The sequence below is a fragment of the Arachis ipaensis genome, chromosome B2 (assembly GCF_059453495.1).
Source record: "Arachis ipaensis isolate K30076 ecotype BB chromosome B2, ASM5945349v1, whole genome shotgun sequence".
Taxonomy (NCBI): domain Eukaryota; kingdom Viridiplantae; phylum Streptophyta; class Magnoliopsida; order Fabales; family Fabaceae; genus Arachis; species Arachis ipaensis.
Genome location: NC_142437.1, coordinates 99787352 through 99859440, shown reverse-complemented (window position 1 = coordinate 99859440; position 72089 = coordinate 99787352). Strand labels below are relative to the sequence as shown.

At 32.7% G+C, this 72089-nt stretch overlaps 4 protein-coding genes and 1 long non-coding RNA gene across 8 annotated transcripts; 1 reads left to right on the top strand and 4 right to left on the bottom strand.

Annotated features, from left to right (window-relative positions):
* The first annotated feature begins 17570 nt into the window (after positions 1–17570).
* Positions 17571–20906, top strand: CNX7 (co-factor for nitrate, reductase and xanthine dehydrogenase 7). Of its 4 annotated transcripts, XM_016328229.2 has the most exons (3): positions 17587–17763; positions 17885–19225; positions 20453–20906. In XM_016328229.2, the coding sequence occupies exons 2-3, from the start codon at positions 18875–18877 to the stop codon at positions 20741–20743; spliced, it is 642 nt and encodes a 213-aa protein (XP_016183715.1). In that variant the 5' UTR covers positions 17587–17763; positions 17885–18874; the 3' UTR covers positions 20744–20906. The 4 variants fall into 4 exon arrangements, with proteins under 4 accessions (XP_088359737.1, XP_016183715.1, XP_088359735.1 ...); XM_088503611.1 differs by lacking the exon at positions 17885–19225 and having other exon boundaries at positions 17571–17763; positions 20436–20906; XM_088503609.1 differs by lacking the exon at positions 17885–19225 and having other exon boundaries at positions 17623–17763; positions 20453–20876.
* A 4862-nt stretch (positions 20907–25768) lies between these two features.
* Positions 25769–28972, bottom strand: LOC148574995 (uncharacterized). Its single transcript, XM_088506009.1, has 3 exons — positions 28652–28972; positions 28445–28523; positions 25769–26046 (listed from the first exon to the last, which is right to left on the bottom strand). The coding sequence occupies exons 1-3, from the start codon at positions 28970–28972 to the stop codon at positions 25769–25771; spliced, it is 678 nt and encodes a 225-aa protein (XP_088362135.1).
* A 10551-nt stretch (positions 28973–39523) lies between these two features.
* On the bottom strand, positions 39524–64075 carry LOC107627514 (2-isopropylmalate synthase 1, chloroplastic-like). The gene is made up of 13 exons (XM_088506008.1): positions 63851–64075; positions 62673–62941; positions 61477–61690; positions 56375–56455; positions 56016–56108; positions 55831–55921; positions 46639–46738; positions 44906–44939; positions 41315–41389; positions 40605–40688; positions 40293–40430; positions 39859–39941; positions 39524–39635 (listed from the first exon to the last, which is right to left on the bottom strand). The coding sequence occupies exons 1-13, from the start codon at positions 64073–64075 to the stop codon at positions 39524–39526; spliced, it is 1599 nt and encodes a 532-aa protein (XP_088362134.1).
* A 982-nt stretch (positions 64076–65057) lies between these two features.
* LOC148574994 (uncharacterized) lies at positions 65058–66501 on the bottom strand. Its single transcript, XR_015904777.1, has 4 exons — positions 66390–66501; positions 66157–66198; positions 65556–65717; positions 65058–65210 (listed from the first exon to the last, which is right to left on the bottom strand). It is a non-coding gene; the product is annotated as an uncharacterized LOC148574994 (long non-coding RNA).
* A 1066-nt stretch (positions 66502–67567) lies between these two features.
* Positions 67568–68363, bottom strand: LOC107625560 (uncharacterized). Its single transcript, XM_088503591.1, has 4 exons — positions 68293–68363; positions 68060–68205; positions 67775–67825; positions 67568–67623 (listed from the first exon to the last, which is right to left on the bottom strand). The coding sequence occupies exons 1-4, from the start codon at positions 68361–68363 to the stop codon at positions 67568–67570; spliced, it is 324 nt and encodes a 107-aa protein (XP_088359717.1).
* Positions 68364–72089: the final 3726 nt, after the last annotated feature.

Genomic DNA, 72089 nt, shown 5'->3' with positions numbered 1-72089 from the left:
ATAAAAAATCTGAATTTTAGAAATATATTTCGAAAATTTGTTTTTTTAAAAAAGAGAGAAAAGATATTTTTGATTTTTAAGAGGAAAGAGAAAAACAATAAGATAGCACAAGATTTAAAATTTTTAGATCTAATGCTCCCTATTTTCGAAAATTTTGGAGGGAAAACACCAAGGAACACCAAACTTAAAAATTTTAAGATCAAGTCACAAGGAAAACTCAAGAACACGAAGAAAGAACACCAAACTTAAAATTTTTAGAAAACCAAACCAAAATTTTCGAAAATTTTAAGGAAAATCAACAAGAAAACACCAAACTTAAAGTTTGGCACAGGATCTAATAGAGAAATTATTTTTGAAAACTATTTTAAAAAGAAAATAAGGATTCTAAAATTTTAACACGACAATAATAAGAGACTTTAAACAAAAAAAAGGAAAATTTTCCTAATCTAAGCAACAAAATAATCCGTCAGTTGTTCAAACACGAACAATCCCCGGCAACGGCGCCAAAAACTTGGTGCACGAATTGTGAATCACACTTTTCACAACTCGTACCACTGACCAGCAAGTGCACTGGGTCGTCCAAGTAATACCTCACGTGAGTAAGGGTCGAATCCCACGGAGATTGTTGGTTTGAAGCAATCTATGGTTATCTTGTAAATCTTAGTCAGGAAGTCAATTATGTTTATCAGTTGAATTGCAAATAAACAATAGAGCATGGATCAAAGGTTACTTGTTATGCAGTAATGGAGAATATGTTGGAGTTTTGGAGATGTTTTGTCTTTTGAATCTCTGCTTTCCTCTGTCTTCTTGTTCACGCACGCACGTCCTCCTATGGCAAGCTGTGTGTTGGTGGATCACCGTTGTCAATGGCTACCTTCCTTCCTTCCAGTGAAAACTACGCTCACGCGCTCTGTCACAGCACGGCTAATCACCGGTTGGTTCTCGATCTGGTTGGAATAGGATTTACTATCCTTTTGCGTCTGTCACTAATGCCCAGCCTTCAGGAGTTTGAAGCTCGTCACAGTCATTCAATCCTTGAATCCTACTCGGAATACCACAGACAAGGTTTAGACTTTCCGGATTCTCATGAATGCCGCCATCAGTTCTAGCTTATACCACGGAGATTCTGATTAAGGAATCTAAGAGATACTCATTCAATTGGATATAGAGCGGAGGTGGTTGTCAGGCACACGTTCATGATTTGAGGAAGGTGATGAATGTCACGGATCAACACCTTCATCACAGTTAAGCGCGAATGAACATCTTAGATAGGAACAAGCGTGTTTGAATGGAAAACAGAAATACTTGCATTAATTCATCGAGACACAGCAGAGCTCCTCACCCCCAACAATGGGGTTTAGAGACTCATGCCGTCAGAGAATATAAAGTTTAGATCTAAAAATGTCATGAGATACAAAATAAGTCTCTAAAAGTTGTTTAAATACTAAACTAGTAGCCTAGGTTTACAAAAAATGAGTAAACTATGATGGATGATGCAGAGATCCACTTCTGGGGCCCACTTGGTGTGTGTTGGGCTGAGACTTAAGTAATTCACGTGCAGAGGCCATTTGTGGAGTTGAACGCCAGTTTTTATGCCAGTTTGGGCGTTCAACTCCAGCTTTTGATCCTTTTCTGGCGCTGGACGCCAGAATTGGGCAGAGGACTGGCGTTGAACGCCAGTTTACGTCATCTATTCTTGTGCAAAGTATAGACTATTATATATTGCTGGAAAGCCCTGGATGTATACTTTCCAACGCAATTAGAAGCATGCCATTTCGAGTTCTGTAGCTCCAGAAAATCCACTTTGAGTGCAGGGAGGTCAGAATCCAACAGCATCAGCAATCCTTTTTCAGCCTGAATCAGATTTTTGCTCAGCTCCTTCAATTTCAGCCAGAAAAATACCTGAAATTACAGAAAAACACACAACTCATATTAAAGTCCAGAAATATGAATTTTTCCTAAAAACTAATGAAAATAGACTAAAAACTAACTAGAACATACTCAAAACTATATGAAATTAACCCCAAAAAGCGTATAAAATATCCGCTCATCAAGTACCCTCTCTTCTTCTCTCTTGCTCGAAACCTCACTCTTTCTTGGGGGAGAAATGATCTAAATGCTCATTAGATGGCTTTATATATGTTGGACCTTGGGCCCAACTTGGGCTCGGGCCAACCCGTTAGCATTTTAGGTCTGTTTGACCCAAATTTGGGTCAAACCTTTAGAATTAGTGTCCGATTTTTAATTCTAAATTATTTTTGCCATTCCAAAACAATAAATTCAATTACGAAAATATTACTTTTCTCAATACGCGGTACCTGTCAGACTAGAGCCGGTACTGCCAGCTTAAGTACCAGTACGCATTTTTACAAAAAAAATTTCATAAAAAATACATTTTCCCACTCAGAAAAATTCACTGAATTCAAAGCTCACCGTTAAATTTTCAAATTAAGATGTCTAATTTTTCAAACCAATTCAAGACAATTAAATTATTATTTTATATTAACTAAATGGTCGATTTTAATTACGGTTCTTACATTCTCCCCTCCTAATTAGAAATTTTGTCCCCAAAATTCAAGTCGTCCGCATACCAACGACGGTAGAACACCTACATTTCAAATTCGAGTTCCCACACACCTTCCGTTGCGTCACTCTGATTGTTGTCATTGAGAATCCGAATTACTCCACTACATCGAATAGAAAATTTCTTTTAAAACAAATACCGCTTTTGTAACATTTTCAAAAACCTTTAAAACAAGTTCAATATAAACCAGTTCAATGTTAAACCTTTTTCAAAAGACTCATAAATTATTTATTCTTAAATCAATCAAAATCACTTTCGATAAGTTAAATTATAAACCAATTTCACAAATTAACAAAATCATAGAACTCATTTTTCATTTAAACCATATCATTCAAACCAAGAATTCTGACCGAATTTTAAAACTAAATCATTTAAACCAAAAGTTCCAAACCAAATTTCAAAATCATTCTAAGCTTTAAAACTTTTTCAACAAGGTTCAAGGCCATACTAGTTAGAAATTAAAAATCCTAATTAAAAATCGCAAAAGCATTCATCCTCATTCTATAGCTGCATCAGTCGGCACTTTTCCTGCCACCAGTGTTAAGCCTCACCAATCAACTGATATGTCACAAACTCTACGAACTAATTTTCTGAAACATGTTGAGCTTGTAACACATTGGATAAGTTAGTCATCCTCACTATCTCTCCGTGAATATGATTGACCTCGTCCTTGAGTTGCCATTCGGTGTCATGTCTACACTAAACAATCGATATCGAGGTGATCAGTCTCAATATCTCAAGCCTAGTGCTTCAATTATCCCAGAAAGGCACTCACAAACAAGCATGCTATGCATATTAAACAGATATCCTAAATAGCACGAAAGAAAAATAATCCAGAGTGTGCAACGAAGCATAATCGTTCCATCCCTCAGGCTCACGAGGATGAACCACTCTGATACCACTAAATGTAACACCCCATCACCCCAAGCCTTACCTCTAGCCGTAAAGTGAAGGATAACAAAGTGCCACGACAGTTCTAAAGCTCATACCATATATATATATATATAGAGAGAGAGAGAGAGAAGGAAATAGTAATACTAGAAGCCCGATGAAAGAGTAAAAGTTCAAGTCGCATAAAGCGAAATTACAAAACGTGAAGCGTTCACACCCGATAACTAAGCGCGTAGGTAAAAACAAAATAAGGCATAATACATATAAAACCTTGTAGATAACTCCACGATACACAAGGTAATAATTAAAGTAAACAGTGGCATAATACATAATTAGATGACTTTATATATGTTGGGCCAATTTGACCCAATTTTGGGCCAAACCTTTAAAATTAGTGTCCGGTTTTCAATTCTAAATTATTTTTTTCTTTCCAAAACAATAAATTCAATGTTCAAAATCTTATTTTTCTCAATACGCAGTACTGGTCAGACTAGAGCAGGTACTGCCGGTGCGTGTTTTCACAAAAAAATTTCATAAAAGATACATTTTTCCACACAGAAAAATTTACGAAATTCAAATCTTACCGTTAAATTTTCAAATTAAGATGTCTAATTTTTCGAACCGATTCCGAGCAATTAAATTATTATTTTATATTATCTAAACAGTTGATTTTAATTACGGTTCTTACAGTTCTCTTTTACTGCTCTTTGTTAAAAAAAATTATTTTTGTACCAAAAAAAGTTAAAAACTAATATTTAATTAAAAATATAAAAATAAATAAATTTTAAATGTTTAAAATTTATTATAAAAGATAAGTTAGGAAAACATTAAACATTAAATTATAAACACCATAAAATTGATTTTTTTATTTTAATAAATAAATAAATGTAATAATTAGCGAAATAAATAATTTTAAAATTTATTATCGAAATCCGTGACCCTCTCTTATCTCGTTTATACTGTGAACGAAATAATTTTACACGTATCTCGTTTACAGTGTAAACGAGATAAGACACGTGGACGTGATATATGTATATCTCGTTTGCACAGTAAACAGGATACGGGAAAGCTTATCTTGTTCACAGTGTAAACGAGATAAGAGAGGGCGACGACTATATATACAACTCGTTAACAGTGTTTGACCGGGCACCAGTTTGAACTTTTCAGCTACTTTCTCCCCTCTTTTACCCCTTTCTTGCCATATAATCGATACATACAACGATTGCGCGCGCAGTTGGTAATGACGGAGACATCAACAAGCTGAACGAGACTTCATATTACGCAGGGGCAGCCGACTTTGCAGTTAGTTCTGTTTTATTGAATTATACGCAATCCTATATAGATATATGTGTGTATGTAGCCATGGTTAGGGTAGTAGTCAAGAACTAGAATATAGTTTGTATAGTTAGTATGAAATAAGTCACAGGTAGCAATTTGGTACTCTCTTTTAAAATTAATTTGTGTTAGGTTGTTACTACATAATTATTAGTTTGGAACTCTATTTAATTTAGTTATTATACTCCTTTTAATTTTATAATTATAATTTTTTATATCAATATATTAAAACTAACAGAATAATATTTTTCTGGAAAATATGTAACTAAATATCTAATTACATTCTTAATGTAAATATCTATAATTTATAAAAAAAATATTTCTTTAGCTTTAATATATTTTATACTGAAAAAATCTATTTTCAAAACTAAAAACAGTGTAGGAATTTAATAAAAAAAATATAGAAACCTATTTAAAAATTTAGTGATATTAAAAGGACCGTTAAACTTAAAAGAACCAATAAAATTTTTAAAATAACTAAAAACAGTGTAGGAATTTAATAAAAAAATATAGAAACCTATTTAAAAATTTAGTGATATTAAAAGGACCATTAAACTTAAAAAAACCAATAAAATTTTTAAAATAACTTATTGATAATTGTGAACATATATTTTTTCTTCAGAGACCTCGCCTTCAATTGTCCCGGCGAGTGAGTCATACCCTTCCTCCACCTGACGCCATCATCTCGTATTTGAGGGAGGCTGGATTCGGCGACACGGTGCCGCTCAGGGATTTCACATTCAACAATGCCCTAATTACGGCATTTGTGGAGCGATGTCGTCCGGAGACCCACACGTTTCATCTCCCGTGGGGTGAGGTCACTATCACCCTGCAGGATGTTGCGTACCACCTAGGGATATGCACCCACGGAGACCCTGTTGGGGGGGTGTGACAAACCCCAATTTGACGGTTTGTTTTGCATTGAATTTAGAGTATTTTGATAACCTTTTGTCACATTTAGCCTAGGAATTAGCATGATCTTGTTATCTCTTCCATATTTGTGATTAAGTGTAAAAACATGCTTTTTAAGCCCTATTTTGATGAATTCTATTTCCTCTTTGATTCCGTAAGATGCCTTGATGTGTTTGTTAGTAATCTCAGGATGAAATAGGCTAGGCATGGATCAAAGGAAGCAAGGAAAGAAGCATACAAGTGGAGAGAAGCATTAAAGGTCAAAGAAGCAAAATCAGAGCCATGCACGCGCACGCGCACAAGGCGCTCGCGCGCACATCGCAAAACAGGCCAAGGACGCGCACGCGTACCATGCGCGCACGCGCCGATGATGGCACATGACCTCACTAATGCAACACGTGCCTGGCGATTTGAGAGGGTTTTTGAACCCATTTTTGGCGCCAAATTGCTAAGGGAAAGGAATAAAAGGATGAAGGATTAAGGGGAAGGAGGACTTTTTGACTAATCATCACTTCCAACCACTAATCACTTTTAGTTTAGAGTTTTAGAGAGAGAAGCTCTCACTTCTCTCTAGAATTAGGATTAGGGTTAGGTTTAGTTCTTAGATCTAGGTCTTTGATCTTTGCTTTCTTCCACTTCTATCTCTCAATTCTTTGTTGCTACATTCAATCTTCTTCTATTCTTTTATTGTAATTTCCTTTATGTTGTTCTTACATTTTGTTGTAGATCTAGTATTGTTCCTTCTACATTCTTCCAATTCAATAAGAGGTAATTCATAATAAATGTGTCTTCTTTGCTTTTCTATTGTTGATCTCTTGCTTTTGTAGTTGTAGATTCCTTTGATTCTTGCATTTAACAATGTTTACTCCTCTTGCACTTTATGTGTTTGTTGAAATGTCTCTTTTAGTTTTAGTGTAGATTTTGTTCCTCTTGGCCTAGGTAGAGTAATTAGTGACACTTGAGTTATCTAATTCCTTTGTTGATTGATAATTGGAGAGATTGCTAATTGGTTTGGAATGCACTAAAGCTAGTCTTTCCTTGGGAGTTGGCTAGGACTTGTGGCTCAAGTCAATTCATCCACTTGACTTTCCTTTAATTAGTAAGGGTTAACTAAGTGGTAGCAATGAACAATTCTCATCACAATTGAGAAGGATAACTAGGATAGGACTTTTAGTTCTCACACCTTACCAAGAGCCTTTTATAGTTGTTAGTTTATTTTCATTGCCATTTACTTTTCATGCTTCTTATCCAAAACCCCAAAATAACTCATAACCAATAACAAGACACTTTATTGTAATTCCTAGGGAGAACGACCCGAGGTCCAATACTTCGGTTTATAAATTTTAGGGGTTTGTACTAGTGACAAACAACTTTTTGTATGAAAGGATTAGTGATTGGTTTAGAAACTATACTTGCAACGAGAATTCATTTGTGAAATTCTAAACCGTCAAAAATCCGTTCGTCAGGGTGCTTCCATGACTTTGATAGGTGGTACTAGACGGAGACCTGGCAGTTGGTAGAGCGGTTGCTGGGCTCCAGGCCTCCGGTTGCTCCACAGCAGGCGGCGCAGAGGAAGGAGTCGTTCATGCTGAAGCTCGTATGGTTGTGGGATCGTTTCCACTAGATGCCCCATACGGACGACCCAGGGACCCTCTGACAGTATGCTAGATGCTACATCATGTTACTGATTGGAGGATATCTGATGACAGATAAGTCGAACAACTTGGTCCACCTGCGTTGGCTCCCACTTCTTGAGGACTTTGGGTGGTGCTGGGCGTTGTCTTGGGGCTCAACCGTGCTAGCATAGATGTACCAGTCACTGTGCTCGGCGGCACACCGAGGCATCACAGACATCGCTAGCTGCAGTCTACTGTTGATGTCGTGGATATACCAGAGTTTTCCTCAGTGGTGTCCACTAGAGCGAGCGATCTACATGTATCCTATGGCTGCGAGGTAACAACTGTTTATGTCTTTATTTAGTTATGAATTTGTAACTTCTTACGACCTTCTGCATAATGAAATGGTTTTATTGTTTTTATTGGTGTCAGGTTGGTTGGACTGTAGCAGCCGAGCAGAAATCAGCATGAGGTCAGGGTCCTACGATGGAGAGTATCGATCAACAGGTTACGATTCGATAAGGTTAGTACCATGGTTGACACCACTACAATTTCATTTTAGTCCTTTATATTACATTCGTTTATAAGTGCTAATTATTTGTTATGTCACGGTTCTCTCAGTTTGTATGGAGGCTACATGATGACCCTACTCTGCAGGCTTTGTGCCCTCCTTGGTTTGTTGAGGAGGAAGAGTGGGGGACATGAATGTCAGTCTTTCCCCCTTGTCTGCTTCAATGTTGTGCAGTTTTACCAGGTTGACTGGGAGAAACGGCAGTTCAATGGAGAGTAGCAGGTGCCTGACACTCTAGTCAACCTTGAAAACTCCATTATCCAGCGATGCCAGTAACCTAGACCCACCCTTCGAACATCCCTCATTTCTGAGCAAACTCTTCAACTCGGACAACGAACTCACACACTGAATGCGCAACAGAATCGGATTCTCACACTCAAATATCATCTCATTGTTGCTATTTCTCATATGACAATTGGGGTAAACACACACAACTATGTATACGCTATTACTGGCCATTGTTGTCTTTTTTTTTTGTGAGAAAAATGGGACAGAAGAAGATATGAAATGAATGTGGAGAATGCCAAGGATTAGGCATCCTTTTATAGCTGCTGGAAGATTGTTTACACGTATACCTATCTTGTTTAGACTGTGAACGAGATAATTTTGCACATATCTCGTTTACACTGTAAACAAGATATACACGTATCACGTTTATGTGTCTTATCTCGTTTACACTGTATACGAGATACATGTAAAATTATCTCGTTAACAGTATAAACGAGATAAGAGAGGGTGACAAATTTCGGTAATAACTTTTAAAATTATTAAATTTAGTAATTATTATATTTATTTAATTTATTTAAATAAAAAATTCCCATAAAATTCAACAAAAAGAAATTTACACTCTCTATAGTCCATAGATTCTTCCCAGATCATATACCAAGGTGTTTTCTTCTCCAACCCAAAAATTAATAAATACACGAGTTTTAACGTTCTTGAATCACACCTAGAATATTCTAAATGCTACTTTTAAAATCGTTTGTGATACTTAGGCTGCGTTTGTTTTTTAAGATTGTGATTGAAAGATTGAAACTGAGTATTGTGTTTGGTAATTAAAAACTGTAACTAAAATTTTTGTCCCACAATACAAAATTTTAGTTTTTCAATACTTTTAGACAGTAATGACACAAATAATTGAAATTTTTAATGATAAAAATTGAAACTTTAATAATATTTTTTTAAAAAAAAATACTCTCATTTAACTTTTCAAATTTTAAATCTATCTCTCAATTTCTATATTTATTTTAAATTAAATATAATATTAAAACATAACTCAATTTTATATATTTTACATCAAATACAATAGAAAGACTTAATTTAGTTTTTATTTTTTAATTTCTATTTCTCAATATCTATTTTTCAATCTTAATCTCTCTTTTAAAAGAACCTTAATAAGAGAAAAAATAAGTAAAACATCCCTTGTGAGCTAAGAAAATAAAACATCCTTTATTTTTTAATTACTCTCATTACTCCTATTAGATTATTATCCATATGGCCTCGCTAAACATTTATGAGAACAAGGAGAAAAGTTTTCTCCCAACTCTTTTAAGATACAAAATTTGAGCACACACTCATACATTACTCCACAAACTAAAATTAGTAAAAATAGTAAACCAAAATAATTTTTCTTGTTTTCAAATCAATTTTTTTTTTCTCTTTTATCACTGCAAATAAGAGTAGTTTATTCCAATCCCTAAAATTAGGTAGGCCTCAATATTCATTATTTTATGTATGAATAACTTAAGACAAAGAAAGTTGGATCACCCAAAATATATCCCCAAGTTAAGAAACAGAACATACACTGAAATGTTAAAATTAAAGTATTGCAAAATGAATATGCACTAGATTGAACAAAATGATAGACTGAAAAGAACATTCCTTAATAAGAAAGACTTAGTAGTGTTTGATTATGAACTATGAAGGGACGATTGCTCAGATAGATGCATTCATGCATCCAAAATTATTTGAACCTATCCGAAGGCTTAAGGAATAAGTTAAGGCCAAAATTTTGGTCAAAAAGTTTATGGACTTTATAAGAATTATTGTCTTGTGGTGCTTATTATGATTACTTGCTGGGTTTGTTTAAGTCAAAGGATCGGAAAAACAAAAAGAAAGACTTGTATGTAGATATGTTAGCTATCTAATCATGCTCTACATTATTATTCCGATTTTGAGGCCTTTTTGTAATTTAAATGTAGGATATCCACGAAATGGGGATGTTTAGTCTGGTCCGAGCCGAACTTGATAGGTTTAATTTGGGTAAAATTTGATCGTGTTGGTTTTTATTTAATCAACTTGAGTTGATGGAGTGGTTAATTCATTCGTCCGCACATACAGCAATTTATTGGCCAACAACTGTAATATCATATTTAATTATTTGGCTAAATTATTCAACTGAATTAAGATTAAGGCTCAAATCATCCTACTTCGGCTCCTTTCGATTAATTTTTTTTATTATTATATAAATTTTATTTAAGTATGTTGAGTTATTGTAACCTTTTCCATTGTATTTGTCATCATCTTCTAATCTTGTTAATTAGATTTTTTTAAGGAAACATTTTTAAATAGTAAAAATTAGAAATATAATTAAAGGACAAACACAATTTTATACATCCCCGTCCAGTGTCTCCACCGGTCCACCACTCATCTATCTGACCGACGCCTCTACAATAAAAAAAACCTCCCTCTTCTCTGCCTCTCTGTATTGGGTAGTTGTCAATAAGAGGATTCTTTATTGATTGAAATTCATCCATCGTTAGAGGCAATTTTCACTATTAGTGTAAGTTTAAATAAGAATGTTCAAAATTGATAAAAAATCGAAAAAACTGAAAAAATAAAAGTTTACAATTTTTTGTTCGATTGGGTTCGAGTTTTGGTTCTCACACTAAAAACCTGAGTCAAACCAAACTAAACTGGGGTATGTAATTGCATTACAGTTAATTTTACAAAAATACTCCTCGTTTAACTCAAATCTTAACACACTCCCTAGCTCCTTCTCTAGCTCATGTCGTGCATACACTCCTCTCCTATCTATAGTTGTAAGAATCAGATCGAACCAGAAAATTAATAAACCGATCACAAAGTTGATCTGGTTTTTGGTTTTTACTGATATTTGGTGTAGACGTGTAGTGTTGTATATAAGGTGTAGGTCTTAGAACTTAGAAAAAGTTAAGACCAATAGATATAAGTGATTCTTTTTTATCTCAGCTTATAATTCTTTTTTATTCGTCTTTCTGTTTCCTTCTCTTATTGCACAAGCAATCAATTCAGTATATTATTAAGTGTAAGGCAAAGGAGTCCTCAACTTATTTTTATATGACTTATTGTAAATTAAATGAAAAATTCTATGACCATAAATAAGGATAACCTTTAGATAGTTTCATTATTCCACTTAGCATTTCAATTCTCAAACTTGATATTTGCATCCTTTTCCAAAGTATGCTTTTGACTATTTTTATATTTTTTATTTAAGCATGACCGGTTTTATCGGTTCGATCACCGGTTTGGTTCTAATAACTATGCTCCTATCTCACAAACACAACTACTCTGTGCACTCTCTATCTCTCACCGGTTTATTTTTTGTTCTGATTCTTTGTTTGTTTTGAACTTTAAATTTTGTTTTTAAAATTTTCAAACCTTTGGGTTTTTTATTTTTTCTAATTTTGCTTTTAAATTTTGTTTACTTGTCATAGTTTGTTAACTTCTTGTTGTGATTCTAATTTATGATATTTTTAAATTCTTCTAATCTTGGGGTTTTTTATTCTTTTTAAGTCTGTAAATTCAGTAGTCACTAGTCAGCACTATGATTCTGTTTTTAAATTGTTGACTTGTTGTTATGATTCTGATTTATGATTGTAATTAATTAGTGCTATTTTTTTCCTGGTAAATTCTGATACTTCTGCAGTTTAATTTTTTTTAAGTGTGTTTGTAAATTTAGTAGTTAGTACTAATTGATTGCTTAGTTATGATTATTTGATTATAAATTTCAATTAATTGATGCTGTTTTTTTTTGTGAAGTGTCTGCAGTTTGATTTTTTTAAGTGTTTGTAAATTCAGTAGCCAGTACTAATAGGTGCTAAATTTTTTTATGAATTGTGATACTTTTACAGTTTGATCTCAGTTCAAGTGAGTGTCTTTTTGAATTTTGAGATGTGTTTTCCAAACCTACTACTACTAGTGCATTTCGGTACTCAAAGATGCATTTGCTAGAGCTTTACATGGATTGGATTCTAGTAGCCACTAATTTTGTTCTATTGCATTGATAAAATAGCTTTTTCAAATTTTACATTAAGAACTTGTTTGAAAATCCTAGAAATCAGTTCTGTGATGAACCTTTCTTTCCATCACTGTGTTTTTCCAAAACCGCCTTCCTTTTCTACCTTCAATTTAGCTGATTCTTGACTGGCATGAAAAGTTATCTAATATGCATCCTTTTGGTATTTATGATGCTCTGTTCATTTATTTTATATGTAATGCTATATGTAATCTTATAACTAGTTTCAAGGTGTTTTTCCCTATGCACATACTACATTTCTAACATTGTGTACATGATTTTCTTTTGAGTAGTGCTTCATGATGTGAATGTCTTGTGATAAAAAATATATTATTAAAAAGCTGGCAGAAATCATTAGAGGAGGTGAAAACTACTACATGGTATTTTGCTGCATATTGGTTAAAATAGCTTAGGACAATTTTTTAGTACCCTAGATATGATTAGGAGTTTAGGACATGTTATTTTTGTTTTTTTTTTTTTTTTTTAATTAGTGACTAGAACCGAAAAACTAAATCAAACCAATCCATTCTAACTAGTTTGGTTTGTTTGGCCTATATATAATTGGATTGGATGATTTTTCTTCAAATGATCAAACCAACCCTGCAAATCAAACGCCCGCGAGTCCGGATACAAAAAGATTAACAGCCCCCGTCTCAACCCATGCTGCTTGCATAGCCATTCACTTAGGGTCATATTCCATACTTTTCTATATGTGTAGAAATTTATTATCCTTCTCTTAGTGGAACAAGTATCTAAAAAGAGAGTGCACTTAGGCCCGTTTGGGAAAATCTAAAAGTAATTTTTTTTTAACTTTCAACTTATAAAAAGTAGTAGTATTAATGTTGGGTACAATTTTCAAAATCAAATTGCAACTTTTTAAAAAGTTATTTTGGAGCTTATAGAGAAGTTAAAAAAAATGACTTCTCTCATAATACTTCTACTTTTCATTACATTTCTTTAAAATAAGCACTTTTAGAGTTAAAAATTCAAACACAAAATAACTTATTTATAAGTTACTTTTAACAGAGTCATTTATTGTTTAAGTTATTTTATCAAAAGGAGCTTAATTAAGTTAGTTACTCAAACTGGGCCTTAAAATTATAGTGGGAGACAAAAGCTGATTTTAGTACAGGTGTGGACCCCACTGCTAGTAAATGAATTAAAATATTTAATAATTTAAAGTTGATTAGTTATTAATTATGAATGATAATGATGGACTGGTTTTTATTTTTTTTCTTTAATGGATTTAAGTTTCTGGGCCAGACAAATTTTTTTCTTAGATTTGGGTCTTAATTGATTTTTTTATGAAAAACGAAAATAATAAACATAATATCTTATGGATTTGGGGGTTATTTGAATTTTTTTTGTTTGGGTCTTAATTGATTTTTTCTGTGTAGATGTAAGTGTTGATTGATTTTTTTTTATGAAAAGTGGACAATTTTTTTTGTCATGAAAGATGTATTTTTGTGTTGTTAAAAATATTAGTTTAGTCTTATTTTCACATGTTATTTTTATTTTAATACTCTCAACAATCTTATTCTTAATAATATTTTAGACTATAATTATTCATTAGTTATGATTTTATTATTAGTTATATGGTAAATTTTTGTAGCAGGACGTTATAAAAAAATTATAGGGTAAAGTACTAAATTGGTCCCTATATTTGGGCGTATTTCTGTTTTGGTTCTTAAGGTTTAAAGTGTTCTATTTGAATCCAAAAAAGTTTCATTTAGCATCAATTTAGTCCACAATGAGGTCAAAGTTAAATAATTAACGGAATGTCCTACATAACAACAGCACAAAAACAAAATCGATAATCTAGAGAACAAGTACAAGTTCTAGAGGCACAAAATCAACCGTGGATATATTAATACATTTATTTATTATTTTTTATAATATAAATAAAATATTTTCTATAAAACTAAAGAAAATAATAAATAAATGTATTGATGTATCAACGGTTGATTTTGTACTTCTAGAGCTTGTACTTGTTCTCCATATTATCGATTTTGTTCTTATACTATTGTTATGTAGGACATTTTGTTAATTATTTAATTTTGACCTCACTGTGGGACTAAATTGATGCTAAATGAAACTTTTTGGGATTCAAATAGAACACTTTAAACCTTAAGGACCAAAACAGAAATACGCTCAAACATAGGGGACCAATTTAATACTTTATCCAAAATTATAATAGTGCACAAGAATAAAATGCTTTTGTCAAAACCATTAAATCGAAACCTATGAATTTGATCTACCTTGAGTGTGATTCGATTTTTATAGTTTCGATTTATCTCCATGGAAGTTGCTCCTATTAAATCGAAGCTATTGGATTTTTATAGGTTTTAAATTAAATCTAATAGATTCGATTTACATGAAATAGTCTTCACTAAAATGTTTTTTCATAGTAAACTGATTCTAATGAATTCGATTTACTAGTACACCTACTAATTCGAATCATATGTAATTGAAACATTCATATAATCAGTTTGCATTTAGGACATTCATGTAAATTTAAAACTCATTCCGTTTATTTATGTGATTTATCCTTAAAATGAATGTTACCATTTTTATACATTCAATTAGTTAATATAGAGATTAACTAGAGTATTATCTATTATCGGATATGATATGATATCATTCCTTCATGATTTATTTAGGTGAATTTTATTGCTACTTGCCTATTTCTTTTATTACTCTTTCTTTTTATATTTAATTTGTTTTAAAATTATGAAATGATAAGTATTGTTATAAAAATGAATCCTTTTAAAAATGAGTCTTATAAAAGATTTTTAAAAAATAATTATTTACTTTACATTCATAATATTTAAATAAAGTCTAACATATTAAAATTGGATTAAAATCCATTTAAATTGTTTTTGTTGTTTCATTATTTTTAAACTTGTGAATAAAATGGTTTAGTTATTCAAATTTATTGTTACTTGATTTAGGATTTAGTGTAAGATGCTTTAGGGATTAGGTTTTAGTGTAAAAAGCTTTATTAGAATTTAGAATTTAGAAATATATTGTTTAGAATTTAGGGTTTGACGGTTTAGAGCTCAGGATTGGATAGTTTAAGTTTCATGATTAAGAAATCAGGGTTTGTGGTTTATTGTTTAGAGATTAAAATTAGATGGTTTAAGTTTTTCATTTTAAAATTGGATTGCTAAGTATTTTACTATTTAATGATAAGGATTTAGTGTTTAGATTCACATTTTCGATAAAATTTAAAAATTAGATACAGTGTTGATGACTAGATTTTTTTATACTTAATAATGTTAATTTAGTTGTTAATTCATTTATGTGTAGGTTAATGGTTAATGTGAACAAAAATATTTAAGTAATTGTTATTTAAATTTTTACTTGCTGGTAAATTATTTTTAAAATAAAAATACGGTGAATAACTGAATTTGTAAAAAATTATTGTTTTATTGGTTAGAATGGTTATTTAAATTTAGAATTTAATTTTTTGTGTGTTAGTTAAATTTAAAGCAGTTAATCTTTGATGATAGGTATGCTTTATTACTTGTCAAAATTTTATTTTTGCGTTGACGGAGGATTGTTGTTGGGACGTGATAAATTATAATGATAATAACATGTTGAGTATTGTTGACGAAGAAATATTGAAAATGATTCTCGTTCGGCAAGAGGCGCTTGAATTAATAAAACAAGATATGGTTTAATTAATAATTTATATTCGATACATTTAAGGTTAATTTAATAATGTATAAATATTTGAGTATTTTATTATATATAATTATGTAGATATTTGTTGTGGTGTCTAAAATTTTTGGTCAATTTGTCAAAAAAAATTAAATGGTTTATTTTAGATTTAAAAAGATAAAAGTAAAATAATTATAATAATTTAAAAATTATTAGCAAAAATAAATCAAACAAAATTAGGCATCAATTAAAAAGTATAGTATAGGTGGCTAAACTATGTATATATTAACATGTAAGTGATCACTTAATAATATGTAGATAGATATATTTATACTAATAATTAAAAATATAAAATATTTATACATATGTAAAAAGTAATATAAATTAAATTAAATGATTTTGGTAGATATTTTTGTTTAAAAAAATGTTACAATACACAAATTTTTATCACGTACAAAAAATATTATCATCAAAATAAACTCTAAACGAACCAAAATTAAATTCTAAATGTTAAAGCATTTTATTTTTGTGTACTATTATAATTTTTTTATAATTATTTATCCTGCATATTATTTATCCTGCTACAAAAATTAACCATATAACTAATAATTAAACCATAATTAATGAATGATTATAGTCTAAAATATTATTAAGAATAAGATTGTTGAGAATATTAAAATAAAAATAACATGTGAAAATAAGACTAAATTAATATTTTCAAGAACACAAAAATACATCTTTCATGATAAAAAAATTGTCCACTTTTCATAAAAAAAATCAATCAACATCTATATTTACACAAAAAAAAAATCAATTAAGACCCAAACAAAAAAAAATTCAAATAACCTCCAAATCCATAAGATATTATGTTTATTATTTTTGTTTTTTATTAAAAAAATTTAATTAAGACCCAAATTCAAAAAAAATTGACTTGGCCCAAAAACTTAAATCTATTAAAAAAAACAAAAATTAACCCATTATTATCATTTATAATTAATAACTAATTAATTTTATATTATTAAATATTTTAATTTATCTACTATAATGGGTCCACACTCTGCATCAAAATCAATTTTTGTCTTCTACTATAACTTTAATTGTACTCTCTTTTTAGATACTTATTCTACTAAGAAAAAGACAATAAATTTTTACACATATAAAAAAAATCTCTCTTCTACATAATAGAATTCACCATTCCTTTATTATTTGTTGATGTGATAAAGACCTATAGGGAGGGTGTATATGGGTTGGGGCAGATTTAAATAGACGTGAATCTGACACTAATATTTTATTGGGCCTAATTTAATAATTTGAATCTGACCTTAAATGAATCCCCAAAAATATAGGTTAAATCAGATCAATTCTATGGATAATTAGTATATAAAATTTTGTAAAATTTTATATAATAAAATAATAAAATTTAACAAATATTGTATAACATTTATACTAAAATAAATTATATTATATTAAATAAAAAACAATACTATACATAAAAAAATATTAATGGAAGTATAAGAATATAACATTTTGTTATCAATTTTAACATAAAATATATATTTTAACTATAAAACGTAACTTCAGGCCAAGCCAAGTCTGCCCAAAATTTGATCCAAAATCGATCTGAAAATGATAAGCATTGAAGTTTTTGATCGGTCGAGTTAAGAAATATTATTAAAAAAAAAAAAAACTTTCAGGCCTGTACGGGTGTTTATTTAACTCTATCCAAATAAGGCCTGCTACCTGAAAGAAAAGAGTCCCACTATTTCTCTCTTTCTGACCGGGGAAAAAATAATCGTCGTCTCTTCCACTGACCACTGCTCCTCTATCTCACCGGAGTTCTCGTCTCTCATCCATCTCTCAGCCGTGTTCCGTGACGAGCTGAGTCTTCACGCCACCGCCTTCGGTTCGCTGCAAGGTGTGCACTGCTTACTTTTATTTATTTACTTATTTATTTTTTATTATTATGCTACAATTGTATTGTTAACAGAATAGTTATTTATTTTAAATTCATTTGATTCGTTATCTCAATTATCTAGGTTTATTGATGCTGAGCGGGTGAATTCTACACTTGTTGCTACTTGCGTTGAACAGTGATTTTTGCAATCGATGACTGTTGTTGTTAGTTGTTTTGGATTAATTAGCAAGCAGTTTTTGTTCATGTTAATGATAGTTGAGTTGATTCAGGTTAACCGTGTCTCCTATGTTCTGTTTTATTGTCATTGGCCTCTTCATGGATCCATATAACTATTTCCTTTTGATTAACTAGTAAAGAGGATTAATGAGTTTATTGATGGAAAGAGGGATTAGAATGGTAAATGTTTATAATATAGAGGAATGATAAGTGTTTATAATATTTTGTATGACCATGCTCTATATAACTTCTCCTTAACACAAATTTTGGGACACAGTGTAAAATTAGTATTTGGCCATGGTATTGTTACAAGATTTTCTACATAAATTTTGTTCTGCGTGGAAGGGCCAGAAAATTTTTGCTTGGAAATTATTGTTTCATTCTTGACAAAGATAGCAATGGAATCACTTAGCACTAGGGAATTTGAAGTTTTGTGCTTTTGGCTATGCCATTCACAGGTTTTAGGTGGTTTAAATTATATGAATTTCGGCTAGTAAAGCTTCCAGTGAGGGATATTTTACTACAGTAATATTCATCTAGTTCGTTCTTCATGTGTCCAAGCTTATCCTGTTGATTTGCTTTGTCGTCCTTCTATAAATGTAGCACAATGTTGCCAAACATATGTGATTAGTTCATCTACTGAAGATGATAACTTCTTTTGGTATTACTATTGGCGACTTTCACAGTCTAATACTATTGCCATTACTTGTTTAGTCTCTGAAACAAGTTTGGCATATTGCCTTTGAATTGTAGAGATTTTATTATTTAGGCTTAAGCCACTTAAGCTTAATTAAGTCCCACTGCACCTTCCCTTTTAAATAGAGTTTGGATTATAGTTAGCTGAGCTTGTTGGATTATAAACAAACCAGTGTTTTAAAACAGCGGCCATGGTGAAATGGCATGGCTGGTTTTGGCCCCGCCCGCCATATGCGGGTCGCTGCATTGTGGGAATCACAGCAGCTACAATTGTGGCAATACCATGGTAGTCCACAACCTGAATGGAGAAAATGGCGGGTTTGTTGGAAAATTTTCTGCATTCGAGGGTTATTTTGGTAATTTAGAAAACCTAATATCTAAATTAGAGAAAGATCTTACCTTCTTAGGAAGCTTCAGGCAGCTTTACCCCTTTTCTCCCTCACCAACCCCAAATCTCTCTCTCTCTCTCTCTCTCTCTCGCATTTTCTCTGCTGCTGGTGGTGCCGACGCATTATCATCGCCGCTGCGGGTTAGCCCTCCTCCATTCCAGGTGGTTTCCTTTTCCAACTCTTCTTTCACTCTCTTTTCGAGACTCTGTTCTGCTAACCCTTTTTTTTGTGGTTTATTCCTCTCTTCCATTCCCTCTCTTAGTCTGAAGTTCTGAACCTCACTTTTTATATCCTTTATTTTGATTTACAATTTTACATAAGTAACTACTCACTATGTATACTTCAAGACAACTAACAGCCCCTTCAAGACAATGTCTTTGGTGTTTCTTTTGTGTTTTTTAGTATTTGGCTATGTCATGGTTGACATTTAAATTCTCTGTCTTTGTCTTTGGCGTGTTAAGACTTAATGTTGTGTCTATTTGCTGCTGAATTTACTGAAAAAGTTGCTTGTGTTGCTTAGATTTTATAATCTATTACATGTGCAGTTTTTCTGCATGTTAGTTTTTTGAATATACATTTTGTTTTTTACTCCATTTGCCATAATACTATGGTGGATTTTGGCTCTTTGCCATGAGCCGCCAGCCGCAATAAAAAACTATGAAACAAACTGATTCTTTTTAATTTGCAAATTAGTTTAGGACATTGAGATTGATCTTGATGCTCATGAAGTTTATTAGATGTCTTAATTGTTCATGTTACATTTTTATTTCCTACTCATCTGATTGGTGATTAGTAATGTTGGACTGTTATGTTTGACCCTCTAATCCCACATAATTTAACTATCTTTACTATCTATATAGACATGGACAAGGAGCACGAAAACATAAAGAGGCCTGTAGGAGCATAAAATTACACGAGAGTAGGTCAATATGTTAGAGAATTTTATAGTACTCTTTGGTCTGATCCTATTTAGGACGGACTGCCATTCAGCCTCTCTTGTGTGCTTAAAATGAAGAAATAGAACTTCCATAGTATATTTAGAATCTTACATCGATTTTGATCTTTATGCAATATGTTTTTCTCTACAAATTTATTATTTTCTCAATCCGCAGGAGATAGTTGCCCATCATATGGCTCACCAACTTCATTTGCCTCTATGGGAGGAGATCATAAGTTCCACTTTTGCTTACAATTTTATATTACCATACTCAAATCCATTTCTAGATGTGTTTTGTGGGCAAAATTAGACTCAAAAGTTAAAATTATGAAACCTATATATATGGTATTTTGGATCCTATATAATTATTCCTTGTTTGAAGTACCACAAAATCACTTGTATGAATTCACCTACATGTACTGATTTGTCTCCAGTTGCTGCTTGTTTGAAGGAAGCGGATACGATGAATGGAGACACCAAGAAAGAATCTTCCTTGGTGAAGATAAAAGTATTGTTTTTTGCAAGAGCACGAGACATTACTGGCTTGAGTGAGATGCCACTTGAGGTTTCATCTGGAAGCACCACTCAAGATTGTTTGAAGAAACTTCTTGTAGGGTTTCCGAGCTTGGAAGAGATTCAAGGGTGCATGGTTTTGGCGCTGAACGAGGAGTATGCAGCAGACACAACAGTTGTTCAAGACAAAGATGAGTTGGCCATAATACCTCCAATTAGTGGTGGTTGAGGTGAAACAAACATCTTTATTTGTTGCAGCAGGGTATTTTTTCTACTCTTAGAAACATAATTTCAATATTAATAAATGCTCATAAGCTTGTATATTATCAAAGCATTTTAAGCAATGTCTTCAGCCTCTTGAGAAGTTCAAGTCTATGAAATTAGTTATCCTACCATCAACCACCATGTATATTGAAAATTATTGTATAATGAGATTTATTGTAAACTTTTATCGGCTAGATCTTGTCAGTTTAAACATTCAATCCATACGCAATTGAGGCTTGGTCATAGAGGATATGTTGGCCTCTCATCCAGAGTGGAATTAGAAACCGATGGTGAGTGTAGTGTAAGATTAGAAGGAAAAAAGAAACAAACAAACCATTCGGTCTAATGCTATATATCTCACTGAAGGTCAGGCTTCAATCTACAAGTATAGGTTGTTTGAGCTGGCTATAAGAACAAGTTCTTTGAGAGCAGTTTCAGTCTTTCAGGAGTTCAGACTCACTTGTGACAAGCTCACTTGTGTTTTAGGGGTATCAGCACTGTGATATATTGCACTTCTGATTTGTTGAATGTTCCTTGCTATAAATACCTATGGCATTTGCAATGTCATTTGCAGGGTGTGGACCTTGAACAAAAAACATGGAGGACCATGAAAGATAGATAAGATGTATGTGACAATATGGTGATGCATTATTTAAAAGTACTAATTAATAAGTAAACATCGCTGGAATTTCGAGTTTTTTACTAATGAACAAGTAAATCTCAATGATATCATTGTTGGGCAAAATATAACTTTTGTTTTTAATATTTTAAAATTTTTTAAAATTATCTTTAATATTTAATGTTTCAATTTTATAAATTTTAATTCTACTACTAAATTGATAATCAATAATTAGTCAATTTTTTTTTTAATTTTATCTTTATTCAAAATTCTAATTTAAACTCCAAACCAATCCAATTCAAAAGCCTAATATAATCAAATGGGGTACTACTTGGTTTTGAGCAATATTACCTATGAAGCACGGACACTTCGTTGAGTTGTATCCGCGTGTCGGACACATTTTGAAAACAAATCCGTGTCGGACACATTTTGGAAACAACACTCATCGATATTCGTTCGACACGCATGTCCAACCGTGTTTTAACATGTATTCTTGAAATGAATTTAGAAATAATATATATTATTATTTATTAAAACAAAAAATATTTTAAATACTTTTCTATAGTTATGAGAAGACATTAAAAAAGTTAAAAAAATATTTTATATTTTAATACCAATAAAATATCAAAAATTCATTGTAATGTATCTAAAAAATACTTTATATGTTATATATATACCGTGTCCCCATATCTTATAAAATTTTAAAATTCTTGTGTTCGCATGTCCCGTGTTTATGTTAGTATCCGTGCATCATAAAGTACTACAAGATAAGACACAAATAAAAATGTACTATACTTTAATTTTGTGTACATTTTTATTGAACATCCCTCACTTCTAGTATTAAAGAATTATTCATGAAAAGTATAAAATATAAAATATTTGTTTTTGATAAATACAGAAAATATACAAAAAAAAAAAGATGTGTACAAAATATAATGCAAACATTTTTTTTCAAGACTATTCATGGTTTACATGGAAATTCAAAAAAGATAAATTGACTATAATTAAGTATCAATAATGATATCAGCTTTTTTGCAGGGTGGTTGATTAACGAAATTTCTAAGAGAGAAAAAAGAAAAATCAATTCGACTACTCATACTACCGTCGGCGTCTCTTACCACAAGCTCTACTAGTACACTCAGTCCAAGTCTTTGGCGGATTAATTGTAACAATGAGTACTTGGTTACATTTTTCTACATGAAAATTAAAGATTTTTGTGGAAATTAAAGTCTTAGCTGGAGAGCTATGCTTGTGAAAACTAAAGTTTTTTTTTTTTATTTTTCACAATAATTTTTGACACGCTCATGAGTTATAACTCAAATAGGATAGTCTCTTCATACTGAATTAAGAGGTTATGCGTTCGAATCTTCTATCTTTAGTAAAAAAATAATAATAATAAAATAAAAAAAGTAATAATTAATCTGTTATAAATCTAAATTCTATCAGATAATTGTTGTATATATAAAATAAATTTTAAATGTTAAATCTTTTACACTTATTTAAACAGAGAGATGAATAAGTTAACTACTTCACCAATCTTTAAATTAGTTTAGAAATTAAAGATGAATATATAAAAATGGAACGTATAGAATGTGCACTTTGGAATTGAATATTTTATTACAAGGCTTTAATTAATTGAGAATATTTTATATGTTAATTTTATTTTGTTAATTTTATTAAAAATATTATTATTATATGTATATTTTTTATTTAATTTTAAATTTTTACTACTTATCTTTTTAATTTATATTTTCACTTCTCTTCCTTCAAATATTTATTACATATAATTTAAAAAGAATATTAATATTATAATTAAAAGTTAGAATCAAAATTCAATTGTTCAAATGAAATTAATTTTGAGTTAATTTATAACTATCAATATAATTTTTTTATGCTAATATCTAATTATATTTTTATATACATAGAGAGAAAAAAATATTATTTTTAAATAGTAAGCATATAAATTAATTATTTCTATTTGTGCAACGGACTTAACACCTAATCAAATGTAAAAATATACACATTAAATTCTTTTAAATTTTAGATAATAAATGTTAAAATTAATTATTAGTAAAAAAAATTAAACTTTCATATGAAATAATAACTAAAAATCTTATTATTTGATTTTTTTATCTATAGAGACCATAATTATCATAACCGAACCAGCGATCGACCCGGTTAAGTTACTAGGTCACTGGGTTAATGGTTCAACTGGTGGGTCACTGGTCGAACCGTTTGACCCGGTAATAATTAAATAAATATATACAATTATAATAAAATTAAAATTTTGATGCATTAGATTTAATTATGTAACGCTACGTCAGCAAAAATAATTTTTATATTAACAGCATGAAATAGTTATTCAAAAGAACAGAGGTGATTGATAATTATGTAAAATATCTTATATTATTAGAATATCAAAATTAAGTATTAAATAAACAAATACAATATTATTATGAAAAAATAAAAATAACATTTTATATTTTTTAAATTGTATTGCTTTAATTTAAATATAATTACTTTTAGTATAATATATATAATTATTAGTCCTAACTTAATAAGTGCTTGGCGTTGCTTTTATAATATATATAATTATTTATCCTATTAATAGTAAAGGACAAGTTGCCCTAGTGGAAGATCAATCCCTGCTTATGCATCATGGAGGTGCCCAGGACATTGACCCGTCGGTCAAATATGTCCGGTTCGAATTGAGTTGTCCGATTTAAGGCGAGTCAAACCGATTTTTAACGGGTCAATTGTAGAAACGGTTAAAAAAGTTATTCGGATTGGTTTAAAGTTCGATTCATCGATTTTTCTATTGAACCGGACGGTCCAGTTCGAAATTGATAACTATGATAGAGATTGGTCTTTTTAGTTGATGGGTATCTCCTACGACATTTTTGTGAACGTAATTTGATTCTATAAATTTTTTGTGCCATAATCTATAATGTTATAACAAAATTGACATAATTTTAAAAGATTTATATTCCCGTAACATTATTACGGATAAAATTACTAGTGTTAACTAAACATAAGATTAAACATCAGTGCCTACAAATTACACCATGATAATTATATTTTCGGGCAAACCACCAAAATATCTAAAAAAAAAAAATTTTAACAGTCACAAAGACTTAAAAATAAAAATAACAAAATATCTCCTAAACATATTAAAAATATGATAAAATAATTAAATATTAAATATATATTTTAAAAATAATTTTAAAAATAAGATTTTAATACAATCTTCTACGAATATAATTAGAAAAATAAAAATTATTCATCTTTAAGATTTAATAATATTACAGATAAAAATGGAAAACAGAACGGTGTTTTTGAGATTTAATAATAAAAACTATTCATCTTTAAGATTTAATAATATTCATCTTTAAGATTAGAAAAATACATGTAAACCAATTCTATTGCAGTTTGATATTGATTTGAATTTTATCCGATTAGTTTAATCTCGGATTCAATTTGAAGAAATTGGGACTCAGATCAAATTGAACTTTCAATTTTTTCAAATATACATGAGATTAGGGGTGTTTTTGTTTTATATTATTATTAAAATAATTTTACAATTTATTTGTCAACGGACATTATGTATTAATCTTCGACATAAAATCCGTTTTATTTCAAAAAGAAATTTTAGGTAGTACAATTAATATCTATTTCAAAAAGAACATAACAGGGAGGCAATATTGACCAATGGCTTCTAGTTTGCAAAATTTATTATTCTAAATAAGAAATTTAGAAATCCAAAAGAAGTAGCAAAGTATTAAGGGTTAACTATCCCACAGAATTAAATAATAAATAACCCAAAAATTAAAAAAGCAAAAGCAAAGTTATTTAGTCTGTTAAAAGTTGAAACATGCAGAATACAAAATATATATATGAAAGATTACAATATATAGTAATACCTACTACAAAAAATAAGAAGTTTAGTCACAAAAAAAACTGTGACTAAACTCCAAAATAACGGTGGCAATGATGTTTTTGCTACTAAAAGGTATTAAGCATGAGCTTAAGGAGGGAGAAGAGAGTTTGAGAGACAAAAGAAAGTTTGAGAAGAGTGTAGAAGATTTTAATTTGTAATTATTGAACCAATCGCAGAGAGAGACTTATTACACTGTATTTATAGACAAGCTAAGGATTAGTCTAACTAACTTGTCCTAGGTGACACAGTTATAACAAACTCTAACCACTTATAATTACACTTAGCAGACTAGCTAGTATAACCACTATAACTCTAATTACTTCTTACTATTATCACCTCCTCAACCTCAGGACCCGACACTCTCCAATCCTGAGTTTGTGACTGAAATCATGGAACAACTTAGATGAAACTGATTTGGTAAAGATATCTACTATTTAAACCGTGCCTCGAATATGACGAACCGCAACCTTGCCTTTTGCTACACTGTCTCGAACAAAACTCAAGTCCATCTCAAAATGCTTCAATTTTGAGTGAAGGATAGGATTCGCTGCTAGCATAAGTGCCCTAAGTTTGTCATAGTAAATGAGAAGAGGAGTGCGAAGAGGCATGCATAGCTCATTCAACAAGTTCTTAAGCCATGTAGTTTCTGGAATAAGTGCTGCGATCAAAGTTTTGAAAATTGGTTCGAACTGGCCGGTCAAATTGTGAACCGCTGCCAAATACAGTTCAGACAAAAGTCAAAACCGCCAAATTAGAAAACCGTCGTTGGACTGCCGAGCCGATTGAGAACTGGTCGGTCGAACCGAACTGTGACCCGGCCGATTTTTGAATTGTGTCAAAAATGGATGCATTTTGGTTGCTGAACCCTAACTCCCTAAGTTCCTAACCATTACCCCTCTCCTCTCCAGTCTCCACAACGGGAAGCAGAACGCGAAGCAGCACTCACCTAGACGGCTAGACCTCGAGCTTCTGCTGCAACCTCCATCCAGCCACCACCGTCGTCGCAACTTTTGTCCAGCCAGCGTTAGCCAGCTCTATTCGCGTAGCCACTTTTCGTCGTGCAGCTAGCTTTGTTTGATCTTTGAAAATTGAAACCACTACCAGCGCCACTTTTCGTCACGCAGCCACTTCCCATAGCGCCAGCTCTGTTCCACACTTCTACCCCGTCAGCCACTGTCTTACCTCTTGCCAGCCACTGTCCCTGCCAGCTTTGCTTTTTTCCAGGCTTCCAACTTCTAGCTCTAGGTATTTATTTTTCTTTGTAATAATAATTGTTGAATAATTGATTGCGATAAGGATCATTGCCGGAAATGAGGCTTTTCCCATGTCTCCCGAACACGAAGCCAATTGAGATGAAAGCTTATATTTGCTCCTTTACTTTTGTTGTCGGCAGACCGGTCTTTGCCTTTACTGACTAGTGATTAGCTCTGGTTCTTTACTGATTTTGTGTGTTGTGTTTTACTATTTTGTTTTGTGATTTAATTGTACCTAGGTTATGATTTTGTTGATTATTTGATGGCAATTATTGCACTGTTTCTGACTGATTGCTTGTTTGGTTTTATTTTTAATGGAACACCTTTTAGGAGAAGCCTTGAATCACCTTCAGGGTGGAAATCTCCTTGGTTCATAAACACATTTCTGTCTAGCCCCAGGATTGATACCAAAATTACAATTGAGGTATTGTTGATTCTGTTGGATAATTAGTTGATTAGTTTCTTGAAGTGGATTTATTGATTATTTATTATTTCAAAGCTCCGTGCTGCTGTTTTTGTGTTGTGATTTTAATTTACTAATTATTGTTTAGTTTTTGAATGTATTGTGATTATTGATTAGTGATGTGTTGCTGACTTGTTGTGTTTGTTTGGCTGTTTTGTGATTTACATGTGCTTGGATTGTGACTGCTTTGATGATTTATTGAGTAACATGATAAAGGAGCATTAAAGTGTCAAGTTTAGCTCGGGGTTATTGTGAAATCCTTTTGCTTTTCCTAATTTGTTTTGAGTATCCTCAAGTGAATACAATTTTACTATGAGAATGGAGACACCTCTCTTAATTAGAAATTTTTGGCATGTTAGGTGGCAGGTTAGAATTAGGTGGTGATAGCTTTGAGCCTGTAGCTATGGAAGAATAAGGTTTCTGAACTTCTAGTTTGTGTTAAATGATATAGATTGTACCGCTGCTAGTTCGAGGAACCTTCATTCTTTTATTTTGGTGAGGAAACCTTCATTCTTTTTCTTTGTTGCTTGGACAAATTTAAACTAGAGTTGGAAATGGTTTGATTTTTTTTGTATGATTTTTTGGATGTAATTGTTTTATTGATCAATGTCATCATAGCAAACATTTATAGAATAAAGAAAGGATTTTCGTTTCTCTTATAGCAAACTTTGAAAGCAAAAGCTTTAGTTCATTAAAATATTTAAGGTTGTACTTTATCTAAAAATCTTAAAACTTTGGATGATGACATTTTATGTAGTGCTTTAAATTTAGAAGATATTTTAATTTTATATTAGATTATAATTATGTTTTAAAGTGTTTATTTATAATTTATTTATTATTTTAATATAAAACAATTTTTTCGGTTGGACCACAGTTGAATCGTTTAGACCACTAAACAAATGAACCAGTGTCTAGAGGGGTTTGATGACCGGTTTGATTTTCAAAACCTTGGCTGCGATCCTACGATACTCTGCCTTTGTGCTGGAGCGTGACACTACATGTTGCTTTCATGAGAACCAAGACACCAAATTTGAACCATAAAAAAATACAGTAGTCAATAGTGGACTTCTGATCATTCGAATCATTGCTCCAATCACTGTCTGTGTAACAAGTAAGCTTACAATCAGATGTAGGTGAGATGTGAAGACCATGAGAGGATGTAGCACAAAGGTAGCGAAGTATTCACTTCACTACTTTCCAATGCGAGTCCAATGGGTGATAAAGAAATTGACACACTCGATTCACCGCAAAGGCAATTTCTAGACGTGTTACTGTGACATATTGAAGATTACCCACAATTGTTCTATATAGACTAGGATAAAAAAATGGAGATCCTTCTTGGCTGGATAGCTTGGTATCGGATGCCAAGGGAGTAAATCACCCTTTGCACTCACCCATGTTTGCATTCTTGAGTATCTCTTGGATGTATTTGGTTTGAATCAATGCAATACCAACTGAACCATTTGAATTAACCTGAATACCAAGAAAATAATAGAGAGCACCCATATTCTTAAGAGCAAAATTCTGATTTAATTGATGAACCCTGCGAGAAATTAGAGTGGGAGAGCTCCCTGTATGTATGTGATATCGTCTACATAGACCAAAGCAAACAAATTTTTTGAACCATCAAATCTGGAAAATAAGGAAACATCTGATTTTGTTGGTTGGAATCCAAGATAGCGAAACACACCATGCAACTTAGTGTAGCATGCTCTTGGGACTGGTTTTAGCCCATATAAGGCCTTGGCAAGCTTGCAAACCATAGACCTGTCCCCAGATTCATAGCCCTTTAGCTGCACCATGTACACATCTTCCTCAAGTTCACCATTGAGGAAGGCATTGTTAACATTGACCTGTCTTAGCTGCCAGCCATTCGACACTACAATGCTTAGCACCATATGGATGGAAGCAGGTTTGACCATCGGGGTAAATGTCTCTTTAAAGTCACAACCAGGTCATTGATGGAGACCTTGAGTGACCAAACACGCCTTGTACTTCTGGAGGGAGCCATCAACATTGAATTTAGCTCGAAACACCTACTTACAGCCTATCACATTCTTATCGGGTGGACATTTGACTAAAGTTCAAGTATTATTGCGCATGAGAGCAGCATATTCCTTATCAATGGCATGTTTCTAATGAGGTGTGGCTAATTCTTGTTTGACTATCTTTAGGACCAGAGATGTGTTGAAGGCCTTAGGTTTGAAGATGCTGGCTTTGGATCGTGTGGTCATGGGATGAGAGTTCACTGGTTGTGGTGGTTTTAGAAATTCGGTAAGTGTCTAAAGGAGGTTGGGTTGACATCGTCATGGTAGAATAAGATGGAGTAATATGTAATGTTGTGTTTGAGTAAGGGGATGGAGAATTAAGGGTTATGACGAGGGTGAAATTGATGGTGTATAGGAAGAAAAGGTGGTTGGTGATGGTCAGTAGATGAGGGTGAGGGCAGATTTGAAGACACAGTTTGGAAAGGGAAGGTGGATTCATCAATAACACATTGCTTGGTGATACTTATTTTTCCAGAGGGAAGTAAATACCTAAATCCTTTATACTACATACCATAACCAAGAAATACTGTTGGTTCAGATCTGAACACAAGCTTGTGATTGTTATAGGGTCGAAGATGAGGAAAGTATAGACAACTAGATACCCTCAAATTGTGTTAATCAGGTTTCTTGGAGAGCAATTGTTAAGAACTGGTGTTGAAAAAATGATAAGTTAAATGGCAGTCAAAAAAGCCTCACCCTAATATTTCAGAAGCACACTAGCACTAGCCATGAGAGTTAGTCCCATCTACACAATATCTCAATGCTTCCTTTCTAAATCACCATTCTGCTGATGCACATGAAGGCAGGCAAACCTGTGGATGATACCCTGATCCTGCAAATCTTTAGACAAACTAATATATTCCTTTGCATTATCACTCTGGAACATTTTAATTTTAGCATCAAATTGCAATTCAACCATGCTTTGGAAACATTTAAAAACTGATTTGAGATGTGATCTAGAGGAGATTAAGTATAGCCAAATATTAGAATACACAAGTTCAAGAGGCTTATTATACACAGTACATTACCGTCGGATTTACCGTCGGATTTAGCGTCAGACATTAGCGGCGAGTTTTTCCTCAGATTTACCATCGGAATTGGCAATGAATTCGTCACCCTAAAATATTACTGTCGGAGTCGGATTTAGCGTCAGACATTAACAGTGAGTTTTTTCGAGGATTACCAACGGAATTGGCAATGAATTCGTCACCCTAAAATTTTACCGTCGGAGTTGATGTTCCGACAGTAACGTCGACGGTAACAATTGGAGGAAAAAAAATTTTGGCGCACTAGCTGCCCTCGAACTTACTAGCGAGTAAATCCAACGCTGAACCTTATTTAGTGAAACGTTGCGTTTTGATTACACGCATAATGTTACCGTCAGATTAATCCGCATGTAAATCCAACGGTAATTGTGCCCTAAATTCGAACCGTGAACCGTCTTCCCCTTCATTTTGAAATTGGTTTTTCTCTTTACTCTCTCATCTTCTTCTCTCTCTAATCTCTCACCTCTCAGTCTCTCTCCAGCCCCCTACCGCCGCTGCAAAGACCGCCACCGCTGCTGCTGCTGCCCTGCCTTGCCGCTGTTGGAAAGACTACCACCACCGCTGCTCGAAACACCCCCTTCTTTGTCCTTTGTTCCTGCCACTGCTACCCTGCCGCAGCTGCTCGAACCGCCCATTTTAGTTCGAGGTTTTCTCTTTTCTCTCTTCTAGTTAGTTTAATTAGATTGATTTCTGTTTTAGTTGATTTTAGGTGGTCAGGGTTTTCATTGAATTAGTTTCCATTGATTTTAGGTAGATTAATTCCTATTGTAAATTGTTTTTAGGTGGTTAGGTTAGGATAATTTAGTTAGATTAATAAGTTATGATCTCTTCTTAATGTGTTTAGAATTATTATCTAAGATTGTTGATTCTTGTTGCTGGGATTATTTGAATTAGTCTAAATCATTAATTCTGCATTTTACTGTTAATTTGGTTGAAGAATTGTTGCTGAATTTGTTTGAGCAATGTTTAACTATTTTGATGATTCGCTGGTTGTTGTTGCCTTGTTACGAAATTACTATTTTAATGCTTATTTTGCTTATTCATATTGCTGCTGAAACTGCTGGTTTATGTTGATTAATTACAGCGTTTTGCCATATTCATTGCTAGTGATGTTTCATTATGTTATTTTGTGCTCTCTTGAGCTTAAATAGGATAATTTTGTTATTGTTAGAATGTTTTGAAAGTTAGAATGTTTTGAAAAATTGTTAACAAAGTTAGAATGCTTTGAGAGTTAGAATGCTTTGTTGGAATAAAGTTAGAATGGTTTGAAAGTCTAACTTAATTATTTTTGAAACTAAAACACTATAATTTTCTTTTCTTTTTTTAATTTATTAAACTAAACCACTTTTCAAATTACTTATTATTTCTTGAGCTTCTTATGTTATTATTCGTTGGTGTTTGTTATGTTATTAATATATTCACTGCACAGACATGACCACAAGCAGCAGAGGTAGGTCGAGTAGGACACATGGTCATGGTAGAAGGCGGGCTGCCACCGAAGCTCCCAGGGCTGCCCAGTCATTGCCTTCTACCCTGGCTACCCCGTCAACCTCATGTGACGTCACAGGCGAGTTCATTGGACCAGAAATTTATCATGGTCCCAAACCCGAACTAAGTGCCTCCTTCTGCTACACCCGCTGCAGATGCAGCGACCCCGTTGACAGAGCCTGTGGTGGGTGATACCTCCAATGCCCCTGAGCAGGATGCCCCTCCACCATTGCCTGTCATCCGGCTGAGGATTTGGCCCGATGGCATGCTGTCATGAGTTTAATTTTATATTATTAAGTTTGTTTATGTTAAGTTTTTTTATCTTATGTGATTGTTACTGTACGATTTGTTTTGTGACAGGTTTACACCAAACGCCAATGCTTGCACACGGGAGAGGTCATTAAGTCCATGTACGACCATCCATGACCAACCTACACGCAGATCCTGGCTGATACCAGAGAGCGTTGGCTTCAAAAGTGGGTGGTAAAAACCCAATTTGGTTAGAATTGATTTACTGTATTTGAACTGTATTTTATTCCAACTAACTAATGTTAGTGAATCACTATGTGCAGTTGAAATTTATATGGGATGCAGAGCATCACCTCATGATCCGAAAGATCTAAGACCACTGGATAGCCAAACATTTTCAGCAGATGATAAGTGATGTTCGTCAGGGAAAAGTCCACCTGACCTCATGGATCCGTCCAAACATCAAGCGTGACCTGGAGGCTCATTTTAGAGATAAAGAGGGGTTCAAGTGTCGATGTCTGACAAACATTGCCAACAGCGCTTTGCCCAAATTGTCGAGGTATACAGGTGGGTTGGAAACCTTCATGAAGATGAAGACGAGACTGGTAAGAATTTTGGCATTGTTTTATGTTGCTTGAATTAGTTAGTAGAGTTTACGGTGTTTAACTTCCTTTTTCATCAAGTTATCCAATTTAGTTCGTAGAGTTTAAGGTAACTAATTTTCAGTTTTAGTGGATTTAGGTGGTTATGATAGGTTAGATTAAGCTCTAAGATTGCTGGAAAATGTTGGATTATTTAACTGTTTGCTGATTCATGCTGCTGAAATTGTTTACAAAATGCTTGATTGTGAAAATAATGATGTTAATTTGGTTTGGATGGAACCCTTCAAGAGTGGCTAAATCCAAGTTTCAGGGGAGACTCTATTGAAATTTTTATAAGATTTTTATTTAAATAAAAAAATTAAAATTATGTTTTCAAAATTAGAATAGAGATTTCCTGCTTTATATATGTTAATCTGTCATTGTTTAATTTGTTCATTTATTTTAATGTTTGGTTGATATATTAATTTATAGTCTAAGTCGTTGGATCGTAAGGCGACATTGGCAGAGACCTTCAAGTATACCCACACTTTGAAGGCAAACAATGAGAGATTTATTGACGAGTGGTCAACGACCCATTATGTGAGTTTAAATTCATCATAAATTTCAGCTTCATTTGGTTTAAAGTCAATTATTTAACTATTATCCTAATCACAACTAACGTGTATGATGCGGGAAGAGTATCAGCAGAGGTTGGAGGCCACGACCCAGCAATCTCAGCCGCTTGGTGGAGCCGACGAAGCCGGCTCCAAGGCCTCAGTCATGGATGTCAACAGGATTTAGCGCAAGACCACCTCTGAACCCCACAAGAATCGCTACTTCGGGTTGGACTCATTCTTTTCTAGTGCCCTTTGCTCCTCTGCATTGGCTGCTTCCTCTGCCTCTGCCTCTGGTACCAGCCCTGCTGATCCCAAGAAGTTATCGATCTGAGGGAGGAGGTGCAGAAGCTAACACAGAAGCTTCACCATTAGTAGGAGCAGTCTGAGCAGAGGTATCGAGAGATTTTTGTACACGATGCCGCTAGCTCGGACTTGACGGAGAAGCTGGAGTAGCTCGAGCGATTGCAACAGCAGATGGAGGAGTACAGCTAGCAGATGCGCGCTGGAGGCAGTAGCGCTACTGGTTCCAGCAGCAACGCTACTCTTGGTAGGGCACCAACTGCTGCACCTACTCCTTTGCGTTAATAGGGAGACCACGTCTCCACCGCCGCCGATGACGACGATTATCATGATCTGTAGGGGTTAGGATTTTTTGCATTTTTGTTTGTTTAGGGTACACTATTCTACTTTTATGACATTTTATTGTCTTCATACCATTTATTTTTAATAACATAATTTGTTAATTTTTGCTAATTTTAGATTTGTGATAACAATTTTGTTAACAAGAATTCTAATTTGATTTGACTGTCAATTATGGCTAAACTATGCTAAAAAAATAAAAGATAAAAATCCTACCGGCGCATGTACCGTCGGATTAATCTATTTTGGTGCCATTTGAAGCGAAATGGTGCCAAAGTTACTGTTGAATTAATCCAACAGTAAAAATCAACCCAGGCTCGACAATCCATTGAAAACACTGACAGAAAGATTGCCAGTAATTAGCGTCGGACTAAAAAAATCCGCCAGTAAGGGGTTTTTGCCGCCGTTTATATCGCCAATTACAGAACGATGGTAAATCCGACGGTAATTACCATTTTTCTTGTAGTAGTAGAGGATGTGGGAAAAAATAAGTTATATGATTTTCCTAAGCAACATGCAGTACAAACAATTTTAGTTATATCAAACATCAGAATACAATCATTTAACATTCTGATTAATACAAGAGATGAAGGATGTCCTAGCCTATTGTGCCAGATTTTGGCATTATTTGTGGCACATCTAGCAACAAGCATTGCTTTAGTTGGTTGAAGAGTAAGGGTGAAGTTTGAAACTTATACAGTCCATTCTCAATTGAGCCAAGGAGGAGCAATTCCTTAGTCTCATGGGATTTGACACAACAAAAGTCATCATGGAGCTCGAATAAGACTTTGTTAACCTTTGCAAGTTTATTGACACTAATCAGTTCTTAGTAATATTAGGAACATGCAACAAATTGGCTAACGTAAACAATTTTGTGCTCAAATCAGATTTAAATAAAGAGTTTTTAACATGAGTTCTTTGCAAACCTTAACCATCTCCAATCATGACTTGATCTAAACCATCATAAGTTGTTTTCTGCATCAGGTTGTATGGATCGGGGGTCATATGGTGCGTAGCTCATGAGGCTGGATACCAATTCGGATCACTCAATGTAGAGGGAATTACTATGGCATTACTTGTAGCCATGTTTGCTCTTGGACATGGCCTTTGAAATTGTGCATCTGGATATTGTCTGAATCATTGTTACTACTCCTTGACTCAAAATTTCTTGGTTCATAACTATCATCATATCTGTACCAACACTATGCAGCTGAGTGCCCTAGCTTGTGACATACTTGACAAGTGATTCATGGTCTTGAAAATCTATTTCTTTCTCCAAAATTGCCTGTTCTGCCTCCTCTGTCACAAAAAATTGCTGAATCTACCTCCTCTAAAGCCATATTGTGTATGTTGCCTCTGAAATTGCTTATTATTTTGACCTTCATAGTGTGCTATGTTTGGCTAAAGAGGGTGACGCGTTTTTAATTAGCCACCATTTTTACGCCTATGGACCTTTGTTAGCCACATATTTTGCCATTTGGGCATGCTCTGTTTTGTGGCAAAATGAAACGATGCACAACAACTTTTGCTTTTGTCACGCTTTACCCGTGGCAAAAATGGAGAAAACGGGGTTTTTTTAGCCCAATTTTTTTCCGTGGCCAATGTTAATTGTTATTTAACAACAGTTTTTTTCGTGGCAAAATAAAAACATGTAAAAAATAAATTCAACTTTTGCCAAGCTTTATTTGTGGTTAACATAGGTAGACTGGTTTTTTCCATGCTTTTTTTGGTTGCCAATATTGATGGTTTATTTAACAACACATCCTTTTGTGGCTAATTAGATGTTTTTAGTTTTTTTTTTTTGTAAAAAATAATTTCTAGGTATTAATTGCTAATTATTTTTTTTGAAATTGTTTTCCTTCTATTCATGTGTGTGTATATACATATATATATATATATATTACTATTTTCAAAATATTTTACATTAAGAGATACTATTAAATAAACAACAATAATCAATAATAAACCACAATATATAACAAACTAAATAACAATGGTCCAGAATATGCATTGTTCATGAAAAAAATTAAATCAACCATGTTCTAAAATTCTATACGTTAACAAATAAAATTATTTCTAATAACATGGTTTAAACTATACATATCTAAAAATTAAATAAACAAGCCATGAGGTACATTAAGTCTGACTAAGTGTGTGGCACGTCACCTGAAAAAGTAGGTACTTTATCACCATACTTTTGTACTAGAAATGTGTGAAAAGTTGCCACTTGATCCTTAGCTTGTTGAAGTTGCCTCTCTAAATCCGCATCATGCTATTGTGATACACTGCTAGAGCCACCACAATTTGCAACTCTAAGAATACGCTTTGACTTACCAAAACCACTAGGACATATAATATTACTAGAACCACGGACTCACTTACCATTCTCAGGACCACAGACTTTTTCAATTGCATACTTTTGAGGGAACACCTTCAGTGGCAGCACACTTTTGATCTTGAGACAAATGCTCTGATATTTGTTCCTACATATATAATTGATGCGTGAACATCTTGCACCCTTTTTTGTTTATTTTTAGCTGTTTTTAGTTAGAATTTATTAAGTTTTATTATATTTGGGTGCAAAAAATTCTCTTTGGATGCTAATTTGAGTTGTTTTAGTGTTTTTATGATTTCAGGTGAAATTCGGAGCAATTTGGCAGAGTTTAGAGCAAAAACAAAGGAAAAGAGCTGAAGCCCTCCTCTGGGCGCTAAACGCCAAGCTTAGCGCCAACAAGCTTCACAACCATGCACGTTTCTGCCCCCTTTGATTCGAATTGAAGACCCACTCTTGGAGTATTTCTAGTTGGACTTAGCCTTTATTAGTTATCTTTTATTTTATATTTGTAATTTTTATTTAAAAATAATATCTTTTAGTTTTAGAATTTTTATATTTCTATTTTATTTTATTAGGTTAGTATAAAAGGAAAAAGATCTACCCTTTTTGGGGGATCAGACTTCCGCACTTTTTAGAACCCAAGTTTTTCTCTGTAAGTCATGAGTCACTAAACCTTTTGGTTAAGGTGAGGAGCTCTATTTATTTCTATGGATTGAGATTATTACTTTTCTATTTTAATCAATGTACTAATTTAGTTTCAAGGATTACTTTTGCACTTAATTTTATGAATTTGGGTGGAATGAAAGTATAACCCTTATTCTAGATGCGTTCTTGTGACCCTTGGAAGAGGCCTCTCACCTAGACACAGCTTGAAAGTAAATTCCACCTAAATTGCTAACTACATGAACTAATTAGGATATGTGACATATAATCCTGTTAGCTTTAGGTAATTAGGGTTTTTGTGGCCATAAACTAGTTTCGAACTTAACCCTCTAATTGGAATTAAGTGACGATGATGGTGGAGGTTAATGAAGATTAGATGAGACTAAATCACTAAGACATTAGGGTTTAGTCATTTACAGTTTGCCATGAAATGAATCATGCATTGTTCAAATAGTTGGTAAGAAGTTTTAATCCGGAAAAGTAAACATCTCCGATACTTTAATTGTTTTCTCTCACTGTTTTTACACTATACATCTTAATTGCTTTCTTTACTCTTTGGTTTATTATTTTATGCAATTTCAACCACTAACCTAATTCTTTATTCGCCTAACTAAGCCAATCAGCTGACCATTATTGCTCAGTTCCTCAGTCCTCGTGGGATCGATCCTCACTTACCTGAGGTATTACTTGGATGACCCGGTGCACTTGCCGGTTCAGTTGTAGAAATCTTAAATTCCGCACTAATAATACTACTACAACTACTATATACGCCTTGCCTATTAATGGCTTGACATAAATATAGATACATACACTCTAATATTACTACTACTACTACTATATACGCCTTGGTTGTTGACAACTTTATTGATGATTCGTCGTGATCGGTTGGTTACCGATAGCCAAGTCATCTTTAAAATATGATCATCTAGACGAGACATTTTTTGACGAGCCAACTTTATGATGAATGAGCCGTTAGTAACATCCCCACATTTTGACATCATTAATTAAGTAAAGGTGTGCAATGGCTGAGCCATTCCTAATCATTTTCTTCTTAATATTTAATTTTTTTATACATAGTGACGACTAAGTAGTCAGTAATAATTATATTATTATTTTAAAATATTAGAAATAGGTTACTGACAGTCAAGTCGACTACAACATATATAATCATGAGTGTTGGCTAAGTTGTCTTTAATTATTATATTCTTTATTTTTTTAAATATCAGAAAGTTGTTATAGACAACCTAACCATATGTAAAATTTATAAATATATATTTTTTTATATAAATTTAAAATTAAAAATTTGCACAAATTACTATAACTAATAGCTAGATCGTTTGTAATAGGAAAACAAAAAATTTAAACATTGTGTCCCTATTTATTATTTTTTTTATCATTTCTTGGTTTTCTTTACATTTCTAACATCGTTTTTCTCTCTCTATCTCTGAAACTTTCTTTACTGTTTTCTCCCTTGTCAAAGCATTGCTCGACATTCTGTGAGCACCATTGTGATCGTGGTGTTTTCCTTCAATTTAACGATTTACTTTTTTGATGACCTAATTTTTTTCGATAATTTTGTATGGCTATATTTATTTGGCTTTTGTATTTATTTCTAACAATCGTGATCTTCAATTGAAGTTTTTTGGAGAAGCTAGTTCTCTTGGAAATTGTGTTTGCGAGTAGCAATGAAGGAGTTTCACAAAAAAAATTTCCTATAGGTATGTAGTTAATGAAATTAATTAAAATTATTGTTATTAAACCTTATTTAAATTTAAAACTAGTAATTTATTATTTAATATAAGTGCAACTAACTTATAAACTGAAACAATTTATTTTGTGAATTATTGCATGTTTGAGATAGAGACTTGAACCTACAAATAGGATTGTAAGATTGAGAGGTGAAATGATATGTGTAGAAAGCGTAGAGATTCTTTTCGTTTGTCTGTTGAAAAAGTTTTTGTGTATGCTCTATTTTTTTATGTCGTTAATAAGGTGATTACGTTGGTTCGAAATATAATAACAAAGGTAATTACATATTATTTTATATTTGTTTAATTAAATATTTTAAAGTAATAATGTATAAAATTTGAAAACTTGAAATAAGATGAAATTTGAAAATTTATAGTGTATTGTTGGGGTGGTTATAAAAACCACTATTAATGTTTCTTTTGAAATTTACCCAAGTCCTGTGTCTTATCTGTGACTTCTGGTAGGACCAATTTACGATAAGATGTATTTATTTATAACTTTATAATATTTAGTAATTGAAACCTTTATATAAAGTAATAAAAACTCTGCTAATTGTTGTTGTATGTTGCAATCACATTTCAGGTTTCGTAAGGATCAGGAGCAATAAATGTTCAATGTTTGGTAGATCTGGGATGTTAAACGCCTCCAGTAGATGTTCTTAGATATCCAAAACAAAAGTACCTTGAGTGACCCGTAAAATATAAAGGGAGATTTTGTTCTAAAAGAACATGATACAATATATATGATATGATAAATGATATATTATATATTCAATTAAAGTAAAGACAATATAACAACAATTAAGAGTTAAAAAGATGTACCAATGAACAGTTATTAATATATCTTTTTTTAGTTTTTATTTCTTCATACATTAACACAACCAGATATAACATACAAGATGTATTATGATTACACACTATTTTGTAGTTTTCTTTTATATTTTTGGAGCTTAAGTACACACACATTATCGATACATACATGATAAGTTCAAAGGAATAAAAGTTTAAAATATGACCTCAGTATCTTTATTCTCAAATGGAGAAATTGTAATTATTATTTTAGTAAACATTATTATATAAAAAATATTTCTTGGAATCCAACATCTTGTTCAGGGCTTCAATATAGGCCGCAATGCTGGAGACAACGACATCTGTTCCTGCTCCAATTCCACTATATATAACATAATCAAAACAAAAACATTATTAATGTTCATGCTTTAAATTGCAATTATAATCATAATTATAATTACGTTGTATGTTATGCAAAAAAACAAAAAAAGAATATACAAATATGTGTGTGTGTATGTGTGTAATAGTTGATTGCTAATTATTATAAATACCATATTAGACAAATTAAAGCAATAAACTTTTGAGTTTACCATATAATAATTTACCTAAAGGTTGGTTGAACTTTTTCTTCAGCTAATAAATATGTGTCTTCGTACTCTAGACTTATAGCACAATATATATGTGCCAACTATACTAATGGATCTTTTTATTACTTACACAAACTAAGAATCACCGCATAAGTTTCTTAGATTATTTATTGGGTATTTGTTATCTTTTTAATATTTGATAAACCTAAACTTAGGCAATGATGATAAGTCTAATATAGGTCTATAAAATTATATAAGTTATTTTAATCGATATTCTCAGGCTAATATATAAGTAAAATGGACTTAAAAAATATAGTTACGCCATGCTTTTTCCATCTATCTATTTTTTACCAAAATCTCATCATATCTCAAACACACCAAATAAAAATGAACCATTTCTACAATTTTTGCTATAATAATGATAAAATATTAATTTGAGCATTGTTTCAAACCTTCACAATGAGATTCACTGCTTTGAAAACAGAATATATTGACCCTGAACCAACGGAACAAGCAACATGTGTGCTTCCATCAACAATATTATTAAGTCTAATAGTTGCTGTTGAAAGACTTAAAGTTCCACAAGTCACCTACATAGTACATATATTGACACATTTTAATATAAACTAATTTGTTCTATCTTGTGAAGTTAAACCCTTAAATCAAATAAAAAGATATCATATATATATATATATATATATATATATATATATATATATATATATATATATATATATATATATATATATATATATCAAAGTTACCTGAATGTCACCAAGTTTCCAAATAGATTCCACTTGAGTAAGTTCATTTGACATCAATTCTCTAAGGTCAGCATCAGTCACTCTCTTAATAAACCAAATATTATAATTAGGTAATAAGAAAAATGAAACTTATTTAATACGCTAAAATCTCATATGTAATGTTTTTTTATATATTAGGTTAAACTTAGTGCTTAATGTTACAAAAAGATCAAATGTGAATTAAAATGGAGTGTAGTAGCTTTATGGATCTCTTACAATGATTACATATTTCACTCTTGAAATCATATTATTATATATGTACAATAATATCCTTCATAATTTAATAAGCAAATTAGTTTGTATCAATATTTTTCAAATAATTAAACTATTATTTAACCAAAAGCAATATTACTTTTCTAATGTAGTTTGACTACATTTTTCTTAACTTTACAAAACTAGTAAAAATATGATAATAATAATAATAATAATACATTACATTTGACACATGAATACACTCTCAATCTTTATTCTCTCTCTTGTACCATTAGTTTTGTTTATATATGGTAAACCATATTTATTTTATTCTATTAGAGTTTGAAGTAAATATAAAATGAATAGCATGCTTAAAATGTTAATTTTGTCATAAGTGCAAGTTGAATCTAATTATACATTATAGTAATAATCAAACTTAAAATTATTAAAATGTTAAATACGTACTTATTGTTATTTACCTTTTTCTTGTCGGCCACTGCTTTAAATTTCCAAAAGATAGTATCAACTTCATTGTTTTTAAGGCGATAACCAAGCTGAAATAAGAAGAGATATTTAACCCATAAAATATAAAGAGGACAAAATTAATGTCATTAACTTTGTGTGTGTATTTTTTTAAATTAATTTAATTAATTAAAAACCAAAATCACTAGTTTTTCTCAAAACAACATTAAATACGCATATGTCATTTTCTTTATTTATATAAATCGTTATAGGATAGTGTGTAATAGCATATGTAAATCAGAGTATCCTGTCGCAATTTACATTTCAAAATTTGACACTTGTATGTACATAAATTGTGCCATGATATGTTGATGGTGTGTCGAAACACATAAATTGTGACAGGTTGCATTGATTTGGATGAAGCGAAAAGCACACCAGCTTGTTATATTTTTGAACAAATGGGACAAACCTTTAACACATAAATTAGCTTGTGATACATAAAAAATGATATCATGTCGTCCATCGCTTCCCCCATCCACATCATCATCTTTACCAAACCTTAACTCATCCTTCACCCACCTATAACTACGCTGCATAGCGCAGCGAACAATGTGGGTATAAGCTGTCTAACGACGTTTATCTAGCACGACATCTAAACCTTGATCTCTGACTAGTGTAGTAACCTAATCTTGAATAGGAGCATCTGCAGTTACTTTGGCTTGCTGAGGGTTATTCAAAAAGTGATCAGAAGAAAGGAACTTTCCAGGTATACCATTCCACCACTAAAGATATTCCATTGAAGGTAAAAGAAAAATCACTAATTCAAATACAACACCTTGTCAAATCTTTTTTCCTAATGTTCATGCCATATAGCAAATAAATCTAAAAATGACTATATTAGTCTTTGATCATAACTTTCTTGTCATGGATGAATTCCGCACATAACCACTAATGATTTTTTTTTCTTTTCTCCTTGACCCATTCTTACATTTTTCAGCTTTTCTTTTACAATTTTTACCCCCCAAACTTGGTTGTTTGCACCTCTCCCATTCCTTCCAATGGTAAATGATTTCCTCCTAAGTTTCATTATTTTGTGTTTGTTTATCTTCAAAGAGTTTCTGACTTCTAATTCTCCAAGTAACCAAAATAATAGCAAATCACAAATTAATCCACTGCATTATTCCCCATCTAACAACAATTTCCTCTCTTGTATTTGACGGTATAACCATAAACTTGTTCTGAAACCACTTATATAAGATAGTATACTCATCAATAAAACTAAGCCAGAAAAGTTTGCCAAATAATTCTTGAAAAATCTAAGTCCGAGATGATTTTTTCTTACCATCAACTACTCAAAGCCACTTAAACTTTTGCTTACCACAAAGTCATTTATTAGAAGGTTGAATTAGTATGCAATATCCTGTAAGGTAAATATGCACTCTTCGAATAGTATGTGGAAGGTATAAGCTTCGAGTTTTCACCTTCAACAAATGCACGAATAAGCGACGTATCAATTTTAAACATAAGACAGTATAAGGTCTTGTATGATCATCTTTTGTTGTCTCGAAATAGTTTTATACTCTTAATTATTTGGTAAAAAAAAATCAAAGAAATTAACATATTAGGACAAATAAGATAAAATAAAATGAAATATTAATTTCTAGTATTTTCCATTTAACTAAATAAAGACAAAAATCTACTTTCATAAATAAATCAAAAATTGATTTTCATCAGTAGCTTTAGATTCTACTTTTTTTAAATAGTAAAATATTTTGGAATTGCATTAAAGTAACAACACATTTTATATCTTGAAGAAAATTCAATTAAACACACATATATTTAAAATAAGTTAGCCGTCAATAATAAAAAATAGAGTAAAGTATCGTTTTTGTCCCTAACGTTTCAAGTAAGTCCTAAAGTTGTCCCTAACGTTTCAATCGTCCTATTTAAGTCCTTAATGTTTCAAAACTGACTCAATGTTGTCCTGCCATTAGGGATCCGTTAACAGAATTGACGGCGGGACAAAATTGAGACGATTTTGAAACGTTAGGGACTTAAATAGGACGAAAACTTTGGGGACAAAAATGATACATAAAAATAAATTTTAATTTTATCCTTCAATAACATCAATTTTTTATTATACGTAGTATTCAATTATTTTTTATTCACATCTAAGTAAATTACACTTAATCATATTACTTTCATTTTAAATAAATTAATTTTTTTATAATTTTACTTTTAAAGATTTTTAGTTATCATAAAATATTTGTAGAATAACTAGTATATAAACTTGCAAAAAAAAAATAATATATATACACTAAAATATAAATTATACCTTTTGTCTCTAATGTATCAAAATTTTTTAAAATTATAAAAAAATAAAATTATTTAAAATGAAAGTAATGTGATTAAGTGTAATTTATTTAGATGTAATTAAAAAATAATTGAATACTATGTACAGTAAAAAACTAATATTATTGAAAGATAAAATTAAAAATTTATTTTTATGTATCATTTTTGTCCCTAACATTTATGTCCTATTTAAGTCCCTAACATTTCAAAATCGTCTTAATTTTGTCCTGCGGTCAATTCTGTTAACGGATCCCTAACGGTAGGACAACATTGAGTCAATTTTGAAACGTTAAGGACTTAAATAGGACGATTGAAACGTTAGGGATAACTTTGAGACTTACCCCAAACGTTGGGGACAAAAATGATACTTTACTCTAAAAAATAATAAATTAGCTATCAATGATATATGATATTTTTGTTTTGTTACTTAAAGGCAATGCAAATATCCTTAACACCCTAAAAAAATCATTAAGAAATATGGTATCATGCATATATAACAACAAAAATATCAAATTAAACTCCTAACAAATTTTTAATCTCATAATTTTCTAACAAAATTTCAATACACGAATATTCATTATATTACTTCACTAATAAAATTAAATTAATTTCATCAATTAATAATGTTATCATAGAGAAAAATAGGAACTAACATGTTCATCATCTATCTAACAATATGCACAACATTCAAGTAATATATATCCACCTCAAGATCTACCAAACTTATCCTCACTTTTCAACCCAAATCCTCCTTACTCTACAGTTCTTTGCCTTTTCTGTTCTTATACTGCTGTTGTCTCCTCCTCAGAGTATCATGATATCTCATCCTCCCTCGTTCTTCACGATGGTGTATCATCATAGCCTATTCTAGTTGTGTGGACTTAAATTGTGCTAAGGTCCTGGACATTCCAAATGCATGAAATTGTCATAAGCTAGTGTGCTTTCCTATTTTAATGTAAATCGCTACAATTTGTTACGATTCACAATTAGTTTCTATGCATTATCAACATCTTGACATAATTTATGTGCACATGGGTTTAAAATTCTAAAACGTAAATTTTGATAGGAAACCACGATTTATAGCAAATGCTATCACACACCATTCTATCACAATTTATATAAATAAAGAAATAGAACATATGTGTTTTGAGTTCATGTTGGGTAAGTTAATTAGTAATTTTTGTTTTTTATTCATTTATTTAAGTAAAAATAAAGAGAGGAGGGAGAGAGAGAAAGAGAGAGAGAGAGTAATATACCTCTTCAAGACGCTTCATTAAGCCTTGTCGTCCACTACGTGCATCATTAAGTGGGAAAATAGCAATATTAAAATATGAACAATGAAATTCACCACTATCAAAATTAAATCCATATGGATTGTAATAATTATAATGATGAGAGTGTAATTGTACCCTTCAGTCTCCATATTTATCTTAAATCAAACATGATATTGAAACTTAACTCATTAATCCATTATATTTTACACTAAACATAATACAAAGACTTAATTTAGTCTCTGTCTCTCAATCTCTATCTCTCAGTTTCAATCTTTTTTCCAAACACAACTTGAATGTTTTCACAGTGAATTGTTTTATGATTTATTAGTTTATTGATTCAACCGATAAGTTATTGGTTGAACCGATAGAATCGGTTCTACGTAAATAAAAAATAAAAAATAGTCAAAAGTCTAATATTAAAATTTAAAATAGATATCTTCATTAATATTTTAAAAACAATCAAGTTTTAACAAATTATAATCAACAAGTTATAATTCAGTTATCATTAAATAAGTATATAAAATTCTAGTATTTTTTCATAATAAAGATTTTTTAATTTTATTTTCATACTAAAATAACTATTTTTTATTTCAATAACTAACTAATTAGTTTATATTTATTATATTGTTTTTATTAAAAAAATAATATTTAAAAAAGATCATATAATCATAAAAAGAATAATGATATTGTAATTAATAAAAATATTTGATATTTTTATTTATATATGTTTAATAATATTTATATTAATAATTATAAAAAATAAAAAATATAATTATTTAAATATAAGTGAATATAAAATTAAAATAATATTAACAAAATTATTGTATGTTTTTACTATATAATTAATAATTAGCATATAAAATAATAAAAAAAATAACATAACTTAGTGACAAGGAGAACACGCAAGAACAAGAAAGATTCAAATTCAAGTCAGATCTTCAACAATTTTTTCTAAAGCGGTTTAGTTGGACTAAGTTTTTATCGGTTTCTATCGATTTTGACCAATTTTCACCGGTTTTTATTTTTAAACGGTCATATTACTTGACCAGACTGAATAAAGATTCAGTTTACTAATTTTTTTATCGAATTGGTCGATCCAATCTGATTTTTATAACATTGCTTATGACTATTGATTTGAAATTCTACAATGATGTAGAATCTAGTTTTAGGTAGAAAAAAAATTGCAAAGTTAACTTGTGATAAATCAAAAAATAGATTTGTTATTATGATTAATCTCAATTAAAATTATGCAAACTATTGACTACAGTTAAAGCTAACTAAATAGTTCGGTTAATTTAACCATTATTCCTTCTAATTAACTAGTATCAACATGCCAGCTATCATAATTGATTCTCTCAACTAATTAACTTTTAATCACGCACCAGCCTATTTTATTAATATATCACCACAACATAATCCAACAATTAACAATCATCTAATCATACAACCACGGCATACTAATTGACATATAAAGCAAATGCCTTATCTAACCTTGACAACATTCAATTGATACTGACATTGGTATATTTTGTAAATGATAAAGATCACAAAAGATAACTATCAAATCACACCCATAAGCATAAACGAACCATCCTGTTTAAAAAGAATTAATATATATAATATCACTTATATGCATTTTTTTTATGCATGACTTATATGCATCTATGATCTATAACATAGCAAAGTGTTCTTTTTTTTTTTTTCACATAACATACCTAAATTTTCCCAATACAATGCCAATTTCATTGGATCTTTCCAGCCCAATAGACTCCGAAAGTATTATTTCATATGTAGCTTTATGTTTTAACATCCATCCTTATAAACAAAAAATAAAGACAGAAAAACAAAATGGCATTAAAAGGAAAAAAAAAGTCTACTTTATTGTGTGCACTTTAAAAACACGCTAGGAAAAAAGAATAGGAAAAGAATATTACGTGATTGAATAAAGCAAAAATGTTATTTAAACATATTATTTTAATTTTTTTATGTTTGTGGTGTATATACGTGTTATTATTGGTTTCAAAAATAAACAATATGTAATAGCTCAAAAAAAAAAAATTGTGGGCCACTCTTCCTTTACTTTTTTCCTAACCCTAATCACACAAAAACACTCTCTCAACCCTCAGTCCCTCACTAGCCGTCGAGCTCCCACCCCCGCTCCTCCCACACCCTCTTCGTAGAAACACACACTCACAGACGCACTCCCCTCGCTCACCCTTACGCCGTCGCTCATCCCCACACACACGCACTTACACTGATGCGGAGAAGAGAGGGAGGTCGCTGCTGCCGTTCATGCCCATCGTTGCCAACTGCGCCGTCGCGGAGGAGTGTCTCTGTCGTCGCGAGCTGCAACCGCCGCCATTGAAGCCACCCTCGCCGTCGTCCTTGAGCGCCAGTGAGAGGGAGAGCTCGAGGAAGAGAGGAACGCTGTCCCGCCATGCACCGTCGTCACTGGAGCTGCACCGCCGCCGAAGGCCCGCCGCCGTCCGTGGAGAGTCGTCGCCGTCTAGGTCGCTGCCGGAGGAAGAGAGCTTGCACAAGGGGTTGCTGGAGTGGCTCGCTGCTGCCGCAAGAGCCACTGCACCTCTGGCCGCTGGAAAGTCACATTGAGGTCACCCTTCTTCTGCCGCCGCCGCTGTCGGGGTTTCTAGTCAATGGGTATGGTGCTGTTGTTGCCGGAACCACCACCGGTGCTGCCGCTACTTGTTTTCCTTAAGTCCGAGTCGTTGTAGTTGCTGAGAAAGTGATTTGGAGCTGAGGTTGTGGCTGCCGCAATTTCGGGTTGAGAGGAAAGGTTCCGTCGGCGCGTTTGGATTATAGTTTTAACAATCGAGAACTATAGCCAGCTCTATCTTGTCGCTACTCCGGTTCAAATTCTATGCTCATTCGTTCCATTCCACTTCAATCCTCCTTACCTTGAATTTGGCACTCTGGGTTTGGTATCTTCGGTCCCTAGGGACTACGTTGTGAGTAGGCTTTACATTTATGATTGTTTGATTGTGCATCTACAATTATTTTGATATATATATATTATGATCTTTGAATTATAGCTATATTTGCTTTGAACAGTTTTGAATTGATTAAAATAATTGATTTATTAGAATTAAATAACTCATTTTTATGAAGTTTATACTTTTGGAACTATACATGAGACTATATATATTTTTGATGAAGTTTTGCATTATTCTAAAATGTTTGATTTTATTTGAATATTTGTTTTTGAAGCATTGAAGTATTTGTTGATACTCACTCTAAAAATTGTGAAATATATTTGAAATCTCTTATGGTTGAAAAAGTATGATTGAGAAAAGATTTCTGATGAAAAAGTATTATCTGATTTGATTTGATTTGATTCGATTTGATTCGATTCGATACCTTATATATTTGAAAGATCAAATATTTGTTGTATTTGAAATTATATGTTTTGAATTGGTTTGGGAGGCTCGTATTAGAAAACCGTAGTTAACGGCGGTTATGACGTTAACTTAGATGCATCTAACTCAGACTCCAGCTAGCAGGGGTGTTGCTAGCCTAACGTGTAGGCCACACGTTAGATCTGTTATTCTGTTAGGACACACAAGAGGAAAGGGCTACCCATAGAGGTGGAGCCGCCCAAGTGTGGACTTTTGATTTGATTTCTGTATGAGAGCTCCCTTATTGATTCACTTATTATTATCAACTATTATTTTCTAATTAAAATTACTTTAATGATAATGTTTGTATAGTCTCATGTTGATTATAGATGTATTGTCTGGTCACTGAGTTGCAAAACTCACCCCATTTTTCTAAAAATATTTTTCAGGAACAAATATTTGACTGTGTGAGACTTTCTATTCAAGAGTAACGGTCTGCAATGAGTACCTATTCTTTGTCGAATTCCTAGAAGTATATGCTCCATATGTCACAGGCAGGACCAACCATTCTTAGTTATTTTAATTTTTTGTTAAAAATATATAACTATTTATTTTAGAACTTGTAAAATATTTGTACTTGCTTATTGAACTTATATTTGACTATGTTAGGCTTGCTATAGGATTATTTTCCTGAGCGCCAGTCATGGCTCATTTTGGGTCGTGACAGAGTGGTATCAGAGCTTAGGTTTAATCTGTGTAATATGGAGCAAGTGTCCTATGGTAGGATCACAATTGTATAAATAGAAGTGCGCCTATTTGTACGAATTGTGGCACTATCAGAGGCCTATAGGATTGTCATTCTTGTCCTTTATGTCGTTGTTGTCATCTGGTTGTAACATATGACCTCTGCCGTTTCTTGCCACTCTTTTCCTTTCCAGCCGCTTCTTGCTACTCTTTTCCTTTCCTGCCGCTTCTTGCGACTCGTTTCCTTCCCTTTGTACTCAATCTCGACTTATTCTCTAATAAATTTAAAGTTTGTGAAATTTTTTCATCGAAATAGAATGTTTTGAGTAATGGTACATAATATGAATTGATATTTAGCCTCGCTTTCATCTACTTTAAGACATTAAATCATTATATTGTTTTAGGTTCTGTTCGATCTTTAATTGTTATGATCCGTTTGAAATGTGTGTTTATTTAGTTTCTAGTTAAACAAATGTTAAATAAGTTTGCTAACTATAATACGGATGATAGATAATTGATTTTAAAGAGACTAAATCCACAGCATGAGTTTCTTTGAGAAAGTTGTCTTTGTCCAAGATCATTGAAATTTCCATAGTTGATATTAACATTTGGATGTTAACCAAATTGAGTGCTAAAGTTCTATACTTAGTATAACTGGTTGTATGAAAAACACATTTGAGCTTCACTCAGGTAGAATCTTCTTGTTTATATATTATTAAGTGAATACGTCTCTTAGATTATATGTGATTTCTAATTATATAGGCTTGTTTGCTGAGCTTGTGGACTGATCATGGTGATTATGAAGCATTTGATGATTATTTTAAATGTGATAAATTGTAGCTTGCTTATGAGTGGTAGCCACTGATTAGATACTTATTTGCTGATTCATGTCATTTGATTAGTGATTATTACAGTAATTAACAAGTAAATGATTTTGGTTAATTATTTGAGAGACCCATCAGGTTATTGGTTTTTGCTGCTGTATAGGAGTTAATATTATTATTTGTTGCTGAATTGGTGACTGATGTGACTGTAACTAGGTGAATCTTGGTTGTTATCTTGTAAAAAAAAAATTTCTATTGAAAGGCGGTAATAAACCCTCTTAATTGCTTGTGTTGTTGTTGGAGATTATATGCCTGATTTGTAGTTATATATGACGGATTAATAAATGTTTTGATTTCTTTGATACGATGAGGACTTGATAATTTCGAATTGAAGTTTGTCATGATAAACTTGTGATCTGTACAATACTTTTGTGACACACTTGAGCATCTGAATTTTTTTCCTTCAAAATTAATTATTTTATTGACTAGAAAAGTTGTTCCAACTCTTTCAGCATATTGTTCTAAAGTTTACTCAATATTATCTCATTGGTGGTCCATTATATGATGCTTAACATAAAAGTTAGTTACTCTAGTCAGCACTGTAAGATTTATGTAAAAATGTTTAGTATTGCATTCACATTCTCAATAAAAAAAATGTTTAATGACCTTGCCTTGTTTATTTTTCTTTTTTTCTACATTGTTTTTTTTTTTTTAAAAAAAACCTAATTAATTTTTAACATGTCAAAACTATCAAGTATTGTGCTTATCATATAATCTGTGTTATGTGACGGTTTCTTATATATAGGATTATCGTGTTTCTATTTTTAGAGTGGCACATTTTTTACAATTTTATGATGAATGTTCATTTTGCTTTGCTTTATTTATGGGTTTAGCTTATTTGTTCACGTGCCGTGTCTAATTATGTTTTTTTTTCTTCCCTTTTCTCTAGTTTAAATGGTTGTTGTACATGCAAAACCTGTTTATGTCTATTATTTATACTCATGAATTTTTATTTTGCTCTGCCCAAATTGTTTGTGGATTTGGCTTGTTTCTTCATTTTTCCCCTTAAAATGCTCCTAGCACATGGTTTTAGTTGTGGTGGTACATCTTTTTATTTACCTCTATGGCCTTTGCCCTTACAAAGTTACAATTATATTTTTGTACATATTTCGAAAGTTGTGTGTTGTGTTACTTTGTAGTGACACACCGACGATTTCTTTGGTTTTTAAGTAATGCCAAGCATCATAAATGTTTTTGTCAATAAACTATTTTTGTTACTATATAATTTTCTCAAGTGATGGTTGTGAAATGAATTGAGTTGCAAATGGATGTTTGATTCAGATCTATCATCGCTTATTGGGTGCAGATGCTTTATATGCTTCTGGTAATTGTGTGATTGCAGATTATGTGCTCGAGTGTAATAAATTTATCAGCTTGTCCTTTTACATCCTGTTGAGCTTTGATTCATTTGTTTTAATAGTGAAAGGCAGTGAGAGAAATTAGTTTTGTACTTTTGGCTGGATTATCTTGGCTAATAGGATTGTTGTTTTTGTTATGTAGTTTTGAATTTTGGTGATATTTAGTAGCTGGCTTTGTATTAAGTTACTCCTTCTTACTGATGGTCTCAAAAAAAAAGGTTTTTCTTTCTTTTTCTGATTTTGTTTCATTTGCAGAATCAATAGTTTCTATTACCCCATGGTTTTGTTGATTATCTAACTATGTCGCGGATCCTACCTTGTTTGCCTAATAAGGATTTTAATTGATTAAAGAGTCTCTGCACTGAGGGTTTTGTGTTAAGTTGTTCCTTTTTGGCCAAATTTTTCCTTGGTAACAATCACAGTGTATTTTGAATATTGTCTGTTAGAAATTCTGAAAATCGACTGTTTTACTACTAGTATTTTGCCTTAGTTCATAGCCCACATCTTAGGTTGACATTTCTTCATACGTTAAGGGTTTGATTATCAGTTGTACTATTATTCTTTAAATTTGCACATCATGATCTAAGTACAATTTATTTTAAATTGTTGTATCAACCATTTTTCTTCCAAAGATATATAGGCTTGCAAAGTTCTTAACATGATCGAATTTTTGAGGTAGTCACATTGATTCATTAGTCTGCTGCTTAACTGATCCTATGTTGTATGACTTTCTTGAGACATCACTTTGCTGGTTTCAAGTTGCTCAGGATTGCAATTAATTGAAATATGTTGTCGCCTGTCGATATTCTTGAGCTTCACTAAATCCGTGGTTCTATTACTCCTTGAGTGCGCTGCATTGTAATGGTGGTTGAGTAATGAAATTCAAAACTTTGCTAGATTGGTGGTATTGTTTCCCAACTAATGGCATTTTGTTTGTTTATCAATTGGTGTATATGTAGCACATTTGTTAGTTTATTATTTGGGATTGTCGATTGCTAACCTAAAGGATGGCTAGGGCCAATGCTATGTTTGAGTAAGCGGAACTATTCATACTAATATGATGCTTTCACAATGCCCTTAAAGAGCCTTGTAGATCGATTAAATTCCTTCCTTCTGTTTAACCTTCCTACCTCTTATCACTTGACATTTAAGGTTAATATGCATAATATGATTTGAAAATGTTTTGTTGGCTATATCTTGCATGCTTGGTTTGATGTGGTGGTTATGTTTGTCTCTAAATCTGGAATTCTGGCCATGTACATTATGCTTAATTCTTCACCTTGCCTCTCTTTTTTCTCATCCTTATCCACCACATAATTGAACTCGAACTCTTGGAATCTCATATGACTGTGCTTTTTAATTATTGCTTTATATTTTGGGTGTATTGTTGGAATTTGTGTTACTCTATATGTTTTACACTTTTGGCTATGTTATTTGGACTCCAATTAGTGTTTGTAGTGTGCTTTTGAAATTTTTCATATCATTCTAATTATGCAATATGTTCTTTGTGATTGATGGTGCTTCATATCGATTCCTTTTGCTACATTGTATATGTGAATATTAAGAAAATGTACAGCATTTGATCGTTGCATAATATCTGCAAAATGTTTTTCGTTATGCATTGGGTTCAATTTGTATCTGGATATAATATTGTATAGTTAATGTGCTTAAGTTCTTTCCTGCAACTTTGCTCAGATAGCTTGATTTTTAGCCTTGTTCTTGCTATCTATTTGTGCAAATTATTAAACTTATGGTGTCATGATGTGGTTATACTTCTTTCGGATAAGGTTGTCTCAATGTTGTTTTCTTTCCTTATTCCTAAATGCATCATTTCTTGCATCAGGGTCTAGTTGTACGAAATAGATGTGACTTGTACTGCCGAAGAAGAAATATAATAGTAAGTTGAAATTCGGGGACCGAATTTCTAAAGGAGGGAAGAATGTAATAGCTCAAAAAAAAAAAATTTGTGGGCCACTCTTCCTTTACTTTTTCCCTAACCCTAATCACACAAAAACACTCTCTCAACCCTCAGTCCCTCACTAGCCGTCGAGCTCCCACCCCCGCTCCTCCCACACCCTCTTTGTAGAAACACACACTCACGGACGCACTCCCCTCGCTCACCCTCACGCCGTCGCTCATCCCCACACACACGCACTTACACTGACGCGGAGAAGAGAGGGAGGTCGCTGCTGCCGTTCATGCCCATCGTTGCCAACTGCGCCGTCGCGGAGGAGTGTCTCTGTCATCGCGAGCTGCAACCGCCGCCATTGAAGCCACCCTCGCCGTCGTCCTTGAGCGCCAATGAGAGGGAGAGCTCGAGGAAGAGAGGAACGCTGTCCCGCCATGCACCGTCGTCACTGGAGCTGCACCGCCGCCGAAGGCCCGCCGCCGTCCGTGGAGAGTCGTCGCCGTCTGGGTCGCTGCCGGAGGAAGAGAGCTTGCACAAGGGGTTGCTGGAGTGGCTCGCTGCTGCCGCAAGAGCCACTGCACCTCTGGCCGCTGGAAAGTCACATTGAGGTCGCCGTTCTTCTGCCGCCGCCGCTGTCGGGGTTTCTGGTCAATGGGTATGGCGCTGTTGTTGCCGGAACCACCACCGGTGCTGCCGCTACTTGTTTCCCTTAAGTCCGAGTCGTTGTAGTTGCTGAGAAAGTGATTTGGAGCTGAGGTTGTGGCTGCCGCAATTTCGGGTTGAGAGGAAAGGTTCCGTCGGCGCGTTTGGATTATAGTTTTAACAATCGAGAACTATAGCCAGCTCTATCTTGTCGCTACTCCGGTTCAAATTCTACGCTCATTCATTCGATTCCACTTCAATCCTCCTTACCTTGAATTTGGCACTCTGGGTTTGGTATCTTCGGTCCCTAGGGACTACGTTGTGAGTAGGCTTTACATTTATGATTGTTTGATTGTGCATCTACAATTATTTTGATATATATATATATTATGATCTTTGAATTATAGCTATATTTGCTTTGAACGGTTTTGAATTGATTAAAATAATTGATTTATTAGAATTAAATAACTCATTTTTATGAAGTTTATACTTTTGGAACTATACATGAGACTATATATATGTTTGATGAAGTTTTGCATTATTCTAAAATGTTTGATTTTATTTGAATATTTGTTTTTGAAGCATTGAAGTATTTGTTGATACTCACTCTAAAAATTGTGAAATATATTTGAAATCTCTTATGGTTGAAAAAGTATGATTGAGAAAAGATTTCTGATGAAAAAGTATTATCTGATTTGATTTGATTTGATTCGATTCGATTCGATTCGATACCTTATATATTTGAAAGATCAAATATTTGTTGTATTTGAAATTATATATTTTGAATTGGTTTGGGAGGCTCGTATTAGAAAACCGTAGTTAACGGCGGTTATGACGTTAACTTAGATGCATCTAACTCAGACTCCAGCTAGCAGGGGTGTTGCTAGCCTAACGTGTAGGCCACACGTTAGATCTGTTATTCTGTTAGGACACACAAGAGGAAAGGGCTACCCATAGAGGTGGAGCCGCCCAAGTGTGGACTTTTGATTTGATTTCTGTATGAGAACTCCCTTATTGATTCACTTATTATTATCAACTATTATTTTCTAATTAAAATTACTTTAATGATAATGTTTGTATAGTCTCATGTTGATTATAGATGTATTATCTGGTCACTGAGTTGCAAAACTCACCCCATTTTTCTAAAAATATTTTTCAGGAACAAATATTTGACTGTGTGAGACTTTCTATTCAAGAGTAACGGTCTGCAATGAGTACCTATTCTTTGTCGAATTCCTAGAAGTATATGCTCCATATGTCACAGGCAGGACCAACCATTCTTAGTTATTTTAATTTTTTGTTAAAAATATATAACTATTTATTTTAGAACTTGTAAAATATTTGTACTTGCTTATTGAACTTATATTTGACTATGTTAGGCTTGCTATAGGATTATTTTCCTGAGCGCCAGTCATAGCTCATTTTGGGTCGTGACACAATATATGGGATAAAATCCAAATTAGAAATAAAAAGCTTGATGATTGTATTATATATTTCATGTCAGAAAAATAAATATAAAAATACTTTGTTAATGGAGTATAAAAAGAAAAAAAATGGAGTTTTTGAAACAACATTATAACTTTTCTTTTGTCATCAAATTTTGATCTTGAAATATTAAAATAAATTTTTTTATGTCTAGCTAGTGAAATAAATCGAAGTATTCTAAGCATAGACAATGCTAAATTCATAGTCTGAGTTATAAATTTCAATAATTCTTTTAGGGTTAATTAATTATAGTAGTCCTTTTTATATATAGGTCTAGCAAAATTTGTCGTCATCTATTTATATTCATGTAAAGTACATTGATCTTTCTACCTAAATTTGTTTTAAAATAAATTCATCTTTTTCAGAAATATTTAATATTAAATTTTTATAAAATATAAATATATTGAATATAATAATATTTTTTATGAAAGACCAATATATGTTCTAAAAAAAATAAAAAAGATTTGAACTAAACTTCACTATACCTAAGAGATTAGAGTGTAATTTGGCCATATATTTAACATCATCATACTAACCTGATGAATACCACTTTCATGAATAAACGCATTAGCACCTACAAGAGCCTTGTGTGGTTGTAAATGCATATTGGTGTACTCTTCAACCTACAAACAAAGATTGTATCGTAAAAAAACTCAATTTAAATATAAAAGAGTCAGAAAATTAGCAAAATTTAAACATTAGTTTGAGATTTAAAACCATCTTGCTTGTATTTAATATATGCTCTGTGTTGATTGTTGTATATAAACCATCAAAGACATCAAGTCCGCTGCATTTTAAGGCCATCACAACCTTACAAAAATAAATTGATAAATAAATTAGTTACTGAATGCATATTAGCTATGAGATAAGATAATGTTACAAATTTAACATTGCTATGATATTCTCTCTGGTATTTGATTAAGAAATAACTATGTACATCTAAAAAATTTCTCAATATATATATATATATATATATATATATATATATATATGTTAGATTTTACTTTGAATAATATATCATGTTTACTAATTAATGGATGCATTGTAAATTTTTTTCACACAATTGTAATACACACCTCTTCTAGTGCAGCATTACCAGCCCTTTCTCCAATTCCATTCATTGTTACTTCCAATTGTCTTGCACCAGCACGTGCACCCTGAAATAGGTTAATTCTATATAAATTAAAATTGTATTTTTATTATCTAAGTAATTAAATGGATTAAATAAACTTTTAATCTTTAAAATAATTTATTTTAAAAAAGTATTTAGTCCTCTTTTTTTTTTTATCTTGTTTAGCATTTATCGTCAACATCTTTTATTATAGTCATGTAGTGGCTATGCGAGTGAGTGGTTTTAGAGAGTGAAGACCGGGTGGATTGGCGGATCTCAAGCATGCATGGCTTCTTCCAAATAGCAAGGGGTGAAGAGCAAAGCTGTCTCCATTGCGGTGCCGATTTTCACTGCCACTATCAAAAACGGACATAAGAGGTTGCGCCCTTTTTCTTTGCAAAATTTGCCGTCGACTCCGGACTGACTTGGCGACACCAGCAAGCAACAAATCAGCGAATTAGAAGGGTTGTCAGTGGAGGGACACAGACAAACCGGGCAACAACTGGATAAGGACAAGCTAGTCTCAGGGGGATATGATGGTGGATCGTCATCATCTTGTTAGGGACTTCGACTAAGGTTGGTCCTTTTTACAATACAATTGTTTTATGGATTATTTAAATTTAAGCTTTCTATTTTGGAATATTAGAGGGGCCTCTAATAAATTGGCCCGAGTTCATAGTAAGGAGTTAGTGAATAAATTTCATCCTACTTTTTTCATTCTGTTTGAAACTCATATTCCTTTTCTAGAGGATGAAATCTTTTTGGAATAATCTAGGTTACCAGGGTGTTGGTATTGTTGAGGCTAATGGCCATAGTGGGGGTATCTGGGTTCTATGTTCTAATTCAAATATTTCTGTGAGAGTATTGGATGTAGTTGATCAATGTATCAGTTTTGAAATCACTATGGGCAATACTTCTAGTTAATGCAGTGCGGTGTATGCTAATCCGCATATACATCGACGTAAAAAACTGTGGGGTGACTTGATAAGGGTTGCTAATATAATCCACGGACCTTGGAAGGACCTTGGATTGTGTTAGGGGACTTTAATGATGTTCTGTTGCAGAGTGAAGTTAGAGGGAGGCAGTTTAGACTTGCCAAAGCAGAACAATTTGCGAAAACATTGGAGGATTGTGCGTTGTTTGATATGGGGGCTATTGGGAGAAGATTCACTTGGTACAGGAAGGTGAAAGGTGGGGTGCAGGTGGCTAAGAAGCTTGATAGAACAGTCATCAACCAGGACTGGCGACTAATGTTTCCGGAGGCTTATACTGAGGTGCTAGCGCGCCTTCACTCTGATCATTGCCCGTTGTTCACTAGGTGCAAAATGACAGAGAGGGCTACCAAAGGCCATCGTCCGTTCAGATTCCAGGCTGCATGGATGACTCATCCTCTTTTTAGGAATGTTGTTCATACAGGTTGGAATAAAGGAGCTCCGGATGTGGTCAAATGTTTGTTAGAGGTTCAAAAAGATGCAACTCACTTCAATAAAAAGGATTTTGGCAATATTTTTGTTAAAAAAAGGGAGTTGGAGAGGTTTTTGAATGACGTTTAGATTACTCTGGAGAGTTGGGAGGATCAACAGCTTAGGATCAAAGAGCTAGTTTTGCATCAGGAACTGAATGTTGTCCTTCTTCAAGAAGAGCTGTTGTGGTATCAAAAATCTAAAGAACAATGGGTGAGATGTGGAGACAGAAATACAAAAAATTTTCATCTGCAGACGGTTATCAGCAGAAAGAGGAACAAAATTCATGGGTTGTTTTTGGAGGATGGGTCTTGGGCCACGGAGACTTCGACCCTAGAAATGACGGCAAATTCTCTCTTTCAAAAACTCTTTTCTACAAGGGAGGATATTGACCTAGACGTTATAGGGCCTTTTCCTTGCCCGTCTCTTAGTATTGAGGCTTGTCAAAAGCTAGTGGAACCAGTGACGTCTGAAGAGGTTTAAAGAGCTGTGATGTCCATGAGTTCGTTTAAAGCCCTAGGGCCAGATGGATTTCAAGCAATTTTCTATAAAGAGTTATGAGACTCTCTTAGCAATGATGTGCGTGGACTGGTCAAGCGAGCCTTTGAAGGTGAGCCAATGAATGCGGCTATTTTCGATACTCTCGTTGTTCTAATTCCTAAAGTGGAAGTTCCCTCTTCCTTACGGGAGTTTCGGCCTATTAGCTTATGTAATGTAATTTATAAAATTATCACAAAAGTTCTAGTTAACAGGTTCAGACCTTTTCTGTCGAAGATCATTGGTCCTTTGCAAGGAGGGTTCATTCCAGGAAGAGGAACCACAGAGAATATTATCATTGCTCAAGAGATTATGCACTTCATGAGGAACACCAAGTCTCAAAAAGGTACCATGGCGTTCAAGATTGATTCTAGAAAAAGCTTATGACAGGATAGACTGGAGTTTTTTTTGGAAGCTATTTTGGTCCGATTTGGATTTCCAAAGGCTACCATTAATCTTATATTGAATTGTGTGACTTTCTCTTTGTTGGTAGTTTTGTGGAATGAGAATAGGCTCCAAAATTTTAATCCAAAGAGAGGGTTGAGGTAAGGAGATCCCATGTCTCCTTATCTATTTGTACTCTGTTTGAAAATGCTTGCCTGCTTTATCTCTCATAGAGTTTCCCAAGGTTTGTGGAACCCGGTAGCGGTTTCTAGGAACGGACCATGACTCTCTCATTTGATGTTTGCAGATGATCTTTTGCTTTTCTGTAAGGCATCGAAAGCTCAAGTAATAGAGGTTATGCATTGCCTGGACTTGTTTTCTAGAGCGTCAGGTTTGAAGATAAATCTTCATAAGTCAAAGGCCCAGTGTTCCAAGGGGGTGTCGGAGAGGAGAAAAGAGGTTCTCTCAGGGGTCTCTAATATCCGGTTTTGCAATGGTTTGGGTAAATACCTGGGAATCAACATTGGTCATGCCAGAGCTTCCAGGAAGATGGCTCAGGAGGTTATTGAAAAAATTTCGAAGAAGCTCTCCAGTTGGAAAGGATGCTTGCTGAATAAAGCAGGGAGGCTTTGTCTTGTTAAATCGGTTATGGCCTCTATCCTGGTTTATAAAATGCAAATTTCTCTTCTTTGGAAGTATGCATGTAATAAAATTGATTCTTTGATGAGACAGTTCTTGTGGAAAGGCCAAGCGACCGGCAAAGGGCTGCCTCTGGTTAGGTGGGAGGTCGCCATAACTCCTAAAAGGGCAGGAGGATTGGGTATTAGGGATACTTCCTGTGCTAACGTGGTACTTCTTAAAAAGTTGGTATGGGATTGTCTAAATAATAGTGAGAAGTTGTGGGTGCAGGTTCTGAAGCATAAATATCTCAGGAATCAATCTGGTATGAACGAAAACAGTAGAAATTCTTCATCGGCTACCTGGAAAAACATTGTTAGTGCCTATGAGCATCTCAAGGAAGGGATTCATTGGAATATTGGAGATGTCCACAAATTAGTTTGGTATGATGAGTGGACTCATTTTGTTAAGCTTTGCAATCTTGTTCCTTATGTATATATTTTTAAATCAGATATCATAGTGGCTGACTTGTGGAAAGGGGTGTCTTGGGAGGTAGATAGTCTTACCACGCCTATTCCACATGAGATTAAGCAGTTTATTTGTAGTATGAGATATCCTAGTTCGACTGAGTTGGAGCCACAGTGGGAGTGGTGGCCTGCAGCAACAAAAAAGTATAGTGCAAGGGAGGGTTATAGATGGTTATTAGAGAAAACATTAAATTGGAATGCCAATAGTAACTGGAACTGGTTGTGGAATACAAACATTTCGGAGAAGTTCAAATTTACTATGTGGCTTGGCTTACATGATGCTCTACCAACTGAGACCTTTCGATTCAAGCGGCATTTAGCTTCTTCAGATATGTATAAGAGATGTAACAAGGCGCAAGAGACTATGGAGCATTGCCTTAGAGACTGTGAACGATCAAAGGCAATTTGGCATATGTTGGATCCTAGTATCCTGGTCTTGAAGAGTGGTTTCAGAAGGCCTTGGCTAATAATGAGGGGTCTTTTGGTGTAGGACTTTGGTGGGTATGGAGACATAAGTGCAATGACATACTCAATACTGACAACCCTTAGACAGACCACAAGGTTGTTGCCTTGGCCAGAATTACCGCCAAATACTTACAAGTTTACAAGAATCGAAACAATGCCTTTAGGTCTCTCTGAAATTGCCTGTGTTGGGAACCACCGGTAGGCAACATTTTTAAAGTCAATTGTGATGCAAGCTTGTATCTGGATTCAAATTTAGCGGAATTTGGGTGTATTATTAGAGATTCTAAGGGATATTGGATCTCGGGTTGCTCTGGAAGCATTCCCCCCTGGTCTATCATCAGATGTGAATTATTTGCTGCTTAGAGGGGGATGATTTTAGCTTGGGATTGCGGTTTGAGGGATATTATATGTGAAATGGATTGCCTTGACATTCTGCCCATCATGCATGAGCTTACATGTGGGTATTCATCTGAAGTAACAAATTTGGTTCACAAGATTCATGAGCTTTTATCTCGTCCTTGGCTTGTTCACGTTGAGTGGGTGTCCTGAGAAGCAAATAGAGTTGCGAATTGGATGACTAGATATGGTGCCAAGAGTAACTCTAATCATGTTATTTGGTCTGAGCCTTGTGTTGATCTCCAGCAAATCATTTGCTCGGATATAGGATAGTGTTTATTTTGTTTCTTTCCATGTTTAGACACACACAAAAAAGTATAAGAAGAGTTTTACAAATACTAATTAATTTGGACTTAAATCATTTGTTTATATATTTGGAAAGGATGTAAGTATGTTAAATTTGTCAACGAGTTATAGTTCAAATGGCATAGTTTTGCATCCTTACTTGATCTCGAGTTTAAGTATCACTCCTAATTTAAAAAAAAAAAAGAAAGAAGTATGTTGAATTTTGAAAACCATATTTTTTACATTAAAATACGACAACATTTCCAAAATTACCTAAAATAGACTTTTTATTTATTTATTTTGTAATATCAATATATACAAAAATTTTGAAAAGTCAAAAACTTATTTAAAACTAACTAGATTAATATTTGTTATATATGCATGGTTATTACCATTATTGTGTTAGCAACAGCTAGTCCAAGATCATTGTGACAATGTGTTACAATAACAACATTTTCAATTCCATGAGTATTAGTTTTTATATCTGCAATTAATTTTCCAAATTCCCATGGCATTGCTATACCAACGGTGTCAGGTATGTCAATAGTTGTTGCTCCAGCTTTTATAACTTCTCCAAGAATTTCATAAAGGAACTCCTTCTCTGATCTGATTACATAACAATTGAATTAATAATTCATATTAAAATATCTAAAAGAAAATTCACTTCAATAATACCCAATTTGTTATGTCCACCGCCTTTTATTAATTTTTATTAATCTTCTTCAAAGTTAGGTGGTAGTAATAATGTTGAGAGAAGAGTGAAGAAATCTTCTACAGCAAATAACAAATACTTGCACCTACAATTTCCAGAAGGGGGCATGGTTAAAGCACAGTGGACACAACCTAATATTTGAAAAATGGAAAAAAGTTGCAACCATTATTAATTAATTATGCATTTAGATAACAATTCTTAATTACTGCAAATGTTGGCTACCTAGCAACACTTATCAAGAGAAGATGCATCTAAACACAAGAATTTAGATGTATACGGTTTAAATGAACATTGTTAGTGCCTATATTATTATTTATTAAAATAAAAATATTTTAAATTTTTATATAATTAAAAAAATAATATAAAATTAATTTATATTTTAATATTAATAAAATATTAAAATATATTTATAATTTATTTAAAAATATTTTATATTATATATATATATATATATATATATATATATATATATATATATATATATATATATATATATAAATCTTATAAAAATAAAAAATTTGTATGTCTCATGTCTCGTAGCATGTCCTTTTTCTAATTGTTTGTGTGCCTGCATCGATCATAGCTTTTTTTTTTTCCTTCTTTCCCCAAAAGATACGTGTATAGAACTGGAATTTCCAACATTTTCTTTTATTTAGATTTACGTGTTTTTTTTCTTTTATTTGGACTTTTCTTCATTTTGTTTCCAAGATAATAAATCCTGATATGATATCCAACGGATATATGGCTACAAAAACATGGTGCACTGTTAGTTGGTGAAAGAAACCTTAGCATCAAGAACGGAAGCAGGAAACAAGAACCATAAATAATTTAAAAAGCAATAAAATAATTAATTAAAATAAAAAATAATAATTAAACCTGGCAGCATCTTCAGGAACAAATTGGACATCATCACAGCCCAAAGACCGTGCAAACATGACCATTCTGCATGCAATATCAAGAACCTCTTCCTTCGTCTTCTTAAGCTTGTGCTTCATGTGGATCTCGCTAGTGGCGATGAACGTGCTGATCCTTGGCCTCTTTGCGCCCTTTACGGCTTCCCAAACTATTTCTATGTCCTTCTCATTGCATCTCGCAACACCGGCGATGACAGGCACGTACCCATCATCATCAACGTTGCTTCCTACCTACATGTTTTTGAACAATTACTAATGAATATTGAATATTTTCTTTTAATTTTCTGTTCATTTTTAGGTACGAATTCGAAAAAAATAATAATAATGGTGGACAACAAGTAATCATATTGTTCCCTTTAATTTGGATCTGAAGCCTGCACATATATACCACGCACTTTCATATATAATTTTTTTTAACATTTTCTATCTTTTATATTAAAAGTAATTCATAAGATATGGAAAAAATAAAAAATATATCTAAAATTTCTTAAACATTGTACAAGTATTTTTTAATTTTTCTAAATCTTTTAAAACTTGAAAATTTAGTATAATAAATTAATAATGTCATAATTAACTGTTTCTTCTAAATATTTAAATTATTAATTGAAATTATATGAATGATTTCATAAAAAAAAATAGAATATTTACTGTATTGGTTATCGTATCAGTCATTATAATATACAGCGCGTATCTATGAAATTAACTAAATTTTTATGTTAAGAATAAGGTTGGACACAGATCCGTGATAGTATTTAGGTGTGTCCAAACATTTTTTAGTTTTTATTAACACGCATGTCTGATAAGTGAAGTGTCAGATGAACGTCGATGAGTGTCCTATCCGACACTTGATATGACAACTCATCTTCGTAGAGACAAATCGTAAGTAGTCTCGGTACCTAACCGTATTAATTCAACCATTAAAAAACTAATAATAAATATTAAATATTTTTTATTTATTTTGTTAAAATTAAATTCTTTTTAAATTGTTTGAAAAAACTGAATTAAAATGTAGAGTTTTGTGTTTATTAAAATTTAAATAATAAATTATCATTATTATTATTTATTAATTAAAAAATTGAAAAAAATGAATACTAAATTACTAATGGTTCCTTGGAGATGTTTCTTATAATTATTTCCTACCTCTTGTGCTATCATCTTTACGGCAGCAAAGTCATCCTTGGACGAACAGGGAAACCCTGCTTCAATAACGTCCACGCCAAGCTTCGCAAGCTGGCGGGCGATGTTGAGCTTCTGATGGGGAGTCATAGCGGCGCCGGGGGACTGTTCGCCGTCACGGAGGGTGGTGTCGAGGATGCGGACATAATTAGGATCAGGAATGTGATTGGGTTTGTAGTGTGGGCGCATTTGATTACCACTATTGTTTCCCGTTTCAGAAGAAAAAGATATGCATGCCATGATTGTGTATTTTACTATTTTTCTTCAAGAATGAATGAAATCAAATACACACAAACATATCATGTATATATATATGTGGGCAGCAAGAGCTGATAGCTGCTCTTACGAATACGTGCTTCGCGTGCTAATATAATTTATGAAGATATTTGGCTGAGTTACGTGTTATAATTTTGTTTTTAATGTTCAATGATGTTTTAATAAGTGTTTGTTTTGATTGGTATTTACCAAAGTGAAGTTTAAATATATTTAATTTTATAGAATTAATTTTAAGTAGAAGTGAATTTGTTATAATATGATTTATGGTTGACTAATTTTATATAAAATTAATTTTAATAAAATAAATATTATTTTGATCACAATTAGAAAATGGATTAATACAGACAGATTTATAGACAGATTTAGTCTTTATTACAGACGGATTTTTGGTTACCGACGGATTTTGTCTCTCTGTAAAAGCCTCGTCGGAAATTATTTACCGATGGATTTTTTTTCCGTCAGAAAATTACAGACGGATTTTTACCAGTTACCGACGGATTTTTCCTCTGTAAATTTTCTATCCATTTCCCAACGACGACGCACTTTTAGACGAATTTTTCGACGGATTTTTTATCTGTAATTACAGACGGATTTTTCGTCTGTAATTTGAACTTTGGAAAATCATCTTACACTCTGATTACAGACAGAAAATCCGTCTGTAAATCCGTCAGTAAGATAAAATATAATTTTTTTTTATTTTTCTAATTACAAAATAAACTTATTTTCATACAAAATAAATATAAATTTAATACAAATTTTTATCTAATTTGTATTCGAATATTTATAATATTTCAAAAAATAAACAAATTCATCGTATTATAAAACTAAGAAAATTATTATAAACAAACAAATCAATATAATTCAAAATATAAACAAAGTGTATTATCAACTATAATCCTCAGTATATTGTTCAACCATACTAAATTTTACACAATTTTATCTAATTTTAAACAAAGTGATCGACTTCACTGTTGCCCATGTCATTCTCTGTAGGAAGTCCCACAGCAGTACCATGAGCCCTCACCAATCTCCACCTTTCAGGTGCACCCTACAACAAAAAAACCAACCAACCCCACCATTCATTTCTATTTCTATCTCATCAATAATCATACAAATCCAACACATTCAATAACACTGGAATTTCCAACTAAATAAACTTCAAATCAAGAGAAGGCCTCTCACCTACCAATGACAAGGTAACAAAAACCTAGGAATCATAACAATACATGAGCATCAAGTGAATCAAGCAAACATATACACCCTGAAAATGGGGACCAATCTTAGATCTTATCATTATATGAATGAATATATCATAATATATGCAAAAAGAAAAAGATTTCAGATTCCACAAAAGGGTGCATATACTATGTAGTATCTATATCTATATATCTACCTTTTTGAGGGAATTCATGGTTGGAGTTTCAGCAGTGTGGATACAGTTGTATTGATCAGCGTTGGCCTCACCCCATCCATCCAAAACCACCACAGCAACTAGCTTTAATTTCCCTTTGGGTGATCAGCCAATTTCCACTTGGCATCTGTGCTTCCCATATTCCTAACACAATAAAAAGAAATCAAATTTTTTTCATTCTCTCTTTAAATTTCAGATCCAAATCAAATAAAATCAATCCAAAAAATTTCAGAAACCACCAGTAACATTAAGCTGCAAAAAATTTGGAAGTTTACCATATAGCCTCTATAAACAGCCTGGATCTTAGATGCCACGGCATGTTGGTTCCTTAAAGTTTTCAATGATAAAGCATTCATCCTATCAATATTTAACTATATCAATGTTTTCAATGCAATACAAGCAACAACACAACACAAGTAATATTTCATTTATCATACACGTTATTTTTTGGTAACTAATTATTTTTTGATACACGTTAACATGATTGTTGTTCTGAATATAAGAGATACTAGCCACAGTATCCTAGAAAATGAGAATGATGATAATAATTATAAAGAGAAATTTAATTAAGTTTAGTGTTTACCTACAACAGTCTTAAGCCGCCAGTTACACTTTGAAGATGATCCTAAAAAGTAAAAGATCAATGACTTAGACGTGGTAAAATTAAAGACAAGATTAATACTTAGATAAGATAATACATAATAATCTTGTGAAATGCATATAGCTATGCAGTTCAAACACTTTATCAATTAGTAATATGGAAGTAGCAGTGTTAGTGGTTCTATATATATAAAACCTTTCAGTTTAAGATTATACCTCCTTTTGCTAAAAGCCTGTGATAGAGTTGAATTTAACGATATTTGAATCAATGGAGATTATGAGTACATGAATGAAGCAAAGAAATAGGCTTGTAGTGTTTCTATTTGTGGTATGAGTTGCACTTTTATAATTATGGTGGAAGACACATCATCAGCTTATGATTTTGAGACAAGAAACTTAGCATGACTAATGCACTAGCAAAAATTTGTGGTAACCATCACATTTTTACAATTATATGTAAATACGATATCACATAATTAGAAAAATAAATATATCTAGAAAGCTAATTTAGTGATAGTGATTTTTAGTTATAATATAAGTATGCCTATGATAAAGGGTTAACCAAAATATAATAACATAACTTACTAATATATTATTTCTCCTCCTATTAATATTGCTTAAGTTTTATCAAACAAACAATAATTTATTACAATGTAAACCTATAACTTAAACAGCTATTTTCAATTAGAGGTAGTAGTTATATAAGACTAAGACTTTTAAGATATCTAAACACTTCTATTATATATACATTTTACATTTAGATTTTATTCCATTTCTACTCCACCTTGTTGTCATTTCTCTAATTTTAAATCCTTATTTTATTGAGGGAACTAATGGTTGCAATAATACATTAGCCAAACAAGAGAGAAAACAAAGTCAGAGATTCATATAACTCATCTAAAAGAAAACAACGTGGCAATAAGTAAGAGCAGCAAGCAAAGACAAGTTAGAGTAATATAATATTAAGCAGCAGCCAAGAAAAGAAGCACATGTTCCTAACTTGATCCACTCATCTTCAGATCCAATCATACACAATAATACTTTATTTCAATATAAACAAAGAATAAAATTAAAGAAAGAAAGAAATGAAAGGACACACATACATTCTTGAATCATGCATGTATATACACTGAAAAATCAAAACACATAACATAATTAAGGATAGAGAATTAAGGCCACAAACTAAAAAGAAAAGAAGAGCAGTGGTGTAGTGAAGTGATCTGAAAAATAATAAGGTAAATAGTGAAAGCAGTTAGAAGTAGATGGAAAGTGCAAACCTTGTAGTTTACGGCATGTATTTGATATTATTATTATTATTGAAGCCGTGCATATATTTCATTGTAACTGCTCTATGGCCTTAGATAGCTTTTAATGCATATAACTGTGAAATCCAATCACTTCAAACCTTCTCCAAAATTCTCTCTCTCTTCTCTCCTTAATTCAGCACCTTCTAGCACCACAGAGAAAGATAATAAATATTAACAACAACAACAATAATAATATAATATAGTACTGTAACCGTGTAAGCTTATAACCATAGAGTATGCTATATAGAAAAAGAAGAAGAAGAAGAAGGGCTTTAATTAAGTAAGTAATTGTACTTGTACTTGTTCCTAACTTGGAGAAGAGCAAAGAGACAGTCGTTGAATCTGCTGCAAATATTGCCAAAATAAAAGTGTAAGAAAATAAAAGAATGCAAAAATTAATAGTTTCCCATGAAACATATCCAATATAGATAAACAGAATCAAAAGAGTGGCTGTTAGTGGTTGAAAAAAAGCAAATGAAAGAACCAGAGTTCTACTTAGAAAAAACGCAGCGTGGAATGAATGATGCAAGAAAGAAACCCTTGGGAGAAGAAATTGAACAAAAACAAGTAGTGACATACCAGGTGAGTAGGGTTGAGTTTGGATTTCACATATCTGTGGAGTCATAAGAAAATTGTTGTGATTAAATAAGTGAAAAGGGGATAATACCAACCAATGATCAGCAATACCAGGAAAGGCAGAAGCAAGATAGATAAGAATTGCGTGACTGCCAAGAAGAAAAGAACACGTCTAATTGAAGTTCAAATTCATGGAAATGATTGATAAAAATGAAATTGAAATAAGAAGGAAATACCTCTCGAATTGCTTGAACCTTCCATCAACAATAGCAGGGAGTTTCTTGAAAGGGTTGATAGTTGATAGCATGGTTGTCAAACTCGCGAGTTAACTCGTAAACTCGTACGAGTTTACGATTTTAGGTAGTGGAATCGAGTTGAATCGGACACAAACTCGTTTCTGGGTAGACTCGGCTAGACTCGGACAGAATCGCTCAAACTCGCGAGTTTGCTAGCGAGTCAGCGAGTTTGAATTCGGTGCCCATTTTCGCCAAAACGGCGTCGTTTTGGGCCCAAAAAAAAAACCTACAGCTAACCACTAACCCACCCAGACCCGGTAAGAGTGTAAGTGTGTAACCCTAATTTCGAAACCCTCACACTCCACCAGCACCAAGCCATCAGCCCATCACTGCTCACTGCCTCGCCCTCACTCTCTTCTTCTTCTCCAACGTCGGTGAATCGCCACCATCTACCGGCACCGTCATCTGCGCCGCCACGCAGAGGCCGAACGCCGGACGGATCCTCATCCCTCACCTGTCGCCTCGCCTCATCCCTCATCTCTCATCCAATGCAGAGTCGCAGAGCCAGAGCCCACCAGCCACCACCACGCAGTGAAGGTTCCTCATTTACTCGTCGACACCAGCCCACCACCACGCAGAGGCCACGCAGAGTCGCAGAGCCCACCACCACGCAGTGAAGGTTCACCGCCCCTGTTCTACCATCGTAGGTCGTTGCACTCCTCCTTGTTCTGCTTCACTGCGTTTGCCTCACCTCCCCTGTTTGTCGCCATTGTTCTTCACTGCCGATCTGCTTCAATTCTGCCCTGTTCTCCAAGGTAATTTTTTTTAAACAAATTCAAATATTAACAATCTTGGTATCAATTCTGCAATGTTGTTCTGAATTGTTGATGTTAACTTTTTAAATTTTTTTAGTTTAGTTTAAATCCTACACAGAATTGGTTAATGAGATTTGATATGTTGAAAAAAAATTAAACTAATGCTGCTTCATTTTATTTTTATAACAACAAGTATATGAGATCTGATATTGTTATTGAATTTTACTTGGTTATTTTTTCTTCAGTGCTCTGTTTTCTTAGCTTAAAGGACAAATTCCAGTGAAGATTGTAGTTTGTTTGTCGACTGTGGAATGAAAATATGTCCTAGAATTCATGTTATTATTATTACGAGGGTATAAACTATAGTGAATTAAAGTAGATTGAGGGAGGAATAATGAAATGTATTTGCTTATTTAACCTTTGCTTATTTTGAATCAAATATTGGCCTCAGAATTATTCCTAAGCATTGATTCCTAATGAGTATTGCTTTGAACTTTGCAGGTTGCAATGACACATCCAATGGCTATAACTAACTGCAACATCGACATGGAAAGTTTAATTTCTGACCAGAACAGAAGCATTGCTACACTTGCTATTACCACTCTTTTAAAGACAGGAAATGAATCAAGTGTAGAAGGTCTTATGAAGCATATTACAAATTTCATGTCTGATATTGCTGATGAATTCAAAATTGTTGTTGTAGAAGCAATAAGATCATTGTGCTTAAAGTTCCCTTTAAAAAAATTGTTTTCTTTTGTGTTTTGGTTGTGTCTTATGAAGCTTTGATTGTGTGATTGTGTGTTTTATGTTGAACTAGATACATACTTGTGAAGGATTTAAATGTGTGATCTAGAGTACTTGTTGTAACTTGCAATTGTAGTATTATGTTAATTTATATGTTTTGATGTTGAAATTGTTAAGTTTGAATGTCTATATCTGAGTAAATATATATATTATACATGATATATATATTTTTTTATAAAAAATGTATAACAGGTAAACTCGTACGAGTCTACGAGTCGAGTTTACGAGTCGAGTCTACGTCAGCTCCACGAGTTTACCTAGACTCGCGAGTTTGACAACCTTGGTTGATAGAGACAGATTATGGAGGCTTAATTAAAGAGGTAGATAAGTGTCTTCGGAAGCATAGTAATTGTAACGATTACCTGCAAATTCGGGAGATAACTGCTGTCTTTTGGAGATTTCAACTTTAATCTCGTCGAATTCTATTCCATTAACTCTATTGAGAAATTAAGCATTAGCAGTAGTAGTAGCAGAATTCAAATTCCAGAAAAGAAATACAACGTTGAATTGAATTACTTGCAGAAGATAAGAACGGCACGAGATGGCTGGGACATGCGGTCCGCATACACCTTCACCTTCAACATCTTTTCCTTTTTGCTTTCTTTCTATCTACGCCTCAACACCAAAAATTGAAAAACCATGAGGAAAAAAGTTTCAATAACAAATTTTAAATCAAACTAATTACTAAAATCAGAAAAAAAAAAAATAAATCTAACTAAACCTAATCTAACTAAAATCAGAAAAAAAAACAACTTAGGGAATGAGAGCAAATAAACCAAAAGATCACAGAGAGAGTAAAATACTAAAATACAAGCTCTATCAAGCTTATCATCAAAACCATGCAAACAAAACAACCATGCATATGAACAAGGATTTAAGTTTAGAGATCCATTATACACATTCTCATCTAAATGGACTGCTGAAAGAAATGGAACTACAAAGCATCCTTTTGGAATAACAAAATCTACTCAAACATGTAAATAACATAGTATTAGTACATGCTTATCATATAATAATATTATGGTCTCTTTTGAGCATGATAATTAACAAGAAAAATCTACTCAAACATGTAAATCAACATCATCTCACATTCTCACAGTTGAAACTTAAACTCCATATAAGAGTTCAGAAGAGAAGATATTCTAAAAATATTGCTTTTAACAACAACTAAAGCATATATGATCAAGTTAAAGTTCCTAGTCAACAGATTTCCCAATGAAACAATACAAATCAAAGAGTTTTATACATGTTCAATAAAAGAATTTTAGCAAGCCTCGAAAAGAACTAGCAAAAATGGCAAAGAACTACAAACAAGACTCATTAGATTATAAATTGTGAATCTAACACATTGAGCACAACTACAGGGACAACTATTAACACTGAGTAACCTATCAGATCAAAATAATGTTAGGCAATGTCCTGTAATAAAAAATGACTACCTTATCAAACTACAGTTAGGGAAGATGTGCAGAATCCTTCTGAGGTAGGCAATTCCACTCTGAACTGCAAGGAAGCCATCATGCCCATTTTTCACCTGTGAAAACCATACCATTTTTTACAAAAGATTGCAGGAAAAATGCCTCTTTACATGAGGCAATTCACGAGTTTAAAGCTTCCATTTCACAAAGATTGCAGGAAAAATGCCTCTGGAACATAACTAAATCTATTCACAAAAATTGATTTGATAAAAAATAAAAAATATTACATAATCCATCTGGAACATCAACTGTAGAAAATTATCCATCTGGAACATCAACTGTAGAAAAACACACAAGTCATTTAACTCTTGAACACTACAATAATTAAGCAGCACAATAAATTATATGAAATTCACCTCTTTTACACTTTCTCCACTCTTCATAGAGAGCGGTAACAAGAAAGTCAGACCAAATACCTCTAGCCTCCTCCATAAGAGCAGAAGCACAACTATTAGGCACCTCTCCACAAGATCCCTACTCCTTGAATAGTTGCCACTTCAATTTTGACCTAAACATCAAGACTGAAATCATGACCAATAGATAATAAGAAATCACAAGTTGATATCAATTCTGAAGGAAGAAAATGGAATCGAGAAAAAGAAAAGGCTTACAGCGACGATATCAGGGTCACACCAGGGAAGCTGGTCTTTGCCAGAGAAGAAGTTACCAACGGAGTCAACTATCGTTCCCAGCTTCGCTT

Bases quoted from the DNA above. Each gene is read 5' to 3' on its own strand.
- CNX7 (XM_016328229.2), top strand. From the start codon at position 18,875: ATGGCATGGCTGGTTTTGGCCCCGCCCGCCATATGCGGGTCGCTGCAT. The intron at 19,226-20,452 runs GTGGTTTCCTTT...GCTTGTTTGAAG, and splicing joins TTAGCCCTCCTCCATTCCAG to GAAGCGGATACGATGAATGG.
- LOC148574995 (XM_088506009.1), bottom strand. From the start codon at position 28,972: ATGGTCAAACCTGCTTCCATCCATATGGTGCTAAGCATTGTAGTGTCG. The intron at 28,524-28,651 runs GTCTATGTAGAC...CTTGGTATTCAG, and splicing joins CAAAAAATTTGTTTGCTTTG to GTTAATTCAAATGGTTCAGT. The intron at 26,047-28,444 runs GTGAGTGCAAAG...TGTATTTGGCAG, and splicing joins ACTCAAGAATGCAAACATGG to CGGTTCACAATTTGACCGGC.
- LOC107627514 (XM_088506008.1), bottom strand. From the start codon at position 64,075: ATGCGCCCACACTACAAACCCAATCACATTCCTGATCCTAATTATGTC. The intron at 41,390-44,905 runs GTATATTACTCT...TTCTTATTTCAG, and splicing joins TAATGAAGCGTCTTGAAGAG to CTTGGTTATCGCCTTAAAAA. The intron at 40,689-41,314 runs GTAAATAACAAT...TGGTTTATTAAG, and splicing joins CAGTGGCCGACAAGAAAAAG to AGAGTGACTGATGCTGACCT.
- LOC107625560 (XM_088503591.1), bottom strand. From the start codon at position 68,363: ATGCTATCAACTATCAACCCTTTCAAGAAACTCCCTGCTATTGTTGAT. The intron at 68,206-68,292 runs GTATTTCCTTCT...TCTTCTTGGCAG, and splicing joins AGGTTCAAGCAATTCGAGAG to TCACGCAATTCTTATCTATC. The intron at 67,826-68,059 runs GTATGTCACTAC...CAATATTTGCAG, and splicing joins AACTCAACCCTACTCACCTG to CAGATTCAACGACTGTCTCT.